We start from the raw sequence: 72,089 nt of genomic DNA, 5'->3' as shown, positions 1-72,089 counted from the left end.
TTCTGTTGTTTGTTTATGCTTATACTCATTTCTAATGTCTTCTTTCTACATGTTTTAGTGACCTTTTTAGTTATGAGACTGTGTCTATAAACTTTATCTGTGAGAATTCTTTGAGGACTGGGTTAAAGACAGACCTTTCATAGAAAATGTATATATGCTTTTCCTAGGAGGTAGGGGGAATTATTCACTGAGTAACATTTTGAACTAAACATTTGGCTTGGGATTTGGGGTGACCAAATAAGAATTTGAATTCCAGTTCCTAAACCATATAAATGTAAAGGGATAATTAGAAATTTTCAGGGAAACTCTTCCCCAGATTTTCTCTGAATTTAGTGAGGAGCAAAGCCCAAACAGATCAGTGTTCTTTAAAGTGATAAATTGTTTCTTAGGTCGTGCATAGAAGGCCTTATACTTTTGACGGCCTGGCTTTTTGAGGATAGTATCTGACCTCCAGCTACCTTTGGTCCTAGCTTTGTGCTGTCCTGCTTTCCCAAGATGGTGCCTTTGGCCAGAGGTGTCAGCAAATGCCCTGAAGACAAAAGGCTTCAAGGCTTCCTTACTACTGTAGACTGGCTTCTTATGGTTTCTTGCTTCTTAGGAAATCTCTTATTTTCCCACTATTATACCATCTTCACCTCTTTCTCCCTGTCCCCTTCTTCTTCCTCTTCCTCCTCCTCCTCAATTATCCTTTTATTTTTGACTATTTTATCAAACTTTTTTTTTCTCTACTGGGAAATATTTCTTTGCACATTTATAGCTTCATATTGTGAGAAATGGAAATGAATTTGTTTCTCTCGAGAAAATTTTGGCTCTTTGGGTGCACAGAAGATCATAATTTTAAGCAGAAGCATGTCTTTGGCACCCTTCTCTTGGTTCAAATTGCTTTGGGGGCACTTATTACTGTTATGATCTTGGGAAAATTACTTAATATACTTGTATCTCAGTTTCCTTATGGGGTTAATAACTCTCCTACCTTATAGGGTTGTTAAGTTATTAAATGAGCTTAATGAAATGATAACCTACATATAATGTGCATTCAATAAATGATGATAGTATTGTTCTTCCTGATAAAGTGGGAAGAAATTATGTTCTTCTTGTTAGATCTGTTTGCATAGGCAGAACTGACTAAGGACAGACAAAATTTGTAAAATTTGACTTGTAGATTGAGTTAAAGATGAAGATCTTATTAGTAATAAAACCTATACCTTGTTTCCTCTTTTTTTCCTGTGTCAAATTGGAAATTGTACATTTTGATTCTTAGCTTACTCCCCTTTATGATGAAACCATTGGTCCATGGCAGTAGGCTGACAGTGCAAAGTTGCCATAACTTCTTGGTAAAAGTCACTTAGATTTTTGTTTAAAAAGCTTATTCGAAGAACCTTTTCTTAGAGATTCTGATTCAATAGACCTATTTCAATTAAAAGTGAATTTCAATAAGTGCCAGTTGAGGAAAAGAACCTTTTCGTCTACACTCTTATGTTTATGACCTGGAAGTTGCTAATTAAACTGATAAAAGACAGATTAACAGGAGAAAAATGGTTTATTTATGTATGCAACACACATACAGGTAGGAATGCTCAGTGATGAGTAACTCAAAGAGGTGATTAGAATTTGGGACTCATATACCTTAGTAGAGGAAGGAAAGGAAGAAGAAAGACTCCAGTGGGGAGAACAAATTGGTTTCTTTAGGAAAGATATAGGGATTTTCTTTTTCCCTTAGCAGAACTGATGAGAGATAAGAAAAGTTGTGATAATGTTTGTCTATGCAGCTATGAGTGGTCTTTGTGTCTTCTTCTGAGCCATAAAAATCCCCCAGTGAGGGGATTTATGGTAGGTTTACTCCTGATCTCTCCCTAGGGAGTAGAATGTACCTCAAAAAGGCAAATTATGGCAATCCTCATTTCTCAGAAGTTTCTGCTTTTTGTCAGATAAGGGAAGCTCTGAGAAGGTTTCTCTCTGCATCTGTTGAACTTCAAATGTCTTCAGCCTAAAATAATCTTTCTATAAACTCTGGAGTTCCAAGTGGGTCCTCACAGACCCTAGGGAAATCTAGGAAACACAAATCTATGACATCATGTACTAAAATAAAATCTAATATATTTTCTAGTTCTGATCTGATTAAAATAAAAAAACCTCAAGAAAGTCATTTGTACTTCATTCTCTTTTGTTTTACTCAGATAATCATGCTGGTTCTTTGTCATCAACAAGTGAAGAAAAATGTGTACAAAATACCACTGAGCATTTTGTAAAGAGATAGCACACCCAATTGAAGCCAAATAATTTCCTAAAGCATGATTATGGCTCTCCTTTTGGTGTTTGATTTTGGTTATGTCCTCCAAATGCATCTAGCCAGATCAATAACCCTTTCTTGAATCACAGCACAATTTCCTTTTCCAGAACTTCTCTCACATTGTCCCAGACCTCCTTTTATCACCTCAGAGATACTATTGCAGTAAATACATTACCTGGAAGATGTGTGCCGTATGGAGAGTGATCTCATAAATAAAGTACAGCCAGATCAATCAGCTCATATCTCATGTATTAGAAGGTGGTTGAATCCAATGTGAATAGCAAAGTTTGTATTCTTTCATTTTTTCACATCTTTGTGAAGAGACAAACTCTACTAAGTTTCTGCAATTCATAAATCAGAAATACATCATGCATATTAAAGGGGAAAAAGCTATAGCCACTAACAGAAAGATACAGGCTTTCTATTTCTTCTGTTGTATATTCCTGATTATACTTTACCAAATTCTTAGGAGTTGAAATTTTCACTATGGCTTTTCACTATCCTTAAAATTTTAGAGCTATGAAGCACCAGATACAAATATATGAAAATATTCAATACAAATATGTTCCTAACCCAATATGAAAGATTACAATTTAGATATTTTCAGCCTACTTACTGAATGCTATGCATTTTAAACATTGATTTTAGGGGCGCCTGGGTGGCGCAGTCGGTTATGCGTCCGACTTCAGCCAGGTCACGATCTCGCGGTCCGTGAGTTCGAGCCCCGCGTCAGGCTCTGGGCTGATGGCTCAGAGCCTGGAGCCTGTTTCCGATTCTGTGTCTTCCTCTCTCTCTGCCCCTCCCCCGTTCATGCTCTGTCTCTCTCTGTCCCAAAAATAAATAAATGTTGAAAAAAAAATTGTTTAAACATTGATTTTGTTCATTTTTTTTATTTTAATTCCTGCATATCTCACATACAGTGTTATATTAATTCCAGGTCTACAATATAGTGATTCAACAATTCTATACATTACTCAGTGCTCATTATGACAAGTGTACTCTTAATTTCCTTCACCTATTTCACCCATCCCCCCAACCTTGAATGCAGTGCATTTTTAAATTAAAAAATGGGTAATGATATAGTCCCTGTCCTTCATAATAATGTAATCCTGCTAGTCCCTGTCCTTCATAATAATGTAATCCTGCTCCCCCAGCTTCCAACCACCACCCCCACCACCAATCTCACTAGAATAGAAAAAGCAGAAATGACTTTTAATAAAAAGTACCTTATTTCCTCCAAACATTGCATCAGTTCTGATTATTGAGTATAGCCCTATGGCTCATTTGTATCCAGCATTGTGAGTTCTGAGGAAGGAGCAATTAGACTTGAACAATGGGATTCCAGAACATAATGGACAATATGCCAGGTATTTAGTTTCACTATCTTCATTTCTATTCACATCTTTATGTACTGTGTGATTTTTTCTTAATTTAATTTTAGTGCCGTTATTGTATCTTCTGTTTAATTTTTTTATAGCTTGCTATAATTAAGCTTTTATTTGGAAGTCATTTTAAAACCACTGCATCGTTGTCATGGAATTGTTGGTAATATGTGATTACATTATGTTGCCTTTGCCAGGACACTCTTGTAAATGAAGCATTATCCTCAGAGATTTTCTTGGCTGAAAATGTAAGTAATTAAAAATGTAAACAAATATTATCTGTTACATATGCTGCAATAATAAATACTTCAGTATAATACAAGTTAATGTCTCTTTGGGGATGCAGTTTAATCCTACTACAACATGTTTTATAAATGGACAAATAAATGGTTAAGCACTTAATATCATATGTACTATAGCATGCAGATGTCCAGGGCTTTTATATGTTCTCTCTTTGAGTATTTATGCATTTTTAAATAGGCATTGTCAGTAATCTTTTCACATTATTTGTTATTTTATAACAATGCCAACTACAGAGATGTGAAAAAGAGAATCACTCTTCAAAAATTCCCAATTAACATCCAATGTAAATGATAATCTAGGAAAATAGGCACCCTTTGTCTATAGATTTTAGGAGGAAAATTAGTACATCTTGTTTGGAAGGCAATTTGGCAATATGTAACAAAAGCCTAAAAAATGTGGATAACCAGGGTGCCTGGGTGGCTCAGTGGGTTAAGCATTTGACTTTGGCTCAGGTCATGATCTCATAGTTCGTGAGTTCAAAGTCCTGTGTTGGACTCCGTGTTGACACCTCAGAGCCTGGAGCCTGCTTCAGATTCTGTGTCTCCCTCTCTCTCTGCCCCTCTCCTGGTCGTTCTCTGTCTCTCAAAAATAAATAAACATCAAAAAAATGTGTTTAAATTTTATCTGTTAGCTTATTTCTTCGAAATTTTCCTAAAAAACACTGAAATGTATACAAAAGAGAGTGTACATGATTTTCATCACTATATTATTTCCAATATGAAAATATTGTAAATAACCTGATCACATATCTGTAGATAATTGGTTAAGTAGAATATGGTAAATCCATAAAATAGACTATTATGCAACTATAAAAGCCAAGTTACAAAGGAAAAGTAATTGACATGATAACATAACTTCCCCCCTTCCTTCCTTCCTTCCTTTCTTTCTTTCTTTCTTTCTTTCTTTCTTTCTTTCTTTCTTTCTTTCTTTTCTCCTTTCCGCTATTAAAATATAGTTGACACACAATGTTACATTGGTTTCAAGTGCAAAACAAAGACAATACTATACATTGCTCAATGCTCACCACAGTATGTGTTGATCCAGGATTTTGATGGCTACTCATTCATCTTGTTTTATTTCCTATACCTCGTGATGCAAATTGCTTATGCTATTGTTCTCAAGTGAAAAGATTCACTAGATAAGTGCATATGTTCAGTAAAACTTAATTTAAAAAAACACATTTTATGTGGTTTTTTTTTTCAAACTACATTCTTAGACAACCCATTGACGCCATCCTTTTTAGAAACATAGTTCACACTCCAGTGTTTCCTGATGCTTTGGTAGTTCTTTGAGCAGGTGAACACACAGATGTATAGCTATCTTTATCAGGAAACATTTGTTTAATGTCCACCTGTGCACATTTGTATTAAATACTAAATTTGTTCATTTTGTGTTTTACATCCTTGGAGGGTAAAAAAGTGATATAACAGCACTTTCTCATGCAACATTCTAGCATCATAAATTAGAGGACGTGTCCACAATGTTGGAATACAATCAGGTGCAGAGCCACAGAAAGGGAATACATGAGAGGAAGCCCCCAAATCAAAGTTAAATTACTTGCCTTAAGTGTGACTAGAATTAAATCCTGTATTCTAGTCTTTAATATCCAGCTCTAACATATTCCTTTTTCTCTCTGACTTATTGCACACACTTTACTTTTAATATCAGATTATCACATAAAAACTCTTTTTTGTATCTTACCTGTACCTAATAGCATGCAGAATTGCTTACATTTATGTGGTCTTTGACCTTAAAGCAAATAATTTCAAACAAGGAACACATACATGAAAGGCATATGAACAACTAAATACCTATGAGTCTAATATTATACCTTAGTTCTTAAAAATATGCTTATTTGTGGGGCGCCTGGGTGGCTCGGTCGGTTAAGCGTCCGACTTCGGCTCAGGTCATGATCTCACGGTCCGTGGGTTCCAGCCCCGCGTCGGGCTCTGTGCTGACAGCTCAGAGCCTGGAGCCTGTTTCAGATTCTGTGTCTCCCTCTCTCTGTGACCCTTCCCCGTTCATGCTCTGTCTCTCTCTGTCTCAAAAATAAATAAACGTTAAAAAAAATTAAAAAAATATGCTTATTTGTCATTAATATTTTATGAAGATGGTAATGGGCATTCACACAATTTTGGGCCATTTCATTTCACATTAGTCTTCATTCACTCTTATATAGCTCCTTATAAGAATTTCTCGCATTTTTTTGAAGAAATATGAAGAAAAGTAAGGCATGATGCAAAGTAATTTACATAGAGAGTATAAAAGTTAGGCTTCCATTTTTTGTTTGTTTTGCTTTGACTTTGAAGATTTTTTTTTTTTTTTTTTTTTTTTTTTTAGTTTTGAATTAGAAGGCCAACCAGAATTAACAACGCTGCCAAGTTCTCAGGTGTCTGCACTGGGGTTGGAAGTCCTGGGTCTTCAAACCCCGGTAGAGTAAGTACTAATTCTGTAGTTATCTTCTCCACTGCAGGAAAAAAATGTAAAATGCTGTCATTAATTAAATCCTTTTCTTACAAAGGCAAAGTGCCCTTAAACAAAGCCCAACAGAAGGGATGAGTTGCTATGTATAGAACATATGTTAGACATATAGATCTTTCAGTCTTTAGTTATAAAACCAGTGGATACTTTTTACAGAATTATGGGAAGCTCAGTCAGCATCGTGTTTGTTGTTCCAAGGTGTAATAAGGAGAAGGAGGGCATTTTTAGTCATCAGAAAAATTCTTTAATTACTTTTTTAAACAAGTGAAAAGAGTGATATATATACCATTAGTATACATATGACATTTATATTGCATGTAATCGATGTCGCAAATTTTTAGATCAAATTAAAAAAAAGGACAAAACACAATAAAAGTGTCTCCTATCTGTACACTACTTCTTTATACAGGGTGGAGCTTTAATAAAAATGGGACCTATTTTCTAAATCAGCAGGAAGGATTTCTGAAGGAGATAAGCTTATGGTTCTTAATAATTCAAAATTGCTATATTTTTTCAGACTCAGACCATACATCAGACATTAACCCTCCCATCCTCTATTTCCTTTCCCCCCTTCCTTTTTGCTCTGTGGATGATAAGGGATACCAAATCAATAGCTGTGTAGAAGAAGCAGATATAACATTCCGAGAAACACTGGAGACAGGGAATAGAAGCAACAATTCATTTTTCTGTCTCAGTTTAGATTGTATTTATACCACCTGCTATGTCTGTGGGAATGGAATCTATAGTAGTGTCTTTAGACACAAACTTTCTGTTAGGGACTTTCCTTTTTCTATTCAGTGTGATAGCATTTTTTTTTCCCTGGGAAAAGTAGCCTATGGCACTTGGCTGAAGAGATGAGACTTCAATGAGAAATAGGAGACAAAGAGTGACAAATTAAAATGACAAGGCTGTCTTATAAGATTGTGATCCAGTGAAATGAAGTATTTCTGGCCCAGTCAATGTAGACAGCATTATGCTATGTGGGAATAGATTGCAAGACCTGGGCAGCCTGTATATGTCTTCGAGATAACTGAATTTGTCACTATCAACGTTCTCCCAAATTGTGTCTTTCCTGGCTTTTGAGAATAGGAGTATGGACAAAGGTGTTTCCAGAAGTCAAGTATTTAATGATACATTATTTTCCTTAAAAAAAAAAAAACTTTAAAAAAAAAGATATTTTAGTAATATGTTAGTCTCTGGCATGAAATTAATCCAGGGAGAAGCCTTGAAATCGGTAACTAATAGCTCTAAAAGTAAACTTAGGCACCATATCTAGTTACATCTGTTCTCTTATTAAGTCTACCTGATAAGTGAACACATACTGTCTCCTGAGCATCAGTCCTGCCTGCTAGACATCTTTACCTGGTGTTAGCAACATGTCCCAAATTCAACAAACATTAAGTAAACTTTGGAGACTTTCTTTAAGAAATCAGTGTAAATGCCATTGCACATTATCAGACAAAATTTACATGTAATCTGCATTTCACTGCTTGGTATGAAATGAGGAAGGAAAAGAGATAAAATGGTTATAAACATGCTTGAGTAGGAGAAAATTTAGAGTGACCTGTAACATGTCCTTCTTTGTCATCTCCTACATGTTACTTGGTGAATCACCAGGTCCTGTAGTTTCTTTATAATGTTTCTTAAAACATTGCCTGGGTGGCTCAGGTGGTTAAGCATCTGACATTGGGTCAGGTCATTATCTCGTGGTTTCTGGGTTTGAGGCCCACATCAGGCTCTGTGCTAACAGCGTGGAGCTTGGAGCCTGCTTTGAATTCTGTGTCTCTGTCTCTCTCTGCCCCTCTCCTGCTCACATTCTGTCTCACTCTCTCAAAAATAAAACAAAACATTTAAAAAAACTAAAAACAAAAAAAAAACGTGTTCCCCCTTTTCAATCTTCCTGCTTCCTTCCTAACCCAGGTCCTCATTTCTTTTCCAAGTAAGAAATGTGATTCATTCAGGGACTCTAATCATGTTATAAAATACTTTCTTTGGAACTCTGAGAATACATGAGAATATTTTTTTCCTTTCATCAAAGTTCCTTTGATTATTACACCATTTATATTATGTTAAAAAATTGGGGCCATCCATGGTAGGCTTGTTGTCTATTTTGAAAATATTCCAAGATTTCTTGATGATTTGAGGCAAGAAAGTTACCCCTTCCTAAAGTAATGAATGTCTTCATTTGTAGATATTTATGTTTTTCATCTTCTGGTTGGCCACAAATTTTTAGTTGTTTCTAGTTTACTGATGCAATTGTTGCAAGATTCTTTACTTCAATGCCCAGCTTCATTATCTCACCACTTTGAAGAATGAAGAGGTGGACAGAGAATAAAATGAGCAGAAGGCAAACGTTTATTAGAGTATAAGATTAGAAAATAAGAATAGTATAAAAGCTCTCTTTACAGAGAGGGGCCATTCGAAAGTAAATACCTCCGGACTATAGGCAAGGGGCTTTGCTTTATAGGGTTTTGGTGGCACCCCCCCCCCCCCCCCCCCGTTTCCCCATTGCTGCTTCTCAGGTTCTATCCTTATTGGCTTGATAACTCTAGGGGCTGGGTTTTCCGTCCCTAATTCACTCCATTGTGTGGGGAATCAGGCCATGGTTATACTGTCCCTTGTTTAACATAAGTTTTACAGTTTACTTTTTTTAGTTAGGCATTTTGATTGTCAAATTCCTGGGGGGAGCTGTGGGGGAGTAGGCGGTGTCTGTTACAGTCTTAAAAGGAACCTTACAACCCAGGGGGGTTGATCAGGAACATTATGACAGTTATGACCTAGGGGGTTTGGGCTTTGATTGTGGCCAAATGCTCCAAGCATTGTTTCAAAATATGTGTTTTTCTGCACCCCACCCAGACTCCTCGGGTCCTAACCTTTCCCTCGCTGCCTACTTTATTCTATCTTTCCCTATCATACAATCACTACAAAATGTAGAGGATGGTGTGCTTTTTTGTTATGTGACAATTGTAGAATGGTCAGATTATCATTGTCTTTACTTAAATGTTATGCCCATATCCCCCAGTAAGACTGTTCATTTTTTTTTAATTCATTTATATAGTGTGAAGGATATTTTAGATGCTTTCTATTTTCTGAAGCCAAACTCTAAAAAGTTTAGATAATTACTTAAAAAGTTGAATAAATGAGTGATGTCAAACCTGATTGTTGCAGAAATCTCAGACTCCCCCCAAATTGAGGCTCCTGGGGTCTGTCTTTCATACCCAACCCTAGGAATGGGTTATAACAATAGCCTTTTGGATGATGCAGAAGAATTTGAGTGGAGCAGTGTTTTGTAATTCAGAAACACAAAGGAAAAGTCACAATGAGAGTTATCACTCTTGGAAACAAGAGAGTCCCTTATGTTGAACCAGGAAAACTTCTGTACATATTCCCATAATATGAGAAAATAAAACCACTTCTCAAAGTCCCCATCCTTATTGTCTTAGTTTCGAAAACTTTAGATTGTTTTACTCAATTCCCATTTTTGGATTTTCCCAATGTGTTAGAAAAATAAAAGGTAAATAATAAAATGTCAAGACAAAATTTAAAATACTCCTGTAAAATTCAAGACCCAAATGTGGCTCATTTCTCAGAAGCATTTATGTAAGAATCAATAAACATAATCTCTCTTTGGTAAAGTTAGTGTTCTTAAATTGTAAACTGCTCAATATACAATATTTCCTCAGGAGCAATGGAAAGAAAAAAGGTGACTTACTTCACCATCGAAGATAACACTATATGAATGAGCTCAATGGTGGTCATTGTAGACTCAACTGGACTTAAGATGAATAAACAATTTCAATAAATTGAATTAATTAGGTGGGGCTTAAGTGTGCAAGCAGTCTATTTTCTGAAATCATGTACAATAACTTATTCAAGAAGCACTGGTGTATAATTGCCTGAAGTCAGAGGATAAAAAAGAGAAAAAACTGAAAATCCATTATGTTCATGTTAACAGTCTAACTAAACTAATTAACTGCTATCTGAATTTTCACACCTCTATTTCATGATCTTTCTTGTCTCAAACCTCCAAGGCTCAAAAGCAACAAATAAACAACAACAAAAAAAAGCATGTGGAAGAGAACAGTATTAACTATAATGCAAACCATCCCATTTTGAAAACCAGTGGTTCTTATGTTTTCCACCTTCCTCTGTTTACATTGCCTGACCAACAACCTTATCATATATACTCTCTCTATAAACTTATGTATCCTAATCAGTTATGTGCACACAAATAAAATGAAATATTTTTATACAGCTATCAACTATGTTATGTGTATAGCTACTTTTAAATTTAATATCAAAATTAGAATTCTTAATATTCTAGAATTCTAGAATTCCTAATATTCAAACTTTTAAGATAATTGAGTAAAAAATTTCAAATCAAATACCAATACCCAGCTCTCTATATTTGTTATGCAGTTTTGAAAATGTCTAAAAGGCTTTCTTTAGTTTCTATCTATATTTGAACACGTTGTTGGAATCCATTGATTCACACACCTTCACTAACTGGGAGCTTCTCTTTTATATTTGATTTTTAAAGAAAGAGACATATGAAAAGGAAACAAGTTTTCTTAAAATATCTTTTTTTATAAAGAATTTTTTACGTTCATTTATTTTACGTTTATTTATAGAGAGACAGAGCACAAGTGGGGGAGGGGCAGAGAGAGAAGGAGACACAGAATCCGAAGCAGGCTCCAGGCTCCAAGCTGTCAGCACAGAACCCGATGCAGGGCTCGAACTCATGAACCATGAGATCATGACCTGAGCCGACGTCAGACTCTTAACAGACTGAGCCACCCAGGTGCCCGAGGACACAAGTTTTCTTAATTGAGAAGTTATGCTTATGTAACAGGAAAGTGACCAACAGCCAACAAAAATCAAAGACAAAATTGCTATGTTGAACCATGTGAAATCTCCAATATTTGACTATTTTTGTCTTATGTACATGTTTATTTAATATGATTGAACCAGATTTAGGTCTGAATCAGAATTACTCATCCTGTACATCGCAGTTAACGGAGGCATAATAATATAATTTAAGATCTCCCAAAAGCCCTCAAATTTTCATGACTATTTAATGTTCAGATGCCAATTTTTCCTTGGAAAATTTGAAAAGCATATTCTATTTCCAAATATAACACTGTTCTTTAAATCACTATAAAAATGTAGTTTATTGAATTTTTAATGATTGACATGTTATTCTCTTGTAGAAGATATCCTGATGTTCAACAATTGGTTTTATAGATACATATTTTATTGTGATTTTCTTTTATACTGTCATTAATTCAATTTAATTTACAAGAAGAGATGATATTGACAGTGATAGTATTTTACATTTCAATAAATATATTTTATTTTCAATAAAATCAAATTACATTATATAATATTTATAACATGTAAAATAGCATAATAAATAATATTTTACATTGATTATTTCTTTATAGTTTAAGAAACAGTTTAGGGTTGTAAACAAAACTATCCATAAAGAGTTTTCTTGGTTCTTAATAAAATTTCTTCTCTTGATAAGTTTTCATTTATGATTTATGAATAACACTAAATCTGAAATTACGTATCAATTTAAATAAATTAAGGACTCACAAACCACAAATTATTTTATATTCTAAGAGTTGAATCTGCTAGTAGTCAGTGTCATATTCATGAACTGAAATTTTTGAGAGTGATTAGACCCTAATTTTCTTGTACTGCAATCCCTCTTTCATGCTCTTTGGTGTACAGATTGTCTGGGTAATTTCTACAGTTGAGTTCTGACTATGAAGTGGCATTGAAGTTCAGCAGGACCCATTTCCTGTATATATTCATGGCTGGTTGTGCAATTGGTGAGAACACTCAGCTAATGAATCTAAGGTCATGAGTTCACTACTGGGTGCAATTGTTTGCTTTGTTGTAGTCAAGGGTTATGGATCACACCCTTCATCACAAATAACTTTCTTGCACATGTATGTTACTTGTCACAAGAGAGATCCATTTGCTGGATTTTGGAAGGATCAAAGCAAATCCTTATGCACGGGTGGGAAAATCACTCAAAGGCCATGTCTCCACAAGGCTGAGTCACCATCTTCCTCACCCAGGATTCCTGCTGTTTTATGCTTTATGTTCACATGTTCTCCACACTCTCCTGTACCCCTCACAACAAGGTAATGATGGGATTTTTCCTTTGGGGAAGAGAACCCCTTCCTAATTATGTTCTGCCATCCCGCTATACCCATGGTTATGAAGGAATGCATGTAACAGAGTTAACTGTCCTAAATCCTGTTCTTCCAGCCCTTCTGTATGGATTCTGAGTTTTACTTAAGATCATTAAGAACACAAAATATCTCAAATCAAGAGTCAAAAACTCAAGCCCAGGAATTTCTCATCCAAAATGAAGGAAATTGTAAGAGTCAAAAAAGAAAATATCCTTTCCAGTATTTATAAAGTCTTTTAATAAAACTGTGCTTATTTTCAACATCTACTCCCTTCCAGTCTCTAAGATGTAATCTCCGGATATAGAAATAGATATAGATATAGATGATATAGATATAGATATAGATATAGATATAGATATAGATACATATATATATATATACACAGAGAAAATATATTTAGAATATAATATTTAGAACTTAGAAATATTTACTTTTGAAAAGATAAACAGAAAACCAACAACATGAAGGAAGATATTTTATAGAGTTTAGAACTAATATCTATTCCACTGGATTTCTACAAGTTTGCCTATAAGTATATCCGTTTTTCAGATGTTAATAAAATTTTAAAAGGCAGTCACTACTAGAATAGAAATCTCCAAATGTAAAAACTAATAATAGCTGCAGACCCAATAATAATATATAAATAAGGCAGAGAATATTTACAATAAAATTCCCAAGGTTTCAAATAAGAGTATTAAGACACTATCGACTAGGTATGTCGATCTTGCAAATTCTATGTAAATGTTAATGATATTGTGATATTAAAGTGCATAAGGTTTTCTTATACACACACATTCCAAAAATGCAAAACAGGGCTGTAGTTTACATCAGTTAAAGAACTTTTGTAAAATAAAAAGAGAAAGGAAAACTAGAAAAATGGGCAAGGAGATATTAGTAGTACTACTAGTAAAGAGAGAAAAGCAAATTAAAATAGCAACACTGTACCTACAGTGATAGGTTACAGTACTCAGTGAAATTTAATGTGCAGATATGGGTCTACAGTTCTACCACATGGGTCTACAGTTCTATTCCTGAGTATGTATGCCATCCAGAGAAACTCTTGCTTAGGTTCCTAATAGGGTATGTAATACAAGAATGCTTACTTCAACACTGTGTGTGTGTGTGTGTGTGTGTGTGCACGCGCGCGCGCGTATATGTGTGTATGAGTGAGTATGTGTGTGTGAATTGGAAGCAATCTAAGGGTCCATCAGTAGGAAGATGGGTAAGAAAAGTGGGGATACTCATAAGCAATAAACTAGAAGTACATAGAGGAAGAGGAAATCTTAAAACTTATTGCTGAGTGGGGGCGCCTGGGTGGCTCAGTCGGTTAAGTGCCCGACTTCGGCCCAGGTCATGATCTCGCGGTCCGTGGGTTCAAGCCCCGCGTCAGGCTCTGTGCTGACAGCTCAGAGCCTGGAGCCTGTTTCCGATTCTGTGTCTCCGTCTCTCTCTGCCCCTCCCCTGTTCATGCTCTCTCTCTGTCTCAAAAATAAATAAACGTTAAAAAAAATTTTTAAAAAAACTTATTGCTGAGTGAAAAAAGGAAAACAAACAAGAAGACAAAACGCTGGGGCACTTGGGTGGCTTAGTCAGTTAAACATCTGACTTCAGCTCAGGTCATGATTTAGCAGTTTGCGAGTTTGAGCCCCACGGTGGTCTCTGTGCTAATGGCTCAGAGCCTGGAGCCTCCTTCAGATTCTGTGTCTCCCTCTCTCGCTGCCCCTCCCACACTCACACTCTGTCTCTCTTTTCTCTCTCAAAAATAAACATTAATTTTTTTTTAAAAAGGCAAAACCCAGAAAAGTAAAAAGCAAGGACAATAGTATAATAGGTATTACATAAAAGTAAAAATTCCAATATACACCTAGAGATCTTTCTAAGTATTCTTACATATCCTACAAATTTACTTTTAATGGGAGTGTGTACATAGTAGGAAGAGGAAAAGGGAAAGAAAAATAGGGATGATGGAGAACCACTAAAACCAAAATAAAACAGCGACACACATTGAAGAAATGGGATAGGATCAGGTGCCATGAGCTGACGGATTTAACTTGTTCTTTGCATCTGAGGTTATACAAGAAAAGAAAATGGAGGAGGAGGAAAGAAGAGGCAGATGAAAGACAAGAGGAGAGGCTCAAGCAAACATGCTAATCTTAGTCTTCCTGAATCACTAAGGATGTACTTTTAGGTAAGTCTTAAACTCAAAACAAGAGTGAAGTCAGTGCTCTCAGATGCCAGTGCATTTGGAGAGTTTAACTGACGCTTTCCACAGAGACACTGCTGGTTCTCACTCGTCAAATGCTCCTTACATCCTGGCAATGATAGTCTCAGATTTTATTAATTCGGAAATTGTTTTTCTAATAAGGCTATTTGTGTGATGACATGCCCATGTCGCTTCGAATATATTTGGTGAACTATTAGAATCTTAAAAGAGTACATTGGGTATATTGTGTTTGATTAGAAAAAGTGCCACTGATTGCCCTACAGCTAAACTCTTTATTAATTTGTACCATGCAGTTTCTAGTTTGAAATTCATAGGCATTTAGAAAATTAATCCTTCACAGAGAAAGGATAATTCAGGTGGTGAACTTAGTAGAAGGAAGGCCTTTTGGGTATTTACTTTGGACACATTATTCCCAGCAGACCTGAATGAAGGGCTTTCTGAACGATTTGCTGCAAAAATCCTTTCGGTAAGGCAAGTTCAGACGTTGCCTTCATCAGCTTATGGAAGGTGAATAAATCTTGCATTTACATAGTGTTTTGCATTTTAGCTTTAAAGTGCATTACGTAGTACACTTGACTTAAGTAGGTAGAAGTAAACAATGTCAGGGGCTGGGGCAAAGCAACTCATGGTACTAACCACACCACAAACACACACACACACGCGCACACACACACACACACACACGCCACCCATTCAGTGTTGACAGGAAGATTATTCACCAAGAAGCCAACTGTGATATCACAAGCATATGATTATAGGCAAATTTTCTGCCAGCCAGCTATGTAAAATCTTCAACTTGAATTACATTCTTGGTGATTTTGGTTTGATTCTCCGAGGAGTTTCATGGCATGAATGTCCAAGTGCAGAATTGAGTTTGGAGCATAAGTACATGAAATAAAAACCTGGTTGCCATACAAAAGGGAGTGGGATGATTAAACTCACATTAAATAACATTATTTAACAGTTCTATATTTCTTTCACACAACTCACAAGACCAAAAATAAATTCACAGAAAAATTATAAAATCAGTGTAAATCCATCTGGAACCATTGTTCACAGGGTGATTATCTCTAAAATTTTTTCGGAGTATGAACAGGTAACACTTTGAAACTCAGTTTCAACTAGAATAATGTGGTTGCATACTACATACATTTATGTATATACCTACACACTCATTTTTCAAAATACACCACAATGACAGAGATGCATATACTCCACATGTACCCATGTATAAAGTGTATACATATATATATACCAGGATGGCTTCCTGTAGAATAAAAGCATAAATGTAGGTGAAACTTGAATTTAACAAACACAAATGTATCTTCAACTTTGCAAGCAATCTATCCTCAGTTGTCTAAAGAAAAACTGCCAGGTACATTTTTTCAAGAAAGCTTTGTTCATTATATTACCATTGTCCATGGTGACAAAAGTTCTTAGGAAAATTACTGGATGACATTTTATAATAGTTCTTTTCAAGTCCGTGGTTTCTCCTTTCTCTGTCAATATATTCTAATGCTGTGTCTAGAGCACAGCGTGAAGAAGCTGACTTTGTGGCTGATGACGATAGTAGCCACGAAGAAGCTGTTGGCAATTCAAAATTCTCTCCCAAGCTGAGGAGAGTGACTGAGGATGTTGATTTCTTTTGTGTTGTTGCTGTTTCCAGAAAAATAATTGGATCTTAAAATAACAAAAATAAAAGATAAAAATAAAATACAACAACAATTCCTAATAAGGACCTACACTGGGTTCTGGGAGGGTGTGTACATATAAACTAGTAATTTGAACAAAGTTAGGCAATTGATTGACATGACCTGGAACATACAGCATTCAAGGTGTGCCTGTGTGCATTTTGACTATTTACTCATTAGTAATCGTTTCTGGACTGCGTATAACCTCCGTGCCTTTAGCTAAGTTACATCTGTTAATATCTCTGTATAGAACAGAGGGTCCGGATTCCTTTCTGTTAATGAGGTAATAGCCAAATATGACAAACTTACCCCCTGCCAATCTTCATGTCTAACGCTTGATTTTGTGATACTTTCTTAATCTTTAATTTAAAATAAGCCAATAGAGTCAACTACTACTACTATTATTATATGATCTATGATTTTCATAAAAAGGCATCCTGGGGAAAGGGTCAGTTTTAGAACGAGGTAGGATATAGACAATGGTACACTCAGGCCCTAGGGCCGTAGCCCATCTGTGGCCAGTTCTGAACACACTTCTATGGCCTTTCAGTCATAGCCTCTGTGCTATGCTGGCAGGTTTGTAAACATCTTTAAAATAACGAAGTAGGTGAGCGAGGTGGAAACCAGATTGACAGGCACACCACCTTATTATCGTTTATCCCTGATTAAAAAAAAAAAAAAAAAAAAAACAATGCCCATATTAATTTTCACAGCACGTATAGAAGAACAAAAGGAATGATTTAAATGTCTATTAGCACCTATTATCTGGGACTACATTAAGGAGGTGCTGGTCAGCTTGGCTTCATTTGTCCTCCAGACGCTGCGGAGATGTGAGGCCAGGCCAATTGAGGTTAAAGCAGGCAGGGAACTGGTACAGCTGGGGATCATTAAGAGTGATCAAGGGCCAGCCAGAAGACAAAGTCAGCTGAAAACAAGGCTGAACGCTCTTCCAGGCAGAGCTGGAGAGTCATGTGCACTCAGGAAACAGCCTAACCCCATCCCGCGAACTTTGTTGATTTAATTAGATTTTGTTTAAAATTCCAAAGTAGGAGCAGCATGGTCAGCTTTGATGCAAAACTTGGCAGGGGAAACTATCATTCATTTTCAAAAGTAGTCTTATTGAGGCATTTGAGAAATGTTCAAAATCTTTGTCGTGGTTAAAAAAAATGCACTAAAGCACACAAATGTCTCCTGGCTGATAAATTCTTACCATCTTTCCTTGACCAATTAATATATAGATTGTGGACTTTATTGTGAGCTTGTTCATCTATGCGCATTTAATTTATTGGCTTTTCCTCCCGTCTCCGTCTCACATTTCCACTCCTTCAACAGTACTTTCGGGATGACTTTCCGAATAAGTTATTTGCTCTCAAATCCTTGTCTTGGAGTCTATTTGGTGAAACTAATTCAAGATGTACAAATCCCAGGAATTACTTAAATTTCATCTTTACCTCACAGAATCACACCTGATAATACAGGCAAAAATAGTTTTTAATAGTAAAGTGATACAAGTGGAAGTTATTCAAAGACCCCCAAATTTGTCTTTGTACCCATTATAATTTGCCGTATTATAAACTAGAGGAGGAATTTAATAAACGTCTGTGGAAAAACGCTAGAACTCTGATGCTTACTTGGATACGTAAAACATTTTCAGAACTAAAAGCCAGGTTTACTGTTCTCATAGGCACACATGGGCAATGCTGCTACAGAGCTCTTGCTTCCTCTGTGCTTCTATGAGAGTAAGGGTGTGACATGAAACCAGGGGAGGAGAGGCAGTGGAAGGCGCAGATAGTATCAGCTAAAACTAGGCCCTTGCCTATACTAACCTTTGCCTACAAAAACATAGCTCTGAGGAAGACAAGGAAACAAATAAAATTCTGAGTCCCTAGTGACCAAATTATTTTCCAAGCCTAGGTTAAAAAAAGTAAGATAATGAAGGACAAGAAGGACTCAGTTCATTCCCAGTATTTTCACTTGTGTGTGTGTGTGTGTGTGTGTGTGTGTGAGTTTTATGAAGTCCTAGAAATTTCATCTCTTCTAGAATTTGCCTGTGTAAGCGTAGCTTACACCAGTGGCTCTCAAACTTGTGGTCCTCAGCCACAAGTATTATCATTATCTGAGAGCTGTTAGAAGTGGAAATTACTTTTTAAAAAAAAAATCAATATTTATATATATTGCAAAATGATCACCAAAGAAATCCAGTTAATATCCCTCACCATACAGAGTTACCATTTTTTTTCTTGTGATGAGAACTTTCAAGATCCATCCTTCTAGCTACTTTCAAATATGCAATACAGTATTGTTAACTATAGTCACCAAGATGTGAATTGCATCCCCATGGCTTACTCATTCTAAAGTTGGAAATTTGTACCTTTTGATCCCTTCACTCATTTCATGGACCCCCCCCAATGCACTGCTTTACACAACCAATGGTCTGTTCTCTATACCCATGAGCTTGTTTTGTTTTGTTTTTAGGTTTCGCATATAAGTGAGATCATATGATATTTATGTTTTTCTGTATGACTTATTTCACTCAGAATAATGCCCTCAAGGTCCATCCATGTTGTCATAATTGGCAAGATTTCATTCTTTTTTATGGCTGAATAATATTCCATTATAGATAGATAGATAGATAGATAGATCTTCTTTAACCATTGCCATGAATGGATATTTTGATGTCTTGGGTATTTTTCATGTCTTGGATATCTTAAAAGATGCTGCAGTGAACATGGGGGTGCATATATCGTTTCAAATTAGTGTTTTAACTTTCTTTGGATAGATATACACAAGAGGGTTGATAGAACATATGGTAGTTCCATTTTAAAATGTTTTGAGGAAACCCCAAACTGCTTTCCACAGTAGCTACACCAATTTACATTCTCACCAACAGTGTTCCCTTTTCTCCACATCTTGTCAACACTTGTTATTTCTTGTCTTTTTTATAACAGCGTTCTAAGATGAGGTGATACCTTATTGTAGTTTTGATTTTCATTTCCCTGATATTAGTGACAGTGAGCACCTTTTCATTATCTGTTGGTTAATTTGTCTTTTTTGGAAAGATGTCTATTCAGATCCTCTGCCCATTTTTAAAACTCAGATTGTGTTTTTTGCCACTGAGTTGTATGAGTTCTTTATATATTTTAGATATTTGACCCCTTATCAGATATGTAATTTGCAAGTATTTTCTCCCATTCAGGAGGTTGCCTTTTCATTTTGCTGATTGTTTCCTTTGCTGTGAAGAAGAAAAATTCTTAAGCCTCATCACACATCTACTGAATCAGAAGCTCTGCACTCAGGGCTCCGTAATGTGTATTTTAACAAACCTTCCAGGTGATTCTGACATTTAAAGTTTTGGAACCTCTGGCCCACCGTGATCTCTTTGGATAAACTAAGAATGCTTTTGATTTAAAGTGAAAGTTCTAGAATTAATCTAGCCTTTAAATTTCTGTTGTACCAAAGCCTGCCTATGTCTGTTTTTAGAGCATCTAAAATTGAGGATCTGAGTTACATTGTCCAAGCTTCTGAGTGCCAGAGCAATAGGAGGAAGAACTCAGGATTTCTAGGAATAGCACATTGGAAACCACCAGATTCTGCATAACCCAGCGAGGGTAAGGAAGAGCGGAAGCCTATACACATCTCCCAAGGAGGGCAAAGCTAAGTTAGTGATGGGAAAAGTGGGTCTCTCCCAAATGACCTCTGCAGTGCTGTCTGGATGGAGAAAGAAAGGTCTTGATGATGCACAGCTTCTTTCCCCAGCCCATCTCAATGATACTCAAATGTATCATTTCCTTGGGAAAGAATATCACTTATATTATTCCTGATATTCGTTATATTGCTTGGTGAAAGTCCTGGTGTGACCTCTGTGAATGGTGTCTTCCAACATTCTTAATAAATATTGACTCTTAGATAAATAGCAATCTCTACTTTATTTGGAAAGTACATGCAAATTGGATATAATGGAAGTTTATTTGTATTTACTAGTGTGCTTGTTAACGTGTTTAAACTCAGTTAACATGCTTAAACTCAGTCATTCCATGGCCAATTTGATGTTTGTACACTGGGGCATTAAACTTGGGGCTGCATTAGCATTTGGGATCCTCACATTAAGCTAAATGTGGGAAATTGAAGATGATGTGAAGGAGGAAATAAGTAGAAATAACCATAAGATTGCAAAGCAGGCTAACAGAGGAAAAATAAGGAAATTCAGATTAAATAATTTAGAGAAGGAAAGACTGAAAGGCAGCCTACCACTTTCCCTCAAGTTTATGAAAAATAGTCGTTAGTAGTTTATCCCCTTCAATGGCAAGAATGAAAAGGATAAGTTTAAATGACAGTGGGTAGGATATAGGTTAACTAGAACAACCTTCTTGGAATAAGGATTAACACAGACATGCCTCATCATGAATGGAATTGGACTTCTTCTGTGGAAAATTGGGCAGTGAGTTGAAGAGAAGGAAGCCAGAGCCTTATCATCCCTGGTCCAGGCGTGGGGATATTGCTGTGGATTCCCACATTAGAAATATGGCGAGGTGTCATGAGAAGGGACCAGTTTTACTTCACAAATGGTTCAACTTCGGTTATTCATGGATGCTAAAAAGGTATTTACAGTCTATAATTTACAAAGCCTTAGAATCAATGACCTACAGTTAGCCAAATCTTCATTTTTTAAAAGAATTTAACCAATATAGTTGACCCCATTTCCAAATATAGATTATTGGAAATATGGTATATTCTCTCTTTGAGAAATTTTCCTTTTTTAAAGGCAAACTATTGAATTTTGTAAAACTGTAAGTGATATCTAAGGAAATTGATTAGGGTCCAATTAGCTCTTTTATCAAAAGAAGTGCTCTTCTTATGAAGGAAAGGTTTCGAACATTCATGTCTGAGAGGAGGATCTACAGATCCTCACTGGCATTCAAATCCATAGAACTTTTAAACTCAAGAGAAGATTTGAAAGATGGTGCTTATATTTCAACTGTTTTTTATATAATAAAGGAGTTAGTGGTTTAATACATCAATATGAAATTTCATTCAATAAGAAAAATATTTGTCATTTATTGTGTTTTAAAGTGAAAAAAAATTAACGTGCGATTTCTCTAGCAATTCCAGGTAGTCTGACATATTATATTATCTGTGTATGCAGGAGGGGGGCTAGGTATGTGTTTACGTGTATTTATGAATGCACACTGCATGCTCATATTTCCTATATAAATGATTATTTTTAAAAAAAAGAATCTCGCGGGGCACTTGGGTGGCTCAGTCGGTTAAGCATCCGACTTCATCTCAGGTCATGATCTCACAGCTTGTGGGTTCAAGCCCCGTGTCGGTCTCTGTGCTGACAGCTCAGAGCCTGCAGCCTGTTTTGGATTCTGTGTCTCCTGCTGTCTCTGCCCCTAACCCACTCACACTCTGTCTGTCTCTCTCTCTCTCTCTCTCTCTCAAAAATAAACAAACATTTAAAAAAAAGGAATCTCATAAGAAGAGTAATTCCAGGACATGATTGATGTAGAGGAAATCTTCAGATCTGATAAATGATGGAACACTGAAGAAATCTTCATTCAAGGTTACTTTCTTAAATCCTCAATTTTTAAGTAGAGAACAGTCTTGTGTTAGATAACTAATCGGACAAGTATAGAATCTAAACTACAGTGCTCCACCTTTAAAAATAATTGGATTTCAAACTGACAGACTTATGAACTTGTATTCTGCAGTCTTAAGAGTTAACACAGAAGTATTGCATGTCAATTTAGATAGTAATGATTTGAATGTGTTCACAATTATCATTGCATTATTTTACTAATCTTTGCACATCTGTTAAATAACATTTACAACACAACTATATAAATCCATTAAATAGATAAATGTTTTGATTATCTTTTATTGTTTATATTTTATCTTCAGGGATTCATTACGTTGACTATACCTTTCAAAACATAATCTACAGCTTAATTAAGCCTTGCAGTTATAAATTTTGAGCCAACATATTAAGAGAGAAGTTATTGCTTTTGGGGGTACAATATTACTAATGAATGTTTTGCTCTGCGACACCACTGCTGGTATAAAATTCTGAGTCTATCCAAAAGAAACTGTCCTTGATTTCACTATTCAGAGATCATAAGTCAACTTTTTATGTACTATAAGCTTCTTAGGAACAAAATCCAAACCTATTGATGGCTGAGTAAATTTCACAGCTTGTAGAAAAGACACATATCATTGTAATGTGTGAAATTTTAATCAAAAATGTTATGAGGGAGAAAGGTAAACTGACTGCTATAATTAATGTGTTCTGACACAGAGATTTAGCTGGCACATTTGTGGACCGTGCTGTGCTCTGTTAACTGTTCCATTGCTTAAGGACTGTCAGAGTTAGGAGTTCCTGTGCTATGGTTCCACCACCGGACACATTTTCCGAGAGTGTCAGCTTTTTCATGGTTTGAAATTTAATGTCATTTCTTCCTTGGCTTTCCTATTAATATTTAGTTAGGTGTCATGGGTGTCTGGTGATAGGGTATGTTATCTTCCTTTTCAAAGCAGCTTCACTTACAATTAAACTATAGAAACATTGCTTTTAAAATGAATGACCTTGTGTTTTGTTTCTCTGCTGTTTAAATAGTATCCTATGTCTTAAAGGTGAGAGCGCTGAGTAAAACTAATTGAGGTAATGAAGAAATTAGGAACCATACCCTCATGTAACACACCCGAGTATTTTCATATTTTTCCACATATATTTCACAATTAAAGTTACGTGGTCTCTCAAAGTAAATAAAATACTTCTCCATTAGGAAATAAACTGATTTTTAAATTGTTTTAAATGTTTATTTTTTGAGGGAGAGGGAGAGAGAGACAGAGAGCAAGTGGGGGAGAAACAGAGAGAGAGAGAGAATCCGAAGCAGGCTCCCGGCTCCGAGCCGTCAGCACGGAGCCCAACAAGGGGCTCGAACTCACAAACCATGAGATGATGACCTGAGCCAAAGTGGGACACTTAACGGACTGAGCCACCCAGGTGCCCCCTTAAACTATGATTTTTAAAAGAATACTTGCCGTGTATTTACAATTTGGAAGAATCATCAGATTCATGAACTATTGGTAAAATGGTGCTAAAATATTCTTTCATGCCAGACACTGAGTAAGATGGTAGGTTTCACGCCAGACGCCAGATTAGATGGTGGCTCTATATTTCAGAGAGATTCTTCTGCAAATTATAGATTGGGTTCCTGGCTCTGCTGTGTCAATCTACTTGCAGAGATCTACTACAAACTCTCTGAGCGCACCGTCAGTGTGGTTGTGCAGTAGACAAAAGACATACCTGAAAGGGGAAGACAGATACGCCACTTAAATTAAATAGGAAATGAATTGGCCAGCAAGCTGGCATGTCTGCTGAGACAAATCATGGACAACATGTCTCTCAACAACAAAACTTATTTGTTTTCTCTTGCCAACAGATTCATCACTGCCCAGGCAAAACAGGCAAAATACATTAGTGTCATGGTAAACTGATAAAGAGAAGTGCCTCAATCCAGCATCCTCAATGGTGAAAGTCTTAGGGCAGTATTGATCTGTGTTATATAAATCTTGTTTTCTGTCTGCAGAAGTGAATCAGGAATGACCCGTAAGGTTAACAAACATTGTAATGTCTTTCAGCTGGGGCAGATGCCTGTGAGTTCCACACATTGTATTTGGTCAAGTTCCATCTTGTCATTTTACCGCCAAGAAGCTTAACTAATTGCTGGCAATCATAAGAATGTTTGACGGAAGGAGAGAATTCCTACGATTTTTACCCTCTCTCCCATCCCCTCTCTCTCTCTCTTTTTTTCCCCTTAAGTCTTAACAAGCAGTCAAAGCCAAGTAGCGGAAAACAATCAACACTGAATTAGTCAGCAGGAGTCTTCACTTACTTGAAAGTTTATGTAATTGGCATGTCATGTTCCTACATTGCCAAGAACAGACCTGATTAAGCTGATGCACTTTGTTTCAGTAAAGTTTGACAAAGAAAGCTTCTCCTCCTTTTGAGTTACATGTCGGGGTATGTACTTACCATGATTTTCTTCTGTTCGTAAGGAACCAAAGGCCAAAAGTGTACTCTGTGAGCTGATGAAATAAAAATTGTCACCAAATAAAGGCCTGACAAAATCGGTGTTTGGGGGAAAAGGGAAGACAATATTGATGGTAAAAGATAATCATCAATGAAAGGAAAATGTATGAGCAAAAGTACAATTACCCATGATAGCCTGCTTTATTTTATAAACAGAGCACTCTTAAAGGAATGGCAAATTCAGTCTTATTTTGTAAGGGGGGAGGGGGTTCACTTGACCATATACACTTTCTCCACGTGTGGTGTCTTATCCTTTTACTTATGAAAAATGGTTCCTGGAGCCTTAACAAATTTTTACAATGGAAGCTCTCTTTAGAGACTAATCAGCCATCTGAATTTTGTCTGCTAACTTTTTTTACAAAGCTGTATTAGGCTGCGTATGGTGGATTTTGCCCTTATTTGGAAAGTCAGCTTTTATGGTGAAAAAACAAATGCCTAGCGTTCGAAGAGACTCTATAAAGCTTGTGATATTTTATTTGTATTTGCTCACACTAGTGTCCCCTTGTCATAACCCTAAATCAAATGGTAGATTTGAACTTGGCTTAGATTATTAAAGCTACAAGACAGCAGTTACTGAGGGAGCTGTCCACGCATCTATTACGTCATAGTTGACAGTATAAAGGCAAGATTCAGGGAACTAATGGAGTTTCTTTTTCTTCTCCCCTTTTGTCATAGAAAGGTCAAGCTGGTTTTCAACATTTTTATGTATGTCATTCTCAATATAGCAACAGAATCTCTTATGGAAAACAATGTAAGTAAATGTCTCCACGATGCTACTAGTCACCTGATCAAAAGCCAATGTTGAAAAACACTTCTAATGACTGTCTCTTATGCATCAGTGCACCTACTAATGAGCTGCCAGAAAAGGCTTTGTAAAGCTTTGCTAAGATAGAGCAGGAATGTGAGAAGCCTGAGATATAACTTCCCTGCTGTGATCCCTGCCTTTCTACTAACAGGGAGCCTAGACTTGGAGCTGCTAATGAGCATGCTGGAGAGAGTGTCCAAACCAATGCAGGCTGGAGACAATTCACCTGTCTGCTTTCAGATCCAGGGTATGATGCATGACAGTAAGACACCCGGTAGTAGCTTTTCTTTAAATAATTTAGATATTTATTGATTTTCCCTCTCTACCCCCATATTTTTATTTAGCCCCTGCATTTTACTTTCCTTCAGTGATTTCTAGCACCATCAGAGAAAAAAATAAGAATTATTCTTTCTATCGCCTTCCTCCCCCACCCACATATATATGAGAAATTAATGTCATCGTGTCATATAATAGCAATATGGAATACCTAATTAATTTTTCTGTAGGAGAGAGAAATATGTGCTTTTCAGAGGTGATATTTATAAAATGAGGCAATTGAAATCAATAGCTTTTTAAAAGCCAAAATATGGCTTATTTGAATTAAAGGGATTCAAAATATGGCATGTATTTTGACACTTAAAACAATATATAGCATAACTTAAAGACTTTTCTCTCTCTAGCAATGCCTGTTCAACATCTTTATCCATAGCAAAACCCAGCAAGATCTTTGTAAAGAACGCTTACTTAACTTGGTTGTAGAAATTCCTGGCCCATAAATGAAATAGTTAACTGCAGGATACCTTTCAAGTTCAATGCTAAGCTGTTCACATTACAGGTTTTGATGCTATGCTTCCTTTGAGTTTTCCTAGAGGCTATTTTACTAGTTAATTTTTTTTTTTTAGTCAAACAAAATTACAGAATACACACTGTGTAATTTCACCAATTTGCAATGCCACAGTTATCCCAGAAAGAGGATCAACATCCCTGTCCATTAATTACAATCCTGACTATCTTCTAGCATCCCAGGAGGCAGCCCATGCAGTTCAGATGGGCTAGTGCTATCTGTCCCTTCCAGTTGCCAATGTTCCTATTTTCCACAGCTCACCCTTGCTTTTTCTCAGGTTGATACAACATGCCATGGGAAATCGCAAGCTCCGTGGCAACTGGGGAGATAAGAACGTCGTGTGCCTCGGCGGCCCCTTTTATCCAAGCATCTCCAAAGAGCTTTATAGAAATCTATTTTTTTAATCCTCTGGATACCCCCGTGAGATAGGTATTAGCCTAACTTCACAACTAGCACAGAGCAAATCAGGGGAGCATCTACCTGCATATCAGCCCCTGACCCCTTCTTGCTATTGGATATGGTGCAAGAAGAGAGCTTGAATTCTGAACCCGTTTCTGACAACGCGGGGAGCGAGTTGGAGTTTCCTGTTAGGAAAGTTCTGAATTCTCATAAAAGGGGGCTGGACATAAATACTTCTTAAAAAAAAGAGTGAAGAAAAACAAAAGTATAAATAATATAATAAATGTTTGAGGTAACAGTTGTATTATAACAGGCCTGATCTGGAACTTTGTCACCAAGAAATCCTTATCTTCTCAAACTTGGTACTCCAAAGTACATTTTTATTTATTTATTTATTTGATAAACAAGTTGCCACAAGAGTAAAAGCAAAAGTAGGGGTTAATCAATTAAGGTTTTGAGTAAATCTCAACTCCGTAGAGAGCTACCCAACATGCAAAAATCACCTTCTTACTCTCAGGAAACTTAGAATCTAAGAGGAAAGAGAAAAATATAGTTAAGCTCACCAACATAAATGACATGCTCATCATGAATATAACCTGCTACTGTTAAAAGTTATCTTTTGAGAATTTTACTATCTGTAGTGAGAGAACATTTTTTTTATCATGCTGTTTGTGGAATGTCTCTTTTTATCATGCTGTTTGTGGAATTCTGTCCTTGTATATTCACACCTAATAGAAAAATAAATTCTTAACTAATATATTATTTTCTTAAGAAGTGATGTTGAAATATATGGAATGTTCTGTATCTATATCTCTTGCTGAGATACCCAGGGGCACGGCGGATATAATATTGTCATTGTCCTTTGGAACTCTACATTTCATACGTAAAATTTTGTTTTAGCATCAAGTTTTTTTTTTTTTTTTTTATTGTCAGTCATTTGTCAAAATATATCCAAATTTTGGGGCGCCTGGGTGGCGCAGTCGGTTAAGCGTCCGACTTCAGCCAGGTCACGATCTCGCGGTCCGGGAGTTCGAGCCCCGCGTCAGGCTCTGGGCTGATGGCTCAGAGCCTGGAGCCTGTTTCCATTTCTGTGTCTCCCTCTCTCTCTGCCCCTCCCCTGTTCATGCTCTGTCTCTCTCTGTCCCAAAAATAAATAAACGTTGAAAAAAAAAATTAAAAAAAAAATATATCCAAATTTTAAATATATAATTTTCTTTAAATTTTCTCTTATTTTAGATCAATCTGACTTAAAATATTCTGTGCCACTCAGTGGCCAAATATTTCAGAACCTAAATAAATGTCTAACAAATGAATTATCAAACCAAAACTGTAAGAAGACCTCCCTTCTTTTCTCTTTATTTTCTTCAGAATCTGAGCTTTTGAAGAAAAGCAAGTAAAGCACAATGTTATCTTAGCCTATCAATAGATAAGCTGTATTCTTCTCTAAGCAAGGGGATTTCCTGACAGTAAGTTAGGTCCTTGGAAAGAGACTTTCACTCTTGAGCCACTAGGGTCCCATTAAATACATATATATACATATATATATATATATATATATATATATATATATATATATACATACACATATGTATATATATATATATACATATGTATATATATATAATCACACTGACTGGTGCCTTCCACTCAGTTTGAATTTTTATTTTTCCCACTTCTATCAGTAAAACCATTTGGCCAAGCATCCTTAATATATTTGCATTTATAGATAAATTTTATATATCTATATCTATATCTATCTATCTATCTATCTATATATGTGTGTGTATCTATTCTACTCAGAAAATATTCTAAGATACACATAAAGAGGATACTAAGGATGAGAGAAAATAAAGAAAATATATTAATGTCTTATTTATTCACAGGGAAAAACATACTTTGCTTCTAGTAATGGTATTGATTATAATATTTTAGTGAATTTTACATAACTGGATATGATTCCTTATTTTTGGAAATCTTGTTTAAAGTCTTAGTTTAAACTAAGTCCAAAAACTGGCCCTAGATTCAGTTTATTTTGATACTTGGTTTTAATTGTTACTACAGCTGGAAATAATACCTCACAAAGTTATTATAAAAGAAATGCTTTTATGAAATCGTTATACTGATTTTCAAATTCCATCCCAAAATACACCAATATTTTAATTTAAATGATGATAATAAATTTCCATCTGTTTGATGACAATTCCTTTTGCATTTAGTTGGATTGAGTAGCCTTTTAACATATTGTTTTAAGTTTAGTTATTTATTTTGAGAGAGAGAGAGAGAGAGAACAAGGCAGGGAAGGACAGAGAGAGGGAGAGAGAATCCCAGGCAGGCTCCGCACTGTCAGCACAGAGCCCGATGTGGGCTTGAATTCACAAACCATGAGATCATGAGATCATGACCTGAGCCTAAGTCAGATACTTAACTGACCGAGGCACCCAGGTGCCCCATACTTTAATATTTTTAATGAATAGCTTCAATATTGCTGAAATGCTTTAGGAAATTTCAAAACATGTTAGCAAATTTTCTTCTTAAGATTATTTTCTTTTCAAGTGGAAAAAGATGCATCTTTAGAAAGGATATATCACTTTGGCCACAAAATCCCCAAATTACATATTATCACCAAATACCTATTTTCAAAATTTATTTTTATATATTTTTATAAAAATGAAGATTTTTAAATTAAAACATCTTTATTTTAAAAGATGTGATTATGGGCACCTGCCTGGCTCAGTTGGTTAAGTGTCCAACTCTTGATTTCATGACTCTCAGGTCATGATCTCATGATCTCATGATTGGGGCTCCCTACATCCAGCTCTGCGCTGGCAGCCCAGAGCCTGCTTGGCATTCTCTTTCTCTTTCTCACTGCCCCTCCCACAATTGCACTCTCACTCAAATAAGAGAATCTTTTAAAAAAAAGGATAAAATGAGTGTTTTTTATTCTTTTGGGGGAAAAAAGTCAGCTAATTATCACACCATTGGAGCCACTTGTCATCATCAATGAATTTGGAATACTTACCTCTTTTATAAAATAAAGACATATAGTACATTTTTTCTAGGAGCTTTTTCATAAGATAACCAGTGAACATTTTCATGGCATTCTTCATGTCATTCAAAATTACTATAAAGATTCTACCTTTTAAATGGATTGTTTATATGAGAATAAACTTCATTTTTAAAAAAAATCTTACAGTATGAAAGTTGTGATTTGTTATAATACACTGAAGGCAAACAGCAGTGTGAGGCCATCTCTTTCAACTACATATGGAACCTCATTCTTTCCCCAGGATGGAATGCATAGGAATAAACCCCTCTCTTTGGACCAGTGTTGATCTTTAGAAAAGCATAATTTCCTTTGGTTTATTAGATGAAAATAAATTTCATTACAAGACTTGATGTTTTTCTATATCATAATAGAATGGCTTGTCCACTTTGGAGACCGCCATTCTGAACAGCCACGGGATGGGGTGGAGATGATTAGGAAGACAGGTGTCTGAATAGAATTTTAGTTGAGGCTAAAGCAATCATATCAAACATAAAAATAACATTGAATAATTGAACATGGTCACAAGCATTAGGAGAATTCAGTACATTGGCTGGTCATAAAATTGGTATATAGAAGTCTATAGATTTCTCACATACTGAGGATATATTGGATTAGAAAATAATGACTAAGTTGTCTTTTTTCATATTTACAACAAGACATAATACCGAGAATAAAACCTAAAAAGAACTGTGCAAGACCTATATGTATAATATTGTAACACGTTCTGAAGGACATAAAAAAGAAAACTGGAAAAGTGGAAAGAGCTACTTGGTTCCTGGATAGGACTACAGATACCTGTGGATTTTCAAACAATGTTGGCTCTGGGAGAAGCAATTCAGAGATGGGACAGTTATTTTTCAATGTCTATCTAATAGTTTGTTATCTGTGTACAATTATTATTTTAAAATAAATATTAAAATAGCTTATTCTTATGATTTGCTTATACGGTATGGCAGGTAGGGTTCTAAGTACTTTACCCTAATTAACTCATTTAAACCTCACTACACCCCTTGAATTGAATACTATTATTCTTATTTTCTAGATTAGAAACTGAGGCACAAATAATTTATTTGCCATAGGTCACATAGTCAATGGCTGGAATTTTGATCAACAGCCTAAGCTTTAAACATTAACATGTACTTCCTTTCTGGAATAAACATCTTAAAAATTATTCTTCTGAAATTTGAGGTGACTTTAATAATTCAAAGTGAACAAAGAAAATGTATACTTACGAACATGTTGTTTAGATGTTATAAATATTGAAGACACAGTATGTGATTTTGCTGCAATACCTCCCAGGTAAGCACACATCGTTCCACAGACCAACAACAATTTGGTTTTATAACCAAGTTATGTCCTGTGTTTCATGAGAATCCATGCAACGCTGAGTCTGCAGAAAATGAGTCCTTGTATTTAATAAGGAAAAAAAATAGAAAATCCACAAACTTTGTCTTAAAAATGATTTCTCATTGTTTCTTGACATGGAACCACCTCCCCAGCCAATCACATACACTTTTTCCTGCCTTGAGGGCTTTTCTATGAGGTTTTCCCCCAGTCCCACACGTTCACAACCAATTCTGCTCACCTGTAAGATATAGGCTAGTCCCCCTCTTCCACAAAATCTTAACAGAGTAACACATTTGATGATTATTTTTCTCTAATATAAATTTCTTATTATACTGAAATATAGCCTGAGATATACCTGGCCATTCTTACTCATATTCTATTCTTTTCTTAGAAATATTTTCTAATTTTATAATATATGTAATGTGATTTCTCTTTTTTCTAATTTGTATCAAGTTCTGGAAATGGTTTAATTTTCTTTTATATTTCCTATATGACCCAACATAGTGTGGAACTCAATTATTATTTAATAAATATTTATTAACTGTATTTTGTGTACATATCTGCTAGTTATTGAGGTTCTTAGAAAATGAATAAGATGTCATTGCTTGTTTCCTGGGAACTTAGAGGTTTGTAGAGGAGATATCTGAAAGTTAAGCATAACAGTAATTATGTGAAAGGACCAATTCTATATCTTAGTGTATGTAGTTAGCCCAAGGCCATCTTCTTTACCTAGTTTCCTGAACTCCTGATAATACAATTTATCTGAATGCATCAAGTGTTTTTTAAGAAAGTTAAAAGTTGTTTTTTTCAAAAACAGCATGACGTGTAACGTTTAACTCTAAAACTAAGTCAGACTTATATGATGTGTAATTGTTTCATAGTGCTCATTTTTGACCACACTCTAGAGGTTGAATATTCAACTTGTGTTTTTCCAACTCTTTTTTGTCTATGATTCCAAATACTTATGTTTTGTTCTTCCTTTTAAATCATGTAGCCTAAATTCCAAATGCTTAAATAAAGAAGCAGCATGTATCAAAATAAAACACAATTTATTTCCTTTGTTTTCTTGGGTATAACTCCTGGTACAAGTTATGGGCTATTATTTTAAACAAACTCAATGTGTGTGTGTGTGTGTGTGTGTGTGTGTGTGTGTGTGTGTGTCCAGGATAACATAAAGTAGGAAGCTTGTGTTTTAGAAATATTTTATACAGTATTAATAAATGGGGAAATCAATTGTTTGATCTGTTTTTTACTATGTACTTTCTATATACCATACACAAGCTATTTTGAGCATATGGAATATTTTTGAAACTGTCAAGCAGCATGATGCAGACAACAAAATGTACATGCTGAAATTGGTAATATTCTGCGAAGGAACAATGCAGTGAACCATCAACATAGGATACTGCTGCTAATGAGTAGAAAATTCCACGAGACTGGCTGCCATCTTGTCCATGTAGCTTTTATTTGCCCTGAAAATGTGTCTCCTATGTATGTATCTACACATCAGAAAGAAATATTTGAAAGTACAGAAAGACATGAAATTAAACTCACATAAAAGTGAGTTTCCTATTAACTCCGGCTGCTTTCTTCCATAAAACTAAATACTAAACTTTCCAGTTATCTATCAACAAAAAATGACTTCTACTATCTTCTCATTAAGAAAGGTAAGGAATTTAGCTCGCTAAATTATCTTTTTCTTAAACTCCAAAGTTTGTGAAATATTTTTCTTTTTAGTTACATAGATTACACCATAAAAACTTAAACTTTTACTTCTTGATCCATAGCTTTTTGATGTTATATATAACTCCCCTATGCATAAGAAGACATTAACACTCCATCTCATTCTCCATCATCGTTTCTCTAACCCCTCCCAATTTTTGTTAGCTCTGTCATGAGTATGATGTCGCCAGCTGTACATTTATTTCATGATTTTTTATATATATATAGTATAGTACAACAAAAAATATATTTTATGTATATTTATATAGTGTAATTTAGTTTTCTATACTTCATATCTACTTAATTCTGAGATCTGGTAATGAATAGTTTTTGAAATATTGTTATTATTAAAATAATAGGGGGTACTATAGAGTACAGAATACAGTAAATATTGGTTCCATAAAGAAGCTGGTACAGTTTTTTGAGCTAAATCTATTTTTTTCAGAGAGGGTAAGCTAAATGTCAAAGTCAAACATTTTTATTTTCTTATACCCCAAAACTTTGGAGCTATGACTTTCCTGGATAGCAAGAGTTTTTAATCCTATGGTTTTACCATTAACATTGAAAATAGAAATATAGGGGCGCCTGGGTGTCTCAGTTGGTTAAGCATCAGACTCTTGACTTCAGCTCAGGTCATGATCTTACGTTTTGTGAGTTTGAGCCCCACATCGGGCTCTGCATTGATAGCACGGAGCCTACTTGGGGTTCTCTCTCTCTCCCTCTCTCTCTGTCCCTCCCCCACTCATGTGTTCTGTTTCTCTCTATTTCAAAGTAAATAAATAAACTCAAAAAATTTTAAAAAATAGAAATATATACTCTTTGCACTACCGGATGAGTGGTGAAATTTGAAGACACTTCTTTAAGGGACTGAAAGCACTCCTAGATGAGACCAATATATTTTAGATCTCATATCTTCCTCTTTCTTAAATTTCATTTTCATTGTCTAGGAATATTTTTTTAAAGAGTGGGTGAGTAGTAAATTTCTGGGAACTTGCATTTCCAAAAAAGTGTTGTTTATTTTACTGCGCCCCCAGTGGTATGCCAGAATTGACTCATACCAGCTCACAAATGCTGACTGTTTAGCATCTCTTCCCAACCCTGTGACTTCACTTTGGTAGCTTGAAATTTCCCATGATAGGAGTGTTTGGCTTATGTATTTATGTATTTATTTATTTATTTATTTATTTATTTATTTACAATACTGGTTGTTAAGTTTGGGGCTTATTTATTTATTCATTTATTTATTTATTTTGAGTACTGTTTGTTAAGCTTTTTTCTGCATACCGCTTCACTCACCAGGTTGGGTATAGAATTTTCAATTCAAAATTACTTTCCCTATATATTGAGAAGCTCTGGAAAACATTTTTCTATTGGTTACATATTTCTTCTGTTCTCCTGTATATAGTTTTTTTTCTTTTTAGAATGCCTTGAGTCTTAGTTACTCCATGAAGGCAAAGATTCTCATTCATTACCATGACAAAATCCATGAGGACAATATGTAGTACATAGTAAGCACTCAATATATATAGTTGGCTAATAAATTAATTAAATTCTGTTGAAGAACATTTGCCCTTCTAGATTTATTTTATGTGACTTTTTATTTTTTGTTCTAGTATTCAATCTGTTTTGTTTAAGTGTTCAATCTTTTTGATGTTTTATTCTATGTTCAGAGAATTTTTCAGTAAATTTAGTAAATTTATTATTATTACTATTATTATTATTATTATTATTATTATTATCAGCCATCAGTTCAATTTCAGAACTATTTCCTCTTCTCTGTTCCTCTTCCATAGAAGCAGTTTCTTGTATAATGATGCAATGTTGTCTCAATGCTCTTTGAGAGGTACCTTTGGAATTCGTTTAACATCCTTTTCTTTCCATTTTCTCTGCTCCTACTGATCCTAGTATTTCTATTTCTTTATCTCAGTCTTCTTCTTTTAAACTATTGATAATTCCTAGGTCTTATGATTCTTTAATGATTATTTTTCATTTATGAGTGGAGAACTAATTTGATTAATATAGATAGTTGATGTGGGCTTCTAGTACTACTACTGGCCCTTCACCTGACTTAAGAGTACTGATCACAAAACCTATGTGAGTGGATAGCTTGTTAATAACTGGAAGACTTCTTTTTGGTGTAGCAGACAAACCACTTGCCACACCACACTGCACTCTACCTATCAATTCTAAAAAGTTCTACCCTGGAAAATCAATAGTCTATTCTAGGATGTATACAGAGAGATGATAGATAGATGGATGGAAAAACTTAAGGAAAACTGTCTAATATCAAAGTCTTATGTAGTTCATTTAAATGTATGACATTGGGCTCTCATGTGGGAAAATGAAGGAATAGATGTGTTTTAAACATAGTGTGTTAAATTTAATAATAGAAAATCAAAGCTATTTCCTTTGGAAATCTTTTAGTCTATTATGGATATTTAAGTAACTATAACTGCTTAGTGCGTTAAGACAAGAGAAGACTTAACTAAAACTTCTAAATTATGTTTGGTTGCCTATTGTGATTAGACACGAGAAGGAATTATTGGCTATTAAGATTCTTTATCGGCCCTGCTTCTTGAGTTCCTGGAACTTTTCCTCTTTTAATAAGTACACTTAGCTTGAACTTAACAATGACAAATGACCATTGGCATATCTGTCTATTTCCAGTAATTGAGCAGGCATTCTATACCTCCATGTACTATAGATTTGTAGTGTTATAACAATCTAATTATATTACTGCCCCTTATTTACAATGCTATCTTCTGATTGTGATGTCTATTTGGCTTCTGGAAAATATGTAAGTTGATTACTTAATCCACATGGTACATACACAATTTTCTTCTGGATTGCTGCCACAATCAACATGTTCAGAAAATGAAAACTTTTAGATATCTAAGAGATCTGAGTCTCTAAAGTTTTGGTTCAGAGAGAATGGTTCTATGATCACAGTACCAGATTGATCAACCCGGGCTAGTTATCATTTCTAAGTTCAGTATCTTTTTTTCACCTATGAAACAAGAGAATTGTATTATTATTTTGCATACCTCTTAGCTTTAAAATTCCATGATTATAGGAATCAAAGATGGTAACATGTACAATAATAGTATACTTATGTATTAACACATAATGTAAAAACCTAAGAAAGATAGTTAATTTGGATGTGTTGACTTACATAAGTTTAAAATTATGAGAATAACCTGGTTTAGTGCTAAAATTTTGCACTTGGGAGCTGTTGAAATGATATTAATGTAAAGCTTTCTTGAAATACTCTTCTTCATTTTTGGCAAAAAGTTAATGACTTTTCAATGTATTACTATAGATATATTAAATGCCAAAAATGATTAATAAAAGTTGAAATCAGCTAGTAATTTCAGTAAGTGAAATGGGAAATCAGTGGCACAAAAGGTGAAAAGTAAATGCCTCTTTCATGTTCTCATTTAAGTCATAAATAATGCAATTAGAGCTTTGTCTTAAATGTTTATTGAGACCACGGTCTCTCATTGAGAACTTTCAGACTTTGCTCTCCTTGTGCTTAAATGTTCAATTTCATTAATATGGTTTTGGCATGAGTAATAAAGTATAAATATTTTACAGAATCAAAGTTCTAAGAAAGGACTTATGAAACAGTTGGTGTATTTCTTAAAGTAGTTCCCTCCAAATTAATTTAAATTGGCTCTGGAATGAGCACTGAAAATTTGCTTAAGGACCATAAGAAAAAGGTAATTATAAATGGCAGAGCATCCGACTTAGGGGAGCTGTCTGGTGGGGTGTTTGGTGTTCATCCAAGTTTTCTCTAACAACTTTATTAATTATCTGGAAGAAGAAATAAACAGCATGTTAATTAAATTTGCGCTGATAATAATTGGGAAATGTTGCCAACTCTGATGCAAAAAATAAAGAAAGAGAAAAAGAAGAAAGAAAGAGAAATAATAAAAGGAAAAATAGATTGGGTTGATATATGTTCAGACTATAAGAAAACAAGAAAGCAATGACAAATATGATAGAGGAAAATGAAAGAATAAAGAATCCTAATCATAAATCAAAGAAAAGAATATATTAACAAAAAATTTTAAACATTTAAATTGTAGCTGGTAATATAATAAATATTATAAGCTTAAATATGCCATCTGTAATGCATTCATATCATAAACATATGGATAATCAATGATTTTACTCAAGAAAAATAAAGCCCTAACACAAAAGATATAGGAAATCTTGGAGTTTGAGATTTGGGGAGATGAATATGATAACCAGAGTAAGAGTATTTATCAAACTAAATCATATTTAAGCTTTCTTCTACTTAATCTCCATCTGAAAACTCTACTGCCAGCCTTTACATTGTCTTTACCTATTCTTTAAGGCAGACAATGGGATTTTAAAAAAATCCTAATTTGTTAGCCTTTTGAATGTGAAATGTATTATGTAGTATTTATCAGTCACACTCTCAAGGTTCTTTGCTAACAAAGAGTAGTTTTTATCGTATATTCAAACCTAAATAGCCATAAATTAGAAGGGAGATGAGGAAAAATGGCAGACAAACTTTAAATGAAAACGCAGTTCTTTCTTTTCTTATTCTCCATAATCTATTGTTCTCCTCGTCATGATATCCAATTACAGGAACACTTCATAGATTCAACTTTTATAGTGTCTTACAAATAGATCCTTTACACTATTTATCATTACAGCATATGTTTATTTATGTGCCTCTTCACTATGTGGTGAGATCCTTAAGGGTAGAAACCATATCTTAAACATCTTTATAATTTTCAACATCTAGAGCCATGTTTGATATCTGATAAATGTTCAAGTAAAGTTAACTGGATGAATACATGTTACATGATATTTGGGAAACTTCTCTTGGCTACATATTAGTTCTGTGACATTGAAAAGACTTTTACCTTTCTGAGCCTCATTCTTCTTATTCCTAAAAATGGAGAAAATTTAAAAACTGGAGAAAATAATATCCTATTTTACATGGATTGGGAATAAACCTTGTATATAAAATACAGTGTTTAGCCCATAAAATTTTACCTCCCTTCCTCTTCTTAAAACTTGTAGTTTTCTTTTTAGATTTTATCCAAATTTTATGTTCAACTCTATACGCATTGTTAAGTAGGTGTTAAGTGACTTACCTTGACTCTTCATAATGATAATATGTAAAAAGATCTTATGATTTATGTATTTGGGAATTTTAAGACAATTATTACTTAGAATACTCTATGACCACTCCATAAAAATACACATCACCATAAAATAACTGCGTATGGAGTATTTAATCCTGAACTTCTAAAGATGAAAAGTGAAAGTAGTTACAATAATCATTATTTTCAATTTTATGTAGTTAAGTGGTTTTACACAAAAAAAAATTAGCCTTCCAAATGACATAGTTATAATGCGTTAATGGTAGCATAACGTGTTATTACATTATGCAACATAATTTCATGGATATTATGTATGGCATTTTAGAAACTCATGTACTTACAGTTATTAGAAGATACTCAATTTTTTCAGACCATATTCTTCTTAACCCTATTACTTAATGTAATCCTTGAGTGGTTTCTCTGCCTTTTGATGAGGTCTTTGTATGGATTGTATAACCTATTTTCTAGCAATTTAACTTACTGTTCCCCAATTTCTTCATTATTATCTTTTTGTCTTCTCATTTCCAAGTGAATATTTAGAATATTGTCTTAAAGTGATTCCAAAGTCAAGAAGTAATAATAATATACTATATCTAGTTTATAAAAAGTGCTTTGGTTTTAAAGGTTGACTATGTAATAAATCTTAATAAATTTAGATGGAATTGAATATTTCCTCTACCATCATTAGCACCAGAAGTAGTATTTTATTCATCATAATTCATGAAATTCTTTAATAGCAAATTATCGTTTATCAAATGGTCAACATTCAGTTAAATTCCCCACTTTCTGAGTACTTGCTTTTGGGAGACCGTGCACAAAATGGTTAAAAATAGAGAACTTCCTTTCAAACATAACTGGATTCAAATCCCAGATCTGAGACGTAATTCCTGCATGGATTTAGATGTATTAATCCACCCTGGAACTTCTCTTTTTTCCTATAAAGTAAATTTAGTAATAATCGCTCCAAACATTTCTTAAGAATATATTGAAATAAGATTGCTAAAACATCTCAGATATTGTTATTCTAATTAATATTTTAATGTGTCAAGTAGTAGTAGTAAAAAGGTTAAAAAAAAGAGTTCATAGTTTCATGGAGCTAAAAGCTGAAAAGAATCACATAACTAGGGAAAATTAAAGTCACCGCCCTCAAGAAATGACATATAGTATTTGTTGAATAAATAAGAAAACTGAGGACAAAGATTTGGCAAAGCAGTAACTTCAACGGAAGTCAGTGTGTTAGTTACCATCAATATAAAACAAAAGTAATGTGGATATTCTGGAGAAGGGGACTGAACTATTATGGTTGAGGAAGATAAGAAAAGATTTAGAGGTCTGAGTTTGGAGGATAAGTGGAAATATAAAATTTGAAGAAGACTGGTGGGGTGTTCAAAGCCAAGATAAAACCATAAACAAAGTTTTGAAATAATTAAATTGTTGAATGTTTGCAAGGTCAGGATTTCTAATATCCTATGAATGAAGGTGTAGGGTTTAGGAAACAGAACAAAATAGTATTGGAGGTATGCTGGGTAACAATGATAAATGGAACAATGTATATGACATTGTTTTAAAACAATCCATATAACTTACATTTGTAATTATGTATTTGCATGTGCATGTAAAATGTTTGTCTGTCTGTACAGATTGTGGTAGAGTTTTAGATTCTATTCACAACAGCCCAGGGCCTGCCCTCTAGTATCTTACAAGCTATTCAGACATTGATTTCAATAGATAAATGAAAGATCATATAGAAAGTGGTCTGACAGTGATGTTTGGAAGTAGAAGTTAGAAGGAAGAAGGTGGTTCTGATGAGTATCTGCATGGGGTGATGAGCATCAACAGTCTGAGAAGACCTAACACTGATGAGTGAGCAGGTGCCAAGCAAAGGATGCATTGATCAAAACAGAAATGAAGACTACATTTTTCCTGGCTTGTTTCCTCTATTACCCGGTAGTCCTTACTACAAGAATGCTGTGTTTGCCCGCAAGTTTGTACTTTTCATTCTATTTTCCACGCCACTCTGAGTTTTGCTTTACTTCTTTCCTCTCCCATTTTTCTTCAGAAATGGATCAAGAAATGTTTCTGGCAAGAAGCCTGAAATGGTGGGAAGTACAGGCCTACCTAGGAGAATTTGTGGGTTTGGTTCCAGACCACTGCAATAAAAGCAAATGTTGCAATAAAGCAAGTCAAATGAATTTTTCGTTTCCCAGTGCATATAAAAGTTATGTTTACATTACACTGTAGTCTATTAAGTATATGATAGCCTTATACCTAAAAAAATCTATATGTATCTTATTTTGAAAATACTTTATGCTAAAACATATTAACCATCTTCTGAGCTTCCAGAGTCATCATTTTTTTTTTTTTTTTTTTTTTTTTTTTGCTGGTGGAAGGTCATGCTTTTTTAAAAACAAAATTTAATGTTTATTTCTGAGACAGAGAGAGACAGGGCAAGAGTGGGGGAGGGGCAGAGAGAGAGAGAGACACAGAGTCTGGAGCAGGCTCCAGGCTCCGAGCTGTCAGCACAGAGCCCGACGTGGGGCTTGAACTCACAGACTGCGAGATCATGACCTGAGCCAAAGCCGACTCAACCGACTGACCCACCCAGGCGCCCCTGGTCACTCTTTCATATTGATAGTTGCTGACTGATCAGGATGGTAGTTGCTGAAGGATGGGGTGGCTGTGCCAATTTCTTAATACAACAATGAAGTTTGCTGCACTGATCGATTCTTCCTTTCACAAATAACTTCTCTGTAGCATGTAATGATGTTTGATATCATTTTATCCATAATAGAACTTCTTTCAAATATGAGCAATAAGGCTGTTTTGCTTTCTTATCATTTGTGTATTCACTGGAGTAGCACTTTTAATTTCCTTCAAGATCTTTCCCTTTGCATTTGTAATTTAGCTAACTTTATATGAGAGGCTTAGCTTTCAGCCTCTTTTGGCTTTCAACATGTCTTCTTCACTAAGCATAATCATTTCTAGCTTTTGGTTTAAAGTAAGAGATATGTTCACAATTCCAGACTTCACATTATATTGCAAAGCTGTAGTAATCAAAACAGCACAGTTCTGGCACAGAAAGAAACACATAGATCAATAGAACAGAAAAGAAATCCCAGAAATAAACCCATAATTATATGGTGAATTAATCTTTGACAAAGCCAGAAAGAATGTTCAATGGGAAAAGGATAATCTTTTCAACAAATGGAACTCGGAAAACTGGACACCTACATGCAAAAGAAAGAAACTGGACTTTCCTTAACCATACACAAAAATAAATTCAAGATGTGTTAAGGACCTAATGTGAGCCCTGAAACCATGAAAATATTAGAAGAGAACACAGGCAGTAATTTCTCTGACATTAGCTATAGCAAAAGTTTTCTAGATATATCTTCTGAGGCAAGGGAAATAAAAGCAAAAATAAAATATTGGGACTACATAAAAGTAAACAGCTTCTGCACAGTGAAGGAAACAATCAATAAAACTAAAAGTAAACCTACTGAATGGAGAAGATATTTGCAAATGACATATCTGATAAAGGCTTAGTATCCAAAATATATAAAGAACTTCTACAACTCAACACCCAAAAATCAAATAACTCAATTTAAAGAACGGGCAGAAGACATGTCTCCAAACAAGACATCCAGAAGGCCAACAGACATATGAAAAGATGCTCAACAACTCTCATCATCAGAGAACTGCAAATCAAAACTACAATGAGATATCACCTCACACTTGTCAGAATGGCTAAAATCAGAAACTCAAGAAACAGCAAGTGTTGGTGAAGATGTGGAGAGAAACGAACCCTCTTGCACTGTTGGTAGAAATGCAAACTGAAAGAACCACCATGGAAAACAGTATGGAGGCTTCTTTAAAAAAATTAAAAAGAGAACTATGATCCAGTAATTGCACTACTGGGTATTTACCCAAAAAACACAAAAACACAAATTCAAAGGGATACATGCACCCCTATGTCTACAGCAGCATTATTTAAAATAGCCAAATTTCCATTGATAGATGAATGAATAAATAAGATGTGATACACACACACACACACACACACACACACACACACACACACTGGAATACTATTCAGCCATAAAAAAGAATGAAATCTTGCCATTTGCAATGACACGGATGGAGCTGGAGACTATAATGCTAAGCAAAATAAATCAGTCAGAGAAAAACAAACACCATATGATTTCACTCACATGTGGTATATATAAAACAAAACAAATGAGCAAAGGAAAGATAGAGAGAGAGAAACCAAAGAACAGACTCTTAACTATCAAGAACAAATGGATGGTTACTGGAGATGGTAACCAGAGGAAAAATGGGTGGGGGATAAGTAAAATAGGTCATAAGGATGAAGGAGCACACTTGTCCCAATGAGCATTGGGTGATGTATGGAATTGTTGAATCACTATATTGTACACCTGAAACCAATATAACACTGTATGTTAACTATGTTGGATTTTAAAATTAAATAAAAGAAAACACACAAAAATATAAATAGATCTGTAACATTTTCTTTCACTTGAACACTCTAAAGTTATCAGAGGATTATTAATCTAATTTCAATATTGATGTGTCTCAGGGAATCAGAAGGCCCGAGGAGATGGAGAGAGATCCGTGGAGCAGTGAGAACACATGCAACATTTATCAATTAAGTTTTCCATCTCATACAAGCTTGGTTTGGGGACCCTCAAAATAACTACAACAGTAACCTCAAAGATCCTTGACCACAGATCACCATGACAAATATAATAATGAAAATTTTGAAATACCGTGAGAATTACCAAACTGTTTCTGTGACACAGAAACAGGTGAAGAAATGCTGTTGGGAAAATGGCGCAAAACTTGCTTGACTCTGGATTGCCACAATCCTTCAGTGTGCAAAAATCACAGTACCTGTGAACTGCAATAAAGTGAAGCACAGTAAAATGAGGTATGCCTGTAATCAATTTAGGGTATTGAACCAATATGGGCTTTGCATCAGATTCCCAGAAACTGCTTCTTACTTACAGGGCATGGTGATCAGATGTTCTAAGACTGTTACCTCATCTCTACAATGGGGGGTATTAATAACACCTCCTTTATAAGGTTACTCTGCTATAATGTCCTTCCTCCTAGATACCCAGGCACTTTTTCTGTCAGTGGGTTCTTGTTCATGTAAAAAATCTTTCAGTGAGCAAAAATGGTCTGGTTCTGGTAATGTTGCCTTACTCAGTCACTGGCTGGATGCAGCCTTGTGGAACCATGTGTTGGCATGAACATCACATACAACTAATGGTATAGTGCCTACAGGCTATTATTTCCCACTAAGAAGTTAATACTTATTTTCCCACACTTCTAGCCCCCCACAATCACTAATCCGTATTGTGTTTATATTGATTTCCTTATTTCATATAAATGGAATGATACAATACGTGCCCTTTGTGTCTGGTTTCTTTCATGTAGCATGGTGTTTTCAAGGTTTGTTTATGTCATAGACTTTTTTAGTACTTCATTCCTTTTTATGACTGAATCATAGTCCACTGTATGTATATACCATATTCTGTTGATCTATTCATCCATTCATGGACATTTGGGATTTTTCTATCTTTTGGCTAACATGAATATGTTACTATGATCATCTTGTGCACTTGTGTACTGTGTTTTATGTAAACGCAGTTTTTTGAGTCCATGTTTTTAATTATTCTACTTATATACATAGGAATGGAATATCTAGGTCAGATGGTATATGATGTGTAACTATATGAGAAACCATTAAAATGTTTTTCACAGTGGCTGCATCATTTTGTATTGCCACCAGTTATGTAAAGAATTTCTTATTTCTCTACATTCTTACCAACACCTTTTATTTTCTGAATTATGATTAGTGTGAAGTGGTATTTTCTTGTGATTTTGACTTACATTTTTCTAACTAATGATATTGAGTGTCTTTTCACATGCTTAATGTCTATTTGTGTATCTCCTTTGGAGCAATATCTATTCAAATTCTTTGCCCAGTTTTTAATTGGGTTGACTTTTATGGTTGAATTTAAGAGTTCTTCATATATTTTGGATACTAGTTCTTTATCAGATATGACTTGCAAATATTTCTCTCATGGTTGTCTTTTCACTTTCTTGGTTATGCTCTCTGATGCACAAAGTTTTTTTTTTAATTTTGATAAAGTTTATTTATTTTTTTCTTTTGCTACTCTTGTTTATGGTGTCATATCTAATTACCCATTGCCAGATCCAGGGCTGTGAGGACCTATTTTGTTTTGCTCAGAATTTTATAGTTTTACTTTTTGCATTTAGAGTTTTATTCTGTTTGATTTTCACAGTTTTTGTCAGTCTTCCCATTGACTTTATTGAGGAACAGATTTTTTTTTATATTTAAAAATTTTTTTTTAAAGTTTAGTTATTTTTGAGAAAGAGACAGAATGCAAGTGGAGGAGGGGCAGAGAGAGAGGGAGACACAGAATCTGAAGAGAGCTCCAGGCTCATAGCTGTCAGCCCAGAGCCTGACATGGGGATCGAACTCACAAACCGTGAGATCATGACATTTAGCCTGAAGTCGGATGCTTAAACGACTGAGCCACCCAGGTGCCCACTGTTTGATTTTCACAATTTTTGTCAGTCTTCTCATTGACTTCATTGAGGAGCAGATTTTTGAAGGTTCTTTCTCTGTCATTCTGAATGTGTCTCTATCTCTCCTTGATGTTTTAACCTATTCATGTTTTAAGACTTTAAGCCAGTCATTTTATTTTTTTTTTAAGTTTATTCATATATTTTGAGAGAAAGAGAACACATGGAGGAGGGACAGAGAGGGAGAGAGAGAGAATCCCAAACAGGCTCTGCACTGCATAGTCAGTACAAAGCCCAATGCAGGGCTCAAACTCATGAACCATGAGATCATGACCTGAGCTTAAATCAAGAGTCAAACACTTAACTGAGTGAGCCACACAGGCACCCCTAAGCCAGTCATTTTAAAGAGTGACATCAATTTGGGCTTGTTTGATATGTCCACATAGCTATAATCATATTATAAAATTTTGTCGTAATACCAAAGAAGTGATGTTTTTCTTTAGTGCATCCTGTCAGAAGGCATATGATTCTAATTGTCCAATTACTATGATGTTAACTTGGATCATTTGGTTAAGGATCATATTTCTCCAATGTGAAATTATTATTTTTCTCTTTGTAATCAACAAGTATGCTGTGAGGATATAATATGAAACTATGTAAATATCTTGTTTCACATTTAAGTTTTACCAATTGATCATCCATTGATATTTCTTACATTAATAAATTAGTATGCTGATGATTACTAATGGTAATGTGCTATGTATATGACTTCTTCTGTTATGAAGCAGTGGCCACATCTATGTCTCTTGGCTGCAAAGATTTCAAGTTGATAGTCTATATGCTCCAAAAAGTTAAAGGCTAAGTCTATAACCCTATGTTCAGCATGGTAGTTGGAATAATGATTAATCAATATTTATTTAGTAAATTAATCATAAAATGAATGAGAAAAAATTGTTGGCAGATTTCAGTCAAGAATTTTAAAAATATCCTCAAATTCCTTGTTCTTTGGAATTAAAACAACTTTTTTTTGAGGGTATATTTTGAGGATATATTATTCACCAGAATTTATTTCCTTCATATATAAATATTATATTTCCCTTTTCTGCTGAGCTCAAGCGTGACCCTGTGACTCACTTTGGCCAATGAAAATTGAGAGATGTGGGTAGTGAAAATTGCAGACTACATATTTTTTCTCAAACTCACATAGAAATTCAAAAAAATAGGCCACATTCTGGACCATAAAGCACATCTTCATAAATGAAAAACAAAAAAAAGACATACAGATGGCCAACACACACGTAAAAAGATGCTCAACATCTCTCATCGTCAAGAAAATACAGATCAAAACTATGATGAAATATCACCTCACATCAATCAGAATGGTTAAAATCAACAACACAGGAAACAACAGGTGTTAATGACGATGTAGGGAAAGGGGAACATCTTACACTGTTGGTGGGAATGGAAACTGGAGCAGTCACTCTGGAAAACAAGTCTGAAGGTTCCTCAAAATTTAAAAATATAACTACCCCGTGACTCAGCAATTGCACTACTAGGTATTTACCCAAACGATAAAAAATACTAATTCAAAGGGTTATATGCACCCCAAAGTTTATAGCAGCTTTATCAACAATAGCCAAATTATGAAAGAGCCCAAATGTCCATCAACTGATGATGGATAAAGAAGATGTATATACACATATACATACAATGGACTATTACTCAGCCATAAAAAAGAACAAAAATTTGCATTTACAATGATGTGGATGGAGCTAGAGAGTATTATGCTAAATGAAATAGTCATAGAGAAAGACAACTACCATACGATTTCACTCACATGTGGAATTTAAGAAACAAAACAAATGAAAGAGAAGAAAAACCAAGAGATAGATTCTTAACTATAGAGAACAAACTGATAGTTACCAGAGGAGAGGTGGGCAGGGTGCGGGGTTAAATAGGTGATGAGGATTAACAAGTGCATTTGTTTTGTTTGTTTGTTTGTTTGTTTGTGTTTTAAGTAGGCTCCATGCCCAACACAGAACCCAAGAGTGCATTTGCTTTGATGAGCACCAGGTGTTGTATGTAACTGATGAATCGCTAAATTCTATGCCTAAAACTAATACTACACTGTATGTTAACTGGAATTTAAGTAAAAACATGGAAGAAAACAAACAAACAAAAAACAAAATAAAGAAATTGTACAATCTCTGCTTTCACACCACAATGGAATTAACTTAGAAATCGATAACAACAGAAAGATACATGGAAAATTAAAAAAATGCATAGAGATTAAATAGCACACTTCTAAATAACACATGGGTCAAAGATGAAATCTGAAAAGGAATTTTAAAATATTTTTAACCAGGGGCACCTGGGTGGCTCAGTCGGTTAAGCCTCCAACTTCTGCTCAGGTCATGATCTCACAGTTTGTTGGTTCGAGCCCCACGTTGGATTCTGTGCTGACAGCTCAGAATCTGGAACCGGCTTTGAATTCTGTGTCTCCTTCCTCTCTCTTCCCCTCCCCCGCTCACACTCTGTCTCCCTGTCTCTCTCACAAATGAAAAAATGTCAAAAAAAATCTTTAAATAAAAATAAATACAACTAAACAAAATTTGTGAGATGAATGAAAGCAGTGCTAAGAGAAGTTTACAGTATTAAATGCATATGTTAAAGGTCAATAATCTGGGTCAATGTTATGTAAAACTATTATCTGAAACTATTCATTTTAAATTGTTTATGTAAAAAATGATACTTTATTATGATTTGAAGTTTTTACCACTTTTTCTTAGAGCATTTAGTGTTTTTTTTCTTTATGCTTCTCCCTGAAATATATCAATCATGTATAAAGTTATTGTCTTTGGAGTTTCCCCTTTTTAATAAAAAACTTTTTGACCACAAAATTAAATACAAAATTAAATAAACCATTTGGAACATTTCGGGCTTTGTATGTTTTCCCTTAAAAATACCTAAAGAGTTAAAATTACCTGAAATAGCAAGTAATTTTTTCTACCCATCTGCTCTATTTATTTCAACAATTGTGCATTTAAAAAAAAATTTAAGTTTACTTAGTCATTTGGAGAGAGAGAGAGAGAGAGAGAGAGAGCGCAAGTCGGGGAAGAGCAGAAAGAGAGAGACAGACAGAATCCCAAGCAGCTTCCACACTGTCAGGGCAGAGCCGCACAGACATGGGACTCCAACTCAAGAACTGTGAGATCATGACCTGAGCTGAGATCAAGAGTAAGAAGCTTAACCAACTGAACCACCCAGGTGCCCTTTAACAATTGTGCATCTTTAACATGTTTTGATTTAAAATTTTGTTATGTGTGTTGTGAATAAAAAGCTATAGGATGGCTCATACTCACATGTACAACTGTGTCAAATGTGTAAGCCGTGAGCTGGAGGAATGGAGACCTATCAGCTAAAAGCCAAAAAGATCCAATTTATTTTATACAAACCTCAGTTAAACCTATACTGTGTTAAACATTGCAATTGAAAATAAATGATTTTAAATAACCTGACACCTTCTGCCAGATATGCTTCAGACATTTCTTGAAATATGAAGAATGGACTAATGAAAATGTATCTATAGAATCCATTAGTTTGTGGTCTCCCTTTCTTTCCTGCACTCCAGGAAGGAAGATGATCTACTCCACCCAGAAGGCAATCATAATGAAACCTCCTATACATGACTGTTTTCTTGGCTACCTAATAGCCATTCTCAACCCCCTCCTCCCTCATCCAACCTTCACTCCAGGGGCTAAAAAGTCTAGCCCTTCCTTTCCCTCTCCTGCAGGTAGAAACTGCCATATGATCCAGTTCCTGCCAATGAGCTATTAGGGGGAACCTGTTCTGAACCTTCTGAAATAAGTTTTGTAACATGGTAAGAGAAGAGAGATACTACTGTAAAGTTCTTATGCATGCTTCTGCCTTTGGATGTGGTTGTGTGAGAACATAATGACTGGAATTGTAGCAGCCATGTGAGATCAATAATTAATATGACAATAAATGCTGAAATATTAAAGCAGAGGATGAGAATTCTCCAGTTCCTTGATGATAACATTGAGCTCATGAACTAACCACTAACCATGACTATAGATTTCTCATCTAGTCAACAATAAATGTCAAATATTGGCTAATACAATGTTAATTACAATAATACAATGCTACTACAATGTGTCTCAAACCCTTGCTACTCAAAGTGTGGTCATGATCAGCATCATCTGGGAAGTTGTAAAATGTGGAATCTCAGGACTCACCTGAGACCTACCCAATCAGATAGGCATTTTAACAAGATAAAGTCAATTAAAAACAATATCAAAATTTAAGAAGCTCTGGTTTAAGTCATAGTCAGGTGGTCATGGTGTCACTTGCAGTTGCAAGATAGAATTGCTAAATTGTCAAGGTCCTATGGTCTCTGTTGCCTAATATATGATACTCTGACTCTTAATACTTCTTTAATTTCTTCATATTTAAATAAAATAAATTCTACACTTCCATTTCTTAGTTTTTCATATAATATTAGCTTTCCTTCTCTATTGTCTTTTGTTCCTGCCTGCTTTCCAGAGGGAAAAAAGCTTCTTTTATTGATTTAGTGTATTAGATATCCCCACGTATATGTGTGTGTATATTACATATAACCATATATATATAAAACATATAAAATGTGTATACTTTTTATATATATGTATATACATATATACATATATATATAACATCTACAGCTATGTGCTAATGTTGGAATTAAGAAATTAAATAAAACACATTATAATCAAGATATGACTCTTATCTTTATTAAATGACTCATTTATGTTATTGAGGAAACACAAGGATTAGATTAAAGCAAAATAAATATATGAAGCAGAATAATAATTTGTCATTGTTAAAATAAAACAAAATAAAAATAATATATCCCCAAAGCCCTTAAATGTATTTCATGTAAAAGTTTCACAGAAGACCTCACTTTCTTCTGAGTTGCTTTTCATTAAACTTTTTGCTTTACTGAAGAACCAAAATTAAAAATACATAATACTAACAACAATATTTCCTTTCAATCAATTATATTTTTAAAATATGATATCTTTAAGAGGGATGTATTTCTGTCCCTGGAAGATTATACTAGCTTAAATTTACAAAAACTAACGATTTTACGGGCTGGCTTCGAGCCTTTATGACTACCTATAACATTTTGTGAAATAATCTATTCCATTTGACTCATAAACAAATTTTGGGAGTCCAATCTATGTCTTCAGTAGGAATAATTACTGTATTTTCTAGAAGTTTAGTACTTGCTAATGTAGGACCATTTAATTAAATTTATGGGAAATAATTCCTTGCTCTTTGGAATTAAAACAGCTTAAAACAAAAATCTTCCCACTTATGGAAAATTTATTTGGTTCTAGGCCCCAGTCAAGACACTTTCCATGCACTTTCTAATTTAGTTCTCACAATATCACAATGATAGGAAAGAGTGTCAGAGATGAGGACACAGCTATACCAAGAAATGATGCAAACCAGATAACACATGAATATGTAATAAAAGAGGTTTATTAATTTCCACCATAAATATGGATTCCAAGAAGCAAAGATGTTTTTAAAGTAAATTTTTTGTGTGTGAACAATTTTTGTTCTCTCAGTCTATATTCATTAATAAGTTCTGTTTGTTTATTTTCAGTTTTCAGGAAAATCTCTTCTGGTTTTGAGATTGATGATTCCAGGGGATTTCTGGCACAATAACTTTCTAATTTGTCCTCTGTGGAATTTGATGGGGTTCCTTGCCTTGTCCATTGAGATAGAGATGGGAACTTCTCCTAAAAGCCTGCAGAATCAGAGCCCCCATTGCTGGCGCCCTTTTTACTGGCTGTCCTGGGCACCAGATGCTTCTCTCTGCTGTTGTGACAGTTGGAAAGGCACTGTGTCTTGATTCTTTTCATCATCCTGCTGGGCCTGTTCCTGAACTTTGACAGTAGCTGCTGCTTAACGACAGCAAGACTGTTGGTGAAATAGCTGTTGCTCATGCTAAATGATCTATAAATCTATGATCAAACACTGTGGTCTGGAGAAAGTGGGTGTAGAGTTAAATTTGGCCCAACCATTTAATAAGATGAACTGTGAAAATGTTGCAAGGAAGACCAAGTACAAACAAGGTTTAACACCATGGTCATCAGAATATAAAGACTTCCTTATTACAACAGGAGGATGACCTGGCTGAGGTTTTCCAATTCAGCAGTGAGTTGCATTTTTGATTGGGTCTCAGAAGTCAGAGGGACTTCCCAATGAGTCCATTTTCCCAGCAGCTGAAGGCCAGTTATCTACCTCTTCTCTGCATACCACAGGTCTCTATGATCTATGTTGGGCAAAGCCAAGGTTGTCCTCTGCTTTATAAAGTTAGTCATTAAGAAGGTTTTATGTTTCACCCTTTTTGAAAGATTTCAAAATGTCCATTTCAAAGAGATGTGTGAATATGGGAAATTTAAAGACAAAAGGAGAAAATCGTCAGTTATTAAGCTGTAAAACTTGTGATAAGATATGCACACTGAAGGAACTTAAATGAACCTCTGCTTCAGTCGACTGGACTTTTTAGAGCCAAATAAAGTCTAAGATAAACAGAAATAAATCCATGCTTTTTATAACTCTAATCAGTGCCTTGGTGTCCAACCTAATTTCTGCTGGTTAGGCTGCTGTGCAACCAGCAGACAGAATTCCTAACAGACAATGCACGTAGACACGGAACAGAAATATGAACCCCCATTTGAACCACACACAAGTTGACTTGAGGCATATTAGACCGGATCTACTCTAGCAAATGGCAGTTAACTTGCAAACTTGCAAGGGAAATGTATTGGCTTGAAGGAGTTACCCAAGCCTAAAAATGATTTGTGTATGTGTGTGTGTTGTTTGGATAGAGTCCTAGAAGCTGGATTTTAGACAGTGGCAAAGAGATAGAGAAAATGAGGGGCCAGAAAATAAGCTCCTCCTAACCTATTCCACAGCCAGTTGCTGGACAAGCAAGACCATTTCCATGAAATTTAAATGAGGCATTTAAATTGGCTCCCTGAATAAATTACTCTACATGGATATTCTCCTATCTGACATCCATGCTGATTTTAGATCCGTCTTGCTGTTACATGGAGTGTAGTTTATGTAAAATGGGTAAGGATTGGAAAAAAAAAATTAGGTTGGCCCAATGAGGGGGTTAAACGAGAATAAGAGAATATGTCTCCAAAGCTTACATTATTCATCAAATTAGATGCAAAAAAAAATCTTACATTAACGAAAAATTAAGTTTGAGCTCTTCATTACAGAGATATAAGGAATTTACATGTTACAGTAGAATAATTTCTTTAATAGGAAAAAAATTCTGGGTTCCAAGAGCTTACACTGCTTAATTTGAGGGGGGAGAAAGTAGAATCATCAGCAACTAAGGACAAAATGGGACTTAAGGAATTGCAGATTAAATTTCATGACTCTCCTGAGTCCCACAGGTTGCTTCTGCTGAGAAGTGGAACATTGTCCACAGTGCAAGATGTGACTAGTGAAACGAGCAGGCTCACCCAGTCTGGCATCTCCCTCCTTTGGCTTCCTGCCTTCCCCCAGTACAGTGAGCTTTGCCTCTTCCTCCTTTGCCTCACCTTTGTTTTATAATCAGTACAACAGCTCTGCATCTGACACTTGCACTTAACTAGAAATGTCTGCCCTGAGGTCAGTGTTAAAAAAAAATGGCATTAAAAAATGGCATGAGTTCTTCAGAATAAACCCTTGCTGCCTCAATCATGATTTATCACTAAATGAGATCACTGATCATAGAAACATTTTTAATTGCTCTCTATTTATTGTTTAAAAAGTATGAGTTATTTCCTTACTGAAATATAGAAAACGAGTCTACTAATTGTAGTGACTGAAAAATCCCAATTATCCACATGATATTTATGATTCTTCAAAATATTCAAATATACATTACTCACAATATACATTTCTCATCTCTAGGTACTTATACTCAGAAGTATTTAGAAATTCATGCAGTAATCTCAATATACTATTTTAGGTTCTCCAATTGAATGATATACTGATAGAATACCAAGGAACTAGGGTATTTTAAGGATATAAACATTAAGGTGAATTAGACTTAGGTTGTTTGGTAATGTCTGATAGAGTCAGCTGTCTTTAAATTGCTAGACAGGCCATATAGATTCCAGGAATTCCAAATGGTATCTGTTAGGGAGTGAATTGTATCTTTATGTTTAAGTATTAACCTTTACCACCTCAGAATGTGACTGTATTTGGAGATAGGGTCTTAACAAAGTAGTTAAATTAAAATGAGTTGTTAGGATGGACTTTAATTCAATGACTGGTGTCCTTAGAAACAGAGGATATTTGGACACAATCATATACAAAGGGAAGACCATGTGAACACCCAGGGAGGAGACAGCCATCTGTAAGCAAAGAAGAGAGGCCTCAGAAGAAAACAACCCTACCAATACCTTAATCTCAGACTTCTAGCTTCCATAATCCTGAGAGAATAATTTCTGTTGATTTAAATCATCCAGTCGGTAATTCTTTGTTATGCCAGCTTCAGCAAACTAGTCAAGTACACCAGTGATTGGAAAGAGATAATGTCTTCCCTAAATGGTTTTGTCTACTACTCCCCCTTACAAATAGTAAACTCTGAGACAAGCTGGCTGATTAACTCCTTCAGTAATTCACGAATTAATTCATACTGTCAACAAATAAGCACTAATTGAATGTTCTCTATCTTCTGGTCACTTGCTAAATTTTGGAGCTTATAAGGATGTCATCTCTAGAAATTCACAGCTTTTGGGAGATATGAACATGAGGAAATAATTACAGTTAGTGTGGGAGATGACAAAGCGAGAATATTCATTCCTTCATGCATTCATTTATTTTCTCAATTTAATGTACACTTGTTGAGTTCTTACTCTGCCAATACAAAGCTGGAGGAATATCGAACTCTCATGGCAAAACATTTCAGTGAAGCACTTCCTAATAATGTGTACATTTTCAAATGAGGAGGGAAGGAAGGCTTCACTCAATAGCTTTTATTGGCTTTCATCAGGATATCCCACCTGGTACCTCACAACTGAAACCTCCATATAGTGATGTTGTCTTCCCCAAATGAGTCTACTTCTCTTTCCAGTTCCCTCATCTTACTGCATAGCATGTTCCTCCGTCCAATCACTTAAGTCAAAACCTGAGATTAGCTGAGATTAGCTTTGGTCATCCTTTCATTCCCACCCCACATCTGTTGGGTCATCAAGTCTGGTGACTCTTCTCAAATATCTCAATGCTCTCTCTCTATACCTTACCTTCACCATCTCCTGCTTAGATTAGTTTAGTCTATAATTAGTATAGTCTACAGTGTATGATACAGATTATTATCTTCTGTGGTAGAAAAATTTCTACTTCCTGTTGTCTCTCATTCTAATCATCCTTCCACATTGACTCAAGAATCATATTTCTAAAGTGAAAATGTGAATACGCAGGGTTTTTGCCCAATATTTCATGATGGGTAATGAGATGTAACAGAAACCCCTTAACCCAGTATACTAGGTTCTTTCTGCTTCTCCAGCCACTTCTCACTACTTACCAGAGTGTATCTTAAGTTCTTTTCATAAGAAAATTTGATTTGGGATTCTAAATATACAATATAAACCTGAAAAAAATAGAGGAAAAAAGGGAAAGCTTTTGTTTTGTTTTGTTTTTGCTTTTAAAGTAATTTTCAAACTAAGGAAACAATAACCATCCTAGATTTTAATATGTGTGAACCCTTTCAATATTCATTACACCAAACGTTCTGTCTAGGTCCTACTTATAATTATTATCATCATCACTCTCCCTGCAATATGCATACAAGACTTTACCACAGGTAGGGAGAGAGGAGGAAGACTACGTATTCAAAGAAAATGTATAATTATAAATAATTAAATAAGAATAACCCCTGCCTTCTGATATCTTGGTATGGAAATTGGAAAATATCATGTGGATATAGGTGAGCAACAGAATAAATCAATTCAACATATTTTCCTCAATTGTATTTCATTTTCTTAGAGAAATCTGATTAAATAGAGTCACTCATTAAAAATATTTAAATAAATAACAAATCTTCGTATTCTTTATTTACAGGAGAAATAGTTTTTAGTGGAGAATACTTTAAAGGAAAATTAAAACATCCAAACCTTTAACTCAATGAAGGCAATAGGAAGGCATATAGTATTTTTTTTCAAGAATGGTAGAATATGTATTATGTCTTATGACCTCAAAATTGCATATGTCATGTATAACCCCAGAAACAGAATCAAGGAGTTATTTAATATAGCTGATAATATAAAAAGTTGTTTTCCTCTTACATTAATAAGTTTGCTAAAAATATGATTTCAGATCCATTTTTTCAGAATAATAAATATTCAGAAAAAAAGTGCCCATGTGTTGTAAATCAGCCAAAGAAAAATTTTCTCAATTTTTGATACCAAAAACTGATAATCTGAGTCTTTATACATTGAATTCTGGGGTTTATTTCCCCATCAAAAACCAAATTGCTGATATCCCTAGCCTACTTTTTGGCACATATCACATTGTTAGAAATCCATAAATATTAAGAAATTTCTTTTCAAAAAGACTAACAGTTTCAGGCCATCCAACCATGAAGACTGTCTTCAGAAGTTCCAGCCTTCTGGAGCCAGCCATGGAATTCATGAGAGTTCTGGGAGGGAATGGTCCTGCAAGGGTGTCTGAGGACAAAGGCCCTGAATATTATGCTAAGAAGCACTGATCATCAAAGAGAGAAAAAGAACCCAGCTTGATTTTAATGAAATCTGTCTAAAGTGCGGGAAAGGCAAGGAATGTGGAAACATCAGTGACTCGGGAAGCAGGTTGGAGGAGGAGGGCCCCAGTCTATTCAGAAGATTACTTGGTACCCGACGATAATTAGACAGTCTCTTGGAAATACATTAGTGGATGGCCCTTATTCTGGACAGGTATGTTTCCTTTCCAAACTTCAAATTATTGCCCCAACTGGATCTGTCAAAACCCTCCTGCCTACATCAGTTGGGGATGGAGATTACAGGCTCTTCGTTGCCATTTCCAAGGCTTGTACGAAAGCTTCCTGCTCTACGGGTTTTGTGGCTCAATGGAAGTTTCCAGCCTCCAGGGCTGCTAATTTAACAGCTTCCATATTAAAGTTCAAGGAAAATAATCCCTTTTTAAAAAGGAACATTAAGTTATTTCTCACTAAATCAGGAGAAAAGCCTTTTCTACCAATTACAAAGTATTAAAAAGTTACCAATTATTAGGAGCTTTACTGACAAGGTCATTTGTAAAAGAATCATTCAATCTAGCCAGAGAAAACTGCTGCTGAGAACACAACTAAAAACAATTCTTCAGCTAAATTCTCAGGAAATTAATGTCTCTGTTATCTATATTTATATTTAGAGAAGGAGCAGTGAGAATGTTTCATCCTTGAACTGAGACTACCTCTGAGCTCTTTGCAGAGAAAAAGAAGAAAGTTTGATTGCACTGGCAGGCTTGAACAGTTTGGACGTGCAGCGTATTGATTTCTCTCCTGTATTTATTCTATTCTTGTGTTAGGAAACGTTAAGTATCTGGAGAGGGATGGCAAAGTGGGCATTTTTAAAACAGTTTGACATGATTGAAAGTCTTCATATTTGTCAAGGTGTTTACCTGCTCTATGGAATTGTTTTTTGTTTTCACATTTTTGTTCTCATTGATGTCATATCCTTGAAATGTGGCAGATTCATGTCTCTGAAGTATCAGTTTTTCAGTTTAACACCAGATGCAGTCAGTTGTGGATGAGGGAACCATGGCATGTTGATACAGCCATATGTTTTTGCTCCCTTTTTTACTAATAAGGCAGTTGGTAAGTGCAAGGAATTGCCCGTATTGTACCGTTCAGCACATGGATCAAACACTGTTGTTAGTACTGTATTCTAACCAGCCATGGCCATTCTTTAGTCGTGTCTCAAAAGGTACCACGGTTCCCAAGTTGGTTTCTCTGGCAACTGTAGGGACAGTTGAATTACAATTCGTAATTGACCAGTCACCAGCCCTGGGGATTTTTTCTTCATCCGCCAAGCTTCCATGTGGCCTGTGGAGTGTGGAAAGTGGTTGCCCCTCCCAGTTTCCTGGGTCCTTTGAGACAGAGCCAGTGAACCACAACCCTCTGTGTTCTGATCACTGGACAGATTTTTTTTTTTTCTTTACAATTCATTCAGAACCGCTTTTACTTTGTTAAAAGACTGTTATCCCAGGGAACAATACTGCTTGTTTGGGATTGTTTTGTGCTCTTCATACCTGTTGAGCTCAAATTATGCTAAAGCTGCCAACTCACTTTATAAAGAGTCATCTGGAAAACAATTTGAAAATGTCACCTTTTTGCTTCCTTTATAAACTTCACTCTACTATGACTCCCATATGAGCAAATGTAATGAGAGTAACTTGTTAGGCTTCTAACGTTTCTCATATATTCCTCACGTGGAAGCCATTTCAGATAAGTTGTCTTAAGTTAAAGATCTTATCAAAGACTTTTTATGTCTTACATAAATTTGTGGAAAACTCCTTCTCAGCCCTCGAAAGAATATTTTGTGTCTTTCGTCCTAGGTTTATGTGTAAGAAGTCTTGGCATCTGAACACATGTTAGTTAATTTAGGCACTGAACAGTCTGTCAGGTATGTCACAAATACAGAATAAAACCAAATAAGCCTGATATTGAGAAGTATTAAACGTTTTGAGAAATATTCAAGTCCATTCCTCCATTGGCTGATGTGTAAATAAATTGCCAAATTTAGAAACCAGGGTAATTGCATTTGGAATTATGATTGCTTAGAGTTGCATTAACGTTCGCTTTTCGTTTTCCATGAATATTGATTTGATCTCAGTGGGTGAAGATGGTAGACTGGTGTGAATCTTTACCTTTTTAAGTTCACATCAGGGTCTGTATAGTGCCCAGACGTTCAGGACAGAGGCTGTGTGGGGTTGGCTGGCGAAAGAGAAATGGGCTCTGTAAACACAACACCATGGACACACCTGTACTGCCCTTGGAAGAGAAGCCTTCCTTTGGCTTTACCATTGTCAGTCACGTTATCGATCACCGGCCCCCTCAGAGGAAATGTTGCCACCAGTGGTACAAATTGGGCCTGAGAAGGAACTCAATTAACACGATTCCCGTGCCACGGCCACTTTTTCAAGATGCGTTCTTGCTCACTCGGTGACTTTCCTGTTTCATTGATTCCAGGCACCCGGGTTCTCTCAGAATATATATGGCCAAGTGTTCTTTTGCTTTTATGGCTTACCATAGCACAAATTGCTGCAGATGCGAATGTTCTTATTGGCATACATGGAAGAATGACCTTACTTTATAGTGCTATTATAAAAGCACAGTTTAAACCAGCCTTTCAATTTTTGTGTGACAGAAGAAGGGGCTAATCTTATGGGTCTTGACCTCTCTCGAGCATTCAAACTATTGATGACAGAGCACAAGGCTCTTAACATTCCCTGCTTGTCATTTTCTTGGCCTTAGATGGTTTCCAACCCATTTCAGTGCATACGCCTTATTGACGTCCTGCGTTGGAGGGTAATGTATCTTCTCAGCCTCAACATCTCTGGTCTACTCTTCTGTAAGGATTAAGGAAAGAAATGATCTTCCTCAGTCCCAGACGTTGCTTTCCACATCTCCAATTCGTAGCAGCAAAAATACTACTGGAGGTATGAGAACTCCTGCCTTATTAATAAGAGTACCTAATCAATGCATTATTTCAAGCAACTGGTTGATCATCCAATTTCATGGCTCACGTTTGTTCACTAAGCTGGCTCTTCCTCAGAAACACCTTTAATTTCTTTTACAGGAGGTGTCTCAAATTAGTTGCACATTTTTTACTAAGGTTTCAATGAGGATTTCATCTACTGTGCTCATTCTCCTCTTAGGCATTTACCAATACTCCATACACATTTAAGCGGGAACTTTTCTTTTTAATTCCTCATGAGGATATACACAGAACAACATAAACGTTTAAGGGATGTACTAAACACAGTACAAAAGAGGACATAAATAATACTAAAAGGGGGCATCCTAAGCCATCTGTCAGTTTCGTGGTTTTCCTTGGAGATTCCAAGGTGTCTGTTGTTCCCAAATTCCCTCAGAGGGGCTCCTTATGTGGGGGACATCACCACTCTTACCATATACAATTGGTCCCAGAGTGCGTGCTAGACACAAAGGCACCCACATGGCGTCTGGCCAGCAGAGTGTACATTTTCCTGGCGAGAGCACTTTCGCCAACTCAGCTGCCTTAAAATGGATGAGACTGACAGACCCAATCAGATTTTCATGTCCTTTGTGAAGTTTGAATGGGACATTCAAAGAAAGGCTGAAGACAATAGGGTGGTTAAAGTTGCTGAGAGATACACAGAAAGGAAGCAGTAAGCAGAAACTATGGGGATGTAGGACTCAGGGTTAAGAAAACGCCTCAATAGAGAAGAGAATAATGAGGACCAGCTTGCAAGTGACAGCAGGAGCTGTAGATGCAGAGAGAGAGTGACTGAGTTGGCGTCATGTGGAACACTAAAGCAGAGAGGAGGAGGTGACGTGTGCTGAGGGCACAACTCGGTTCTCTAGAACTGTTTTTACTCTAAACAATCATCCACTTCTTCATGGTGGCTGGCTGTGTCCTTGTGGGTGTATGCTGAAAGTTATTTCCATCTCTGTGACTTAAGTTAGGCCTCACTTTGCTTGTGGGCATTTCCCCATTTCTCGTCTCAGGAAACCAGAGCCAGAATGTATAGGACTCTTAGGAGATAGAAAAACTCGCACCATATATACTTTTAATCATTTTTGGTGGAGGGAATAGATGTCATCCAGGCTAGATCACTTGCAGTCATACTGTTGAAAAAAGTTGTAAATTTGGAAAAAAAAAAAAAAAGATTCTTTACATTAAAAGTGGCAGTAAAAGAATTGCCAAGGGTAAGTATTTCCTAACCGTTTTCAGGGGGACACACATGGGGGCATTTTTTTTTTTAATTAGAATTTAGGATGAGGATGATGTGTTAAGTCTGGGAAAGGTTTAGGATGTGCATTAGCTTATCAAAATTTCTGTAAACTCTTGCAATTAGCAACAACTACTACTCTTATTTCACCTAGCAAAAGAAAACACCTTCTCATTGCATCAAAGCAACAGATCATATCTCACCAAATTATTTTTTCTATGGTACGCAGTTTTTAAAACTTTAATTTACGTATGTAAAAACCACATTACATCTTACAAAGGATAGCTGCCCTTGAGATTGTACTGAGCTGTGAATTATTCTAGACTTCGAAATTCTTACTGCTCCCAATGTCATGCAAGAGGTCTTAGGAATAATACCAAAGGTATGTTGGCTATTAAAAGTTCTGTAAATACCTACTTGAAAAATTTCTTTCTGTTTCTTCTCATCCAGCTTTTGGTTGTCTGTAGTAGATTTCCTTGGAGGGTTGCCAGTGCAATTTAGAGATTTTGCATATCAGCTTTCTAACCTGAGGAAATTGGAAGAGCAATAAGTATAATGGGTAAATACAGTTATCTTAACATCTTTGAAACAATGTGATAAAGATTGAAGAGATCAACAGGGATTGGATAAACACATGTTTCTTATCTCCTGTAGGACTCTAACTGAATTTTGGTACTGCTTTGCCACGGGGTAATAAAACACCGGGTATTCTGAGATACATAGTTTGACACACAAAGTAAAACATTCAAATTTTTTATTTCAGTGAGATGTAAAAGATGGCAATTAACACTATCTTAATAGGAGTTCTGCTAGTTTAATGGGAGAAGAAAAGAAAGAGAAAAGGATTTTAATTATGAAATCAAATAATTGGTTTAATCTAAAAAAGATTATTTAAGGACATAAAAGTAGAAAATCACTCATAAATTTTATGATATCTCCTTAATAACTCTGAAAATAGATGGCCAGTAGAATATAGTTCCATGCTATCTTTATTTAGTCAAGTAGCTTTCAACTCTGATAGTATTTATGCATAGACTTGTATGGGGGAAGGCAAGGATATTAAAATGTTCAGAATTTGAAAGTAATCAATGTATATTTTGAAAATTTGGAGAAGCAGAGAAAAGAAATTACCACCCACTCATAATTACAGTGTTTAGCAATATTGACTTTGTTATAATTGGCGGGTATATTTTCCCAGATGTATATATCCTTTTATAGAATTCAGATACTAATACATAATTTTTCCAGCTTTTACCTGTGCTATATTTTGTTAATATTCCCATATATTCCATATAATTGAAACAAATAAAGATTATTCAAAACTTTTTCCAATTCCCATATTATTAATTACATAATATTTCATTGAAATTTATTTAACATTTCTCCTATGCAGGTTAATTCAGGCTGATTTCTGTCTGAATTAATTTAAAATTTCAATTTTACTGATAGAATATGATGTGTGTATATCTTTTTTCTTTTTCTTTCTTTCTTTATGCACATCTTTTTTTCTTTAAGACATTTTTACTTTGGGATAGATTCCAAAACAAATTAATAGTCAGGTGTTTCAACCTTTTAAAAACTTGCAATACATATTTCAAATATTTTGTTAAAATCTTGAAAACATGTGCATTCTCTACTGTAACATATTATAACCTTTATATTTATTCATTTGTAAATTTCTCCTTCACATCCTTTTTACTCACCTATTGGTCTAGGTATATTTTCTAGTTGATTTTATATGAACTTTTTTCATATTAACCATTTACTTTGCATATTAAATAAAAATATTGGTATTTTTATATCATTTGCTTTTTATGTTATTTTCATAAATAGAAGATTGGTGATCATATTCTAAAAACTATTGATATTTCTACAGTGATTTCTTCATTTCCTTATAAGCTTAGTATATCTACTTCTTTGTCTTAGGACTTATGCAAATTAAGGATGAATTCTCTCTCTAGGCTATTGTACTTGTGAGAGAATATTTTGAACTCCCACTTAAGGACTAGTAAGCAGGTTTTATTGTTCCTTTATTCCTTAGCAATGTTTTGGAGGGAGGAGTATTCTGATCTTCTTATGTGAACCTCTGTCACAGCAAAAAGGGGAATGTGTTGTAACATTTCACGAAAATTTCGAACTTCTCCATAGAGTGCAATCAGTTTCCTCTAGCCTCTAACAGAATCAAAGAGAATAACTTGCACTTCTACACAAAGAGAGTTTAATGCAAGATTTTGTAGAGGTTGTTTGCTCCTCCCTCATTTAAGTCTATACCTAGAAAAGGAGCATCTAGGTCTTGGCTGGACTTGCTTACAAAAAGCAGAAGATAGTCACAGACTGTTTATTTCATCCTATTTATACTGATAGTTCTTGCAATATATGAACTTCTTTGTAGAATCTGTGTCTAGGTTATGTTATACTATCTTATTTAGCTGATGTTTATCTTAATAATACCACCACACAGTTTTAATTGTGTAATTTTATGGTAAAGTTTAAAATCTTTTTGGCAGATACCCTGTTATTAGTCTTTTTTTTTTTTTTTACCATTTCCTAAATATTGATGTCTATTTAATCTTTCTAATAAAATAGATCAGATTCTAAAATAATGTCTTTGGGATTTTTATTGGATTTTCATTACATATATATATTAATTTTGGAAGAAAATTGTATTTTATTTTAATAAACATATCTCACAAAAGTCAAAATTGGTAAGTTTCTCTGATATACAATGTCTAATGGATTGAAAAGTGTGTTATAGTGGAAAGAACACTGGGTTAGGTAGTAGGAGGTTTGGTTCCCAGGTCTGGGTTTCAGTTTTCTACCTTTATGAACTTGGGCAAATTAATTTACTGCTCTATGGCTCAGTTTTTTTATTTGAATAATAAAAAGGCTGTACCACATAAGGCATTAGAATAGTCAATGAGTTCCATTCCAAATTGTGAATGCAATGATGTTATTAAAAATAATTATTTTTGCCCACTGGCTACTTAACATCTTAGTTTAACCACTCTCCCTTCAATTTTAGCACTCCTTCCCTAGCTAAAAATATATTCCACAGAATTTTATGGAAATTATTGTGCATGAAAAATTATATCTGCCTTCTAAATATAGATTGCCTAATTTCAAGTGGAATGGCACCATGCACCATATATAAAACTAGAATCTTAGATTTGACTAGTTTGGTTTTCAGTAACATAACCCCTTTGGTCCCAGTATATCTCATATGGGAATGCAGTGTACAGAAATTAACTTGATGGGAAGGAAGCCATAAATAACCAAAAGAAGAAGAAGAAGAAGAAGAAGAAGAAGAAGAAGAAGAAGGGGAAGGGGAAAGGGAAGGGGAAAGGGAAGGAGGAGGAGGAGGAGGAAGAGAAGGAGAAGGAGGAGAAGAAGAAGAAGAAGAAGAAGAAGAAGAAGAAGAAGAAGAGATAACGTTGTAAAATAAACATAACTAGTAGTAAGCTACAAAATGGATTTAATGCAACACAGCTTGGTTAAAATTAAATCCAACATTTGAAACACATTCATAGTTTTAAATATATCAACCTAAAATATAAAAAATAATGGATTATAAGCACTAAAGCAAGAGGGGCAAGCCACCCTAACACTAGAAACCAGACTCTCAGTGTCTTAATACAATTAAAATATATTGTTCTCTCATGTCATTGTTCAATCTGGATTTGCCACGTGGTATTATTGAGAGATTCAGGGCCCTTACCTCCTGTAATCCAACATCTGCTAAGGCCTCATTTTTCTCTGCATTCAGTGGTATGGATGAGCAAAGAGATGAGGGAGAAGGCACATTCTCTCTTAACTACCTAAATCTTGGGATAACATTTCACTTCTTACTTTCCTTGGCCTCAGTTGCGTAGGTCTAAAGAACTGCAGGGGAATCTGGAAAAGAGAGTCTGGTGATATGCCAAGAAGAAGAGGATCTATTTCATGTGAAAATTAGCAACATCTACCACAGTTAGTCATTTTTATCATGAAATATTAATTATTTCTTTTTCTCCACATATAGAACACACGCATACCTCTCCCCAGGAAAGAACTCAATCCAATCTTTGCATTCAGTGTAAGCCTATGCTATCCAAATAATGGATAGTACTCTGTCTGTCTAGTTGTGGCTCCTTATTGCACGGGGACCTATGAAATAAATAGACACATTTCCTGATCTTCTCATAATCAATAGGTAGACATACTGAATGTCATCTGTCCAGGCATTTGAGAAAATTGCTTTAGTTGGACACTAGTGATGCTCTCTGGAAGGGACTCATTTGCCCATTGTTTTTGTCAATTATTCTCTATACCATATCTGAGGTAGACATTGGGGATTGTTTCCTCCTTGTAAGCCACGCATATATTGCAGACTGCTTCTAATGAAGTAAACTCGAGGACCCAAACTTTGCTTACAGCTTGAACAAAAAGTGTTTGTTAAGCCTGGGCTCATGATATTTTGAAAGACTGGCAAAAACATCACAGGCATAAGACATATCTACCCTTAATAAAATCCATGTGCCGGTAACCTAGACAATTCTTAAGCTTGATTTATTTCTTGCTTCTTTCCCCCCTGCCCTGCTTCTCTGCCTCAAATTAATGGTGCTGACTTGAGGCCATCTAGAACAAAACTCTCGCCTTTGCCACTTGGCTTAGTGATATTTATCCTTAAGGCCCCATCCCTCAATCTTTTTCCATACCATCTCTTACTATTTAATGTCTAGAAGCGGGTTCCAGAACTTCTGATCTTCTTAGTTCAGTTTCATTTATTTTTGTTAACCAGCCAGTTATTTCTACAGCTCATCTACTTCATTTAATAACTTGCCAAAGTCACCAATAGTCCTCTAACATACGCTCATGCAATGCTTCTTTCCACCTTTTCTAAAGCTGCCTGCTCAATGGCACAAGATCTGCCTTTCAAAGTATCATGCCAGCATTTTTACTAAACATTTTGCCGAAGATTATCAAAAGCCTCCAGCCTACTGGCCTCCAATATTGATTGGTTCTTCATTACACAAGGCTCACTTACTTAGCCTACTGCTGAATATTTTGGGATATTTTTACATTAACATCCCTTTCTCAGCATCATTTTATCTTTTGGTCAGCATCTGTTAATGGATAGAATGAACAACTCCAAATTCTTGGTATCTTAAATCAATAAAGATTTATTTTTCAGACATCCAAGTCTTGTCTGGTCAGCAATGGAGCTCTACCTCACAGAAATAGGTTTTTTTCTTATGTGGCTCAACCATTTTCTAGAACTTTGTTTTCTTCTACATTAAGAAGCTGAATGAGGAAAGAGAAAGTGAGTAGAAAGTACACACATTTTAATTGCCTTTGTCTAAAAAGTGATACATAACACCTCTGCTCACAATCTACTGGCCAGAAAGCCATCACCCCCATTATACCAACTGAACACATGTAGAGTCGAGTCGGGGGACTGTGTTCTACGTGTGTTCCCAGGAAGAAGAAGAACACTGCCGCTTTATCACAAGCCTACAAACAACAACAACAAAGGATAAACATTGAGTGTCAAAAGGATAAATGTGTTAAAAGTTGTGTGTTCCTATCGCCTGTTTCTAACACACCTAATATTAGGCTGGAACAAAAAGGAGTGTAGCAGCGATATGCTTCCATCTTTCCACTTTCCTAGAAATTCCTTCCACATTTAATTGTTCAAGTATCACAGTCCTGGAATCTGGAAAGACTTGAGCTCTCCTCTGTTTGACATGAACCATACTTTGTTGTCAAAGTAAAGCATCGGCAGAGGGAGGTGATATTATTACTTGGAACAGCTTATACATTTGGTCAGAGGATGAGGTAGTTGTACGTTGCCACAGACACCACAGGGCAACTATTGGTTACACTGCAGTTCCGTACAATGCATGAATCCTTACATTAGATACTGAGTTATTGTCATTTATTTTTTTCAATTTTTTAAAAGGGTGTATTTATTGTTTTCACCACAATGAACCTGAGAAGTGGATAGTCAGTCTGTGGGAAATTGAGACTGTTTTTAAGAAATGACAGCATATATTCTCTGGAATGTGTGTAACTCTGCCTACAGAGAGGGATTGCTTGAGAAAGCTCTAGAGCTACACAGATACAATTTGAAAATCACTAAGGAAGCGCTTATGGTAGACAGTTGTTGGTTCTCATTCTTTACACATTCCTGAATTCATATTCATTTCCATGTAAGTTTGTAGTTCCTGCAGCTAGAGACAAAATATATTTCTTCATGCCTTGACATTAGGTACAGCCATATGAATGACTTTGGCCAATGGATTTTAGTAGATGTGAAGGAACCAAAGACTTGAAATGTGCATGGTTGGTGCGGTTACCATTGTCCTTCTTGCATTTCTTGTGAGAAAAACATGCCCCAGGAAACGCACCACTCCAAGAAGGGCGAGAAGAATTTGACCCACTTTCCATCTTGGAACCAAGGCTATCTCAGCCCAGCTGAGCCTAGCCAGGATCATCCAAATCCTAACCAAATGGCAGATACATGTACAAGAATAAATGATGGCTGTTTCAAGATACTGAGTTTTGGGATGTTTTCTTAAGTGGAAATCATGGAGTGATAGAGTCTTTAACAGGTAACAAAATGGACTACGATGAAAATTATTTGCCAAAGGCAAAAGCCAGGATATATATAATCAGACAATTTTATTTCCAGATGGGCAATCTTTATAACATCATTTCTAGTTCAAACTTAGTTTCTGTAGGCATCTACCCTGTGCCATGGCTTAAGTTCAGAATATCAAAGCTTACATATGCTCAGTGTAAGCAGAATTAAGATGCTATTAGAGAATTAAGCTTTGTTTATGCTTTTTGTTATAGTTTTCTAGAGTGTGCTTTAAGCATTGGCCACAAGCCACATTGGGACATTAAGTAATCACGATACTAACACATTTCAATATTCAGCTGGCAACAAGGCCTACAATTATAGTTAAGCTTTGATTCTCTGTGTCTGCAATTACCTAACCAGTGAAAGGAGATTTTCATGATTGCCATTAAGGGTTTAATTATGACTGAGTTAGATACTCGAACACTTGTTAGCAGGATATCTATGCATCCCGGTGGCTACATTGGCCCATCGGAGGACAAGTCCTAGAAAGATAGGCTAAAGTAGCAACGGCAACCAATCAACTGCATTACTGTGGGCTCAGGACACATCGCTGCCACTTTAGTTTCCTCCCGGAAGCTTCATACAGTATGGGCCACTTTTGTGGCCTCATTGCCTTGAGAGGGCTGATGGACTTCAAGTGCAGAACAATCCTGATGCAGTCCTCTTGCTCTAGGTGTCTGGATACTTAGTCTGTAACAAAGGATGGAATAAAAGGAAGTTCTTAGCATGTAAGTAATACTAGACAAAGTAAACACTTTGAATTACTTGAAAAAGAACTGGAAGATTGGATATTACTAATTCATCGGTTTTATTTATTGAATGTTCCTGTCACTTTAATAGGCCATTTACAAATGTAATCCAACATTGAATATTTAGTGGCTTTGTTATAAACCATATCAAACAATTTGAATCTAAGCATGTCAGAGGAGAATGTCACTGGTTTGCCTAGTTGTTTGACAGGCATGTTTGTTGGCAGATAATAAGCCAAAAGTGCCATTGTTTTTTTTTTAAATCTGTGGAATCCAAACAACATTATGAACAAAGGCTCCAGTAGGAAATAGCAGAAATAGATAGTTATTGTGAAGTGCTTTGGAGAAGCTAGTTAGAAAGGATGTTAGATCATAGTGGAAATAAGCAAAGGTGATCTTCTTTCTCTGAGTGTCTGAAGTACGTATTGTCCTGATTAGTTGTTTGCTTAAATGGGATAGTAGTGATTATAATACAGATAAAAAAAAATTTCATGTTTTTGTTACATCAAAAGAAGAAACATTATTCGTTGTCCATATGCTAAATTTATTTTAACAAGGATATGTCAAACCACTTTCAAGGCTCTAAAATAGTATTTTTCTCTTCGGCTCAAATCTGTTCTATCATTTTAACTATTGGAAAATAAATTTGATGAGTTTTAGAATGTACCAGAGCATGAAGGATTCTCAGCAGGAATTTCCTGCCACAATATATTTTTAGAAAATGTTTGAAATTTAGCTTGAGCCTGAGAAAGATGAAATTACTTTCTTTCATATGTAAAAATGCCCTTAAAGTGAATTTAAGTTTAAGCAGAGTTTTAAAATATGCCATCAATGATTATTTAAGTCGAACAGAATCAGAATTATGGTCTAATTCAATTTTATTCATTTGGATTAAAATTTACTAATTTTTTTAAAGTACAAAACATGGCCACATGATCCACTTTTTCAATAAAATTGCATATTAAAATTTAAAGTGAGAAACTTGCAACTTAGAATTAAATGTAGACACAGGAAGACATAAAATATCCCAAAGAACAAAGTCAACATAAAGTCACATTAGAAAAATGGCCATGTGATAGAAAAGAATGAAAACGTTAGAAATGAAGACATGAAAAGAAGACAAGACCTAAAATACATAAAGTGATTAGATACAGTGTATACCAGAGTAAAAAGGTCCACTCTAAAAGTCTCCAAACATAGACATTTTTTCTACTGTACACAATTTAAAAAGAAAGGGAAAAAAAGCACATGGAAATTGATGATTGCATTGCCAGTTTAATTTACTAGTTTTTGCTTTTTGTTTTTAACACACGCTTGTGTAGCACTCATTGTAACTAGACACTAGCCACTAGTTAGTTACTTTATCAACTTGTATCATCTTCCAAGCAATTCTGACAGGTAGGCATTGACATTACTACTAATGCACAGAGCAGGTAACAATTTGCCCGGGATCACACAGCAGTAAATGGTGGAGGTGATATTCAAACACAGGCAGGCTCATTCCCGGGTAAGTGCACAGAACCACTATGCTTCCTTACCTCTGTAGTAACTCAACAAGTAGCAACTGCTCTGTCTACATTTATTGCCCCATCTATCTTTATATTTGCAAATGGTTACAAATGGTATATATATACTAACTGAACTCCAATTTATGCAACATAAGTTGCATACTAATCTTTTTCTTTTTTAATGTGTTCTCCAAACACAATTGAGAAAATGCGGTTCCACTGGTAGAATAAAATCACACTGTGTCTAAAGACAAAGAGTACCTCTCCCCCGCCCCCAATTTTCTCTTAGGGAGAATATTACCTTAAAATTGAATTGTTTCAAGGTTTTCTTGAGAAGGCAAATTAGAAATAACCATCAACAATGTCATTTTTGGATGATCATAGAGGTTACCTATAATCTCTCTACTTTTTTTAAGGGGTCAAACACAGATCTACTTATTACCTTTGGGACTAAAACCTTTCAATTGTGTTAGATGCCATTTTACATAAATCTTGTATAGATCATTTTAAAAAGCAAGACAGTAAGTGATTATATTACAGAGATCACATACTATAAAAGTTTCATTACTAAAAAATAGACAAAAATAATAAAGGCGACAACAAAAATCTCAAACTTTCCTAATGTTAATCAAATAGGAACTTATAAATTGGGATAAAAGTTCCATGACAGCATCGTATATTGATTCAAAAACTTTCTGCGTCAAATAAACTATGTAAACTAGAAGATAAAGCTTTCCAGGAAATCTTTCTAAATAACAAAGGTACAACTGAATTGATAACGAGGAAATTGATGTTGAATATGCATAAAAAGCATTTAAATAATATTATTTCATACAATGTGAGTGAAAAATGGTTCTAAATTAAAATATCATTTTCAGCACGTGACATGAACTCATACTGCAACTAAATTTTAAAAGAGGCACTGAAGAGACACTTGACCTTTCCCCTTACAATCTTAAAAGTTTATATCCAAAATTTTTTGTGGTTATATGTGCTAAGTATGTAGTTTATGATATAAAAATCTTAAACGTGTATGATCTTAAGTGTTTCATACTTAGAAGTTGAGTTATTTTCGGGACACTCGGGTGGCTCAGTCAATTAAATGTCCGACCCTTGATTGTCACTCAAGTCATGATCTCATGGTGGTGAGATTCACCCCAGCCCAGAATGGACCCTGCCAAATATTGTCTCTCTTTCTCTCTCTCTCTCTCTCTCTCTCTCTCTCTCTCTCTCCACCCCCCCTTCCATGCTCAAACGCTTTCACCCTCTCTCTTTCTCAAAAAAAATTTTTTTTAATGTTGGGTTATTTTCTTTGGCTGCTATCTTCATTGTTTGAACAGCAGAAATGGGATGAGGAGGACTGCTTCACTAGATCTTTATCCAATTCTGTATTCTGTTGAATACTGCTCATGATTAAGAACCTCAATAAATTTTAAATGACAATATTGACTCTTGTACTCTCCTTTTAAATATACTTACCCTCAAAGCTTGTACTGAATATATGTACTTTTTTTTATTAGTATATACATATTTCATAATTTAAACAATGTTGTTGCCCAAATATGTGTGTGTGTGTGTATCTGTCAATACTAAGTTTTAAGTTATTAGAAGATTGGGTTCACACATTTATTCTCTGAACTTGTGACAAGTACTAATTAAATGTACATACCCTATTCTTGAAATGATTGGGAAACACAAAATAATAAAGCTATAATGTTCTTAAGAAAAGAAAAACAGGCTCCAACAACCGTAGACTATGCTTTGTAAATAATAGTCTCTCTTTAAATATTTTATAAGGATTTCACATAAGACTAGTGTTTGTGGAGCAAAATGAAGAATTATGTTTTGGAGGAATGTGGCTTTAGACATGTTCAAGAAGATGAGCCTTATGACAGAATTTAAGGAAATTGATTGACACCAATGAACAATGGTCCCGGGGGGCTCATATCACAAGTGTTAGGAAAAAGCTCTAACAAATGACAGGAATTCTCACAATACTTTTAAGTGATACAAAATAGGGCTTGTATGGCCGGAGAGATGAAAGAGAGGGAGAGAGAGTGAGAGAGAGGACCAGTGTCCTGGAATTAAAGTGAGATGGAGTTGAATATCAAATTAAGAATTTATATTTAAACAGATACATAACAGGATGTCCACTGAAGATGCTTGATTGAAAGAAAATATTTTATAGAAATAGTGGTGATATGAAATGGCCCTTCAGTAAAATGATCTTTGAAACTATATGTGATGAACTAAAGCAGGAATGGATCAGATTCTGGGCAAATCAGAACAGAAAGATGGATGGCTATGTCAACATAGAGAAGGAGTCCATTCATGAGATAATAAGAATACAATCATGGCATCCTTCTTGGAGAAAAGTGGGGACAATATATAAATATATAAATATATACATGAATTGTCAATATGGTAGGAAACCTAGAAGTTTAATTTGTGATTACTAATTATATAAAAATATTTACTAGTGAGCTTCAGATTTGCATTTTTCTTTAAATTAAGAAAACTAAATTCCCCACTGCATTATCAGATTTTTAAGAAACAAAATAGATTTAAAAAAATAGGGATGGGGTGGATTTATATAAATCAGTCTCAGAGTTAAGAAATGCTTAAACACAAACTCTTCCTCCTAAGAGACTGGTCCATAGCGCCACCTTGTGTTGATGATACGGGTTTTTGGTTTGGTTTGGTTTGGTTTGGTTTGGTTTGGTTTTCAAAGACTCATTTCCTTGTGTTAAACCAGATACAGAAGCAAATATGGGTGATTTTGCCCTAATTTCATATTAGTGAATCCCTGAAATAAGTAACAAATAAATACTTTTAAATAGATCTTGTTCACTAGTCATTTTTTCTGCTCACTCTGTTGCAAATTATTGTGCTTTTTTTTTTTTTTTCTTTTTTTAAAACTAAAATGTGGTCAATCTACTGGGGCCATGGAAAGGAGTATCAGGAACAGGTGGATTCTGTACTGAATCTAAGGGTAGAACTAAATAAAGCATGTTGTTTTGGAGTAATTATAATCAAAGAAAGTACATGACCAGGTATGCACATTGTAATATAATGCCACAATTAACTGGCATTGGGTAATCTATGTTTTCCAACTATTTTTTAAATGGGTACAAATTACTGACATTTTAGTGGAAAGTTTTTGTGAATTCACTGTTCTGGGAATGATTGAAATAGGAACTGATCAAATCTACCTTTACCAAGTCTTTCTATTATATCTAAGCCCTCATTATTTGAACTAACAGTGGATTACTATTTCTAATCACCAGCCAAATTGGATCTCCTTCCATTAATCCCTGGAGAGCTAGTAGAAAAAATGCTTGGGGAAAATAATCTAGACAATAAACCACAAACCTTATTTTGAAAGCTACTATCCAAAATTGTCTCACGGCCCACAAGTCTCTGGATGCTTTCAACTGAATACTTTTTCCTTCTTAAAAATCACCATAGCTGTTCCTCTCCTATCATCCTTTCCTTCATCCTTACCATCTCCTATCAATGATTGATTCATTTAAGGGAAAATAAGCTTGAATTGGCTTTTTTCTACTTTCCTTTTCCCACTGTCAAATAACTTCTATATCCTTAAATATAGGTATTAAATTACAAAATAAAGATAGCATATGTAATTTATTTAGAA

The sequence above is a fragment of the Puma concolor genome, chromosome C1, assembly GCF_028749965.1.
Source record: "Puma concolor isolate L17-30 chromosome C1, mPumCon1.1.hap2, whole genome shotgun sequence".
In the NCBI taxonomy this organism is placed as follows: Eukaryota; Metazoa; Chordata; class Mammalia; order Carnivora; family Felidae; genus Puma; species Puma concolor.
This window is presented reverse-complemented; position numbering follows the sequence as displayed.